The sequence below is a fragment of the Vulpes vulpes genome, chromosome 1, assembly GCF_048418805.1.
Source record: "Vulpes vulpes isolate BD-2025 chromosome 1, VulVul3, whole genome shotgun sequence".
NCBI lineage: Eukaryota > Metazoa > Chordata > Mammalia > Carnivora > Canidae > Vulpes > Vulpes vulpes.
This window is the reverse complement of record NC_132780.1, coordinates 146,108,443-146,169,390: the sequence shown is the minus strand read 5'-3', so window position 1 is coordinate 146,169,390 and position 60,948 is coordinate 146,108,443. Positions and strand designations below refer to the sequence as shown.

At 35.7% G+C, this 60,948-nt stretch overlaps 2 protein-coding genes across 8 annotated transcripts; one reads left to right on the top strand and one right to left on the bottom strand.

Annotated features, from left to right (window-relative positions):
• Positions 1-727: 727 nt before the first annotated feature.
• On the bottom strand, positions 728-16,987 carry CENPQ (centromere protein Q). Of its 4 annotated transcripts, none has more exons than XM_025991045.2 (9): positions 16,843-16,987; positions 13,647-13,789; positions 12,627-12,675; positions 11,002-11,128; positions 9,907-9,975; positions 5,843-5,972; positions 3,423-3,542; positions 3,210-3,287; positions 728-2,124 (listed from the first exon to the last, which is right to left on the bottom strand). In XM_025991045.2, the coding sequence occupies exons 2-9, from the start codon at positions 13,746-13,748 to the stop codon at positions 1,993-1,995; spliced, it is 807 nt and encodes a 268-aa protein (XP_025846830.2). In that variant the 5' UTR covers positions 13,749-13,789; positions 16,843-16,987; the 3' UTR covers positions 728-1,992. The 4 variants fall into 4 exon arrangements, with proteins under 4 accessions (XP_025846830.2, XP_025846829.2, XP_072589764.1 ...); XM_025991044.2 differs by having other exon boundaries at positions 13,647-13,754; positions 16,843-16,973; XM_072733663.1 differs by having other exon boundaries at positions 16,815-16,952.
• Positions 16,988-16,989: 2 nt separating this feature from the next.
• Positions 16,990-48,724, top strand: MMUT (methylmalonyl-CoA mutase). 4 transcript variants are annotated; one of them, XM_072733660.1, is made up of 13 exons: positions 16,990-17,085; positions 19,141-19,567; positions 20,832-21,199; positions 24,688-24,845; positions 26,165-26,336; positions 27,341-27,589; positions 30,328-30,439; positions 31,462-31,577; positions 34,092-34,207; positions 37,178-37,309; positions 38,698-38,845; positions 42,674-42,841; positions 48,454-48,724. In XM_072733660.1, the coding sequence occupies exons 2-13, from the start codon at positions 19,183-19,185 to the stop codon at positions 48,580-48,582; spliced, it is 2,253 nt and encodes a 750-aa protein (XP_072589761.1). In that variant the 5' UTR covers positions 16,990-17,085; positions 19,141-19,182; the 3' UTR covers positions 48,583-48,724. The 4 variants fall into 4 exon arrangements, with proteins under 4 accessions (XP_072589761.1, XP_025846828.1, XP_072589762.1 ...); XM_025991043.2 differs by having other exon boundaries at positions 16,996-17,163; XM_072733661.1 differs by having other exon boundaries at positions 17,007-17,167.
• The last annotated feature ends 12,224 nt before the right edge of the window (positions 48,725-60,948 follow it).

Below are 60,948 nucleotides of genomic sequence, written 5' to 3'. Positions count from 1 at the left end.
TATGTTTTGGATTGCCCACTATCTGCCAGAAGATATGGTAGATCTTTCAAAATCAGGTCACGTACTTTTCAAAACTGCAAGAAAGCAATGTGACCAGTCATGCATGGTAAAGCACTATCACTCTGCAAAACTTAAAAATTCCAGCTGTATCAATAACCCACTGAGTGGATATTCTAAGAGAAATAGCAGACTTTCTATTAATCCCCCCTACATCAAAAGCTATTATAAACATCATGATTAACAATAAAAATCAGTGAGCTGGGGCTCTATTCATCACTCTAAAAGCAAGAAGTTCTAAGTTTGCAAGTGAGGGGTTTTATAGAGATTTTGTTTTATTCTTTTACTTTTAGTTGCTTTGCCTGGCATATAGCAGGCAGTCCAAAGTACACAAAAATGTTTTAAGTGCTGTGCTATAGGTTTCCTTTCTTGAAGACTTTTCCTCTAGAATCCATTAATGTTCTCCATAACCATTATTTCCTAAGAGGATATTGCTTTTGACCCTTTTACTAAGCTCTCTCAGATTCCACATGACAATGTGTCCTCCCTCACTGCAATGAGCATTACACTGTATTTAACTAAAGCTGTGTTCTTGGTGGTTTCTGCCTGGAGGGTACCAACAGAATTATGGCACCTTCTACCTAACTGATCAGATATTCTAGGCTAGAGGAAAAATAATTAGAAATTGCAGTTATTTTATTTTAGAAATAAAAGCAAACCAGACAATATATTGTAGTGACTAGAGAAGATTTTTAATATATTTAAGTGGTAATTTATTCACATGTATATATTTGTTTCAGGATTTCTTTTCCTTTAGTGCTGCAGGTCTTGGTCATGCTGCTTGGAAGAAGGAATAAATAGACTGGATAAAGAATGAGCAATAGTACCAAGTTCCTGAAGAGGGAGGGGACCAAAGAGAATTGCCACTGGAGTTTCTAAGTCTAGAGGTTTTTATGAACTCTTTTGGAGTACTATCTTAAACAACCGGGGTGTACGAAGGCATGTAAATCAGGGCTTTGATCACACATTTGTCTACCTATTAGGTTAACAGCTATGTGCTGATGGTCTTTTGGGGCTGACATCTGGGGATTTAGGTCTTAACTGCCTCAGCTCATGATAATGACAAATGTTTTGTTTTATTTTACAACATTTTGCAGAAGTCATTTCTACAAAGGCTGCAGAACAAAATGCTAGTGCAGTCTTGCTTAAGCTGCAAAACAGGACATCAGTACTGTTTTGTCTTAGCTGTCCTGACTCTATGTTCTCTTGTTGAGGACTCCAGCCCTGACTACCTAACTGTCCAACAAACTCCTAACATTCAGACGACGCGAAAAAGTTTATAGAAAGGGTTTTTTTGTTTGTTTGATTTTTCTTTTAAAGGAACAGATGTGCTCATGTTCCTTTAAATAAAAGTATGCTTTAATGATAGTGGAAAATATTCAACACCTAGTCAATAAACCAACCAAAGAAATAAAATGTTCATGCTACTCCCAAAGGTAAAGACACTTGGCAAATCTTAATTATATCACAAAAGGTCTAGAGGGTTATGTAAAAGAATAAAAGCATTTGGGGATTTTTCAAGTTCCAGATGACCAGACAGAAAATCCAAGTCATGAACTAAAGAACAATAATAATTGCAAACGATTATGTTCTATTGTCCCGGGCATTCCACACACTTTACATACATTATATCATAGTATCATAGTTCCTCTGCAGTAACCAATAAATGAGCTCTATTCAGCCATTATAAATAATTAGATTGCAGCTTAGGCAAACAACAAGACATAGCAACAGAAATGTGAGCTCAATTTGGCAACTACTAAAAACAGTTTTCAGGGCTACATTAGATGCTAATAGATCTACAGAGGCTAATTTTAAGTGCATATTGAAAATAAATCCCAAAGAAGTCTCAGCCTCTGCAGCATCATCATAGGCCAACAGTTTTTACAAACTCATAAACATTAAATTAATACAGAACAATCTAAAAAAAACTCTTTAAGAGGCATCCAGTCTCTTATATGCTTCTTCAATGAAAGTTAACATATTCTTCATCTGGGATGAATTATGGAGAACATCCAAGTCCTTCAGAAGAGCGTTATGGTTTGGAATTAATGTCAAAATTTCTGTCTGTAGGTATGATGGTACAATTAGTTTAAAATTTTTAAAAACGGATATGATTGACATATAACATCATATTAGCTTCAGGTACATAACACAATGATGAGATATTTGTGTACATTGCAAAATGACCACCAGGACAAGTCTAGTTAATATGTAGCACCAACCCCCCCACCCCCCCAAAATATGTAGCATACAAATTTACATACATAGTTACAAATTCTTCTTGTGATGTGAACTTTTAAAATCTACTTCCTTGACAACTGGGAAATATATGACAGTGCTATTGACTACCGTCACTCTGTTCTACATTACATCTCCATGACTTTGATTTTATAAATGGAAGTTTGTATCTTTTGACCACATTGACCCACATAAGTAGCTTTTAACTTCTTATCATGAGAAATACCAAACATATGTTAGAGAGGATGGTTCAAACCTCATATACTCATCAACCAACTTCAGTAATCAACTCAGTCCTGTTTTTTCAAATTTGTATTACTGTTTTATTTTTTGCCCAGTCCCTTTCCTTTCGACCTAAATGGATTACAGATAGGACTACTTTAAATTATTTTTGAGAAACCTTGAAGACTTTCTACCACTATAAGTATTTACACTATATTAGAACCTGTGAAAACAGATACCAGTATATAGTCTGGTACAAGTAACACAACATTATTTCGTGAAGAGATATAAGTCATTGTTAGAAGCATAACCAAACTCAATTATTGGAATTTACCTCCACAAATCTATCCCACAGTTATGACCACACAAATATGTAAAGCTATATATAAAAGGGTGTATTGAGCATTATCTGTAATTGCAAAAATTATTTATTTCTATCAGTAATTCACAAGTTATAGTATGGTACATTCATACAATGGAATGTTATACAGCTATTGATAAGAATGAGAAATCTACATGCAAGATGCTCACAAGGAAAGATGTTCAAACTATTCTGTCAAGTGAGAAAAATGTTGCCTAAGAACTTTTATCATGGATTTCATTTGTTTTAACAAAGGAGAAGGATACTATGATTTTATATATGCAATTCATAACTGATGATATAGTTGATATGGTAAACTGACATTTACCTGAAGTATGGGAGCTTTGAGACTCTTCTGAGAAAGTTCTGGAAGAGAGAGTACCCCACTACTACCTATTTGAAACATCTAAAGTAGAAAAAGAAAGATATAGATTATTTCAAAAGTCCAATTTTTCTCTTCTTATATTCAAAAGTTGTCTTGGTGGGAGGTAAGCATTAAAAAATTGATCCAGGCTCTAGGAACACATTATTAAACAATTACCTGTTTTATTTTCTCCTCCTCTTCTTCCACCTCACTTTTCAGAACTTGAATTCTGTTCTTTAAGCTCTCAATATTCCCAGTCATTGACAATATGGTCTGGACTATTTTATCTATTTCTTCCTGAGTCAGAAAGAGAAAGTTAATGTTTTAAATTAAATATATTATTAAATGAAACCCAAATAGGTATTAATATACATTTTTAAAAATACCTCATATACTGAAACATTTTTGCAAGAAACTGGTAAATTTCTTCTTTCAAAAAACAGACTTCCAAGAAATTAATTTACCAGAATAATTCCTTATAAGGAAATTTAATTTCCATGGAACAAGAAGATATAACCCATGTACAAGAATATTTCCTCAAAAACTCATTGAAACTGCTACAATCAGAGATCCTGGAAGACCTATGTGAACCTAGCAGAGCCAAAGGATTGATGGCCTAAAAATCTCCTGTCCTTTGCCTATCCACCATCTCTATCCCTACTACATACCCCTGGCAACCACTGGTCTTTTCATTCTCATTTTGCCTTTTCTAGCATATCATATAGTTGCATATCCTATAGTAATGGAGCCTTTTTAGTTTGGCTTCTTTCACTTAGGATTCATAATGTGCACTTATGGTTCCTCCATATCTCTTTAGGGTCTAATAGCTCATTTCTTTTTAGTGGTGAATAATATTCCATTGTTTGATGTACCATATTTATTTATCCATTCACCTAAGAAGGACATCTTGGGTTTCCAACTTTTGGCAATTATGAAGAAAGCTGCCACAAATATCCACGTGCAATATTCAAATATCCATCTACAATAAACCAAGGAGCATGATTTGTGTATCATGTAGTAAGAGTATGTTTCATTTTGTAAGTTACTGCCAAACTGTATTCTAAAGTGTTTGTACCATTTAGCATTCCCATCAGCCATGAGAATTCTTGTTGCTCTACATCCTTATCTGCATTTGTTGGTGTCCATGTTCTAGATTTTGGCCATTCTAGTAGGTGCATATTAAGTCTCCTTTCATCTATAGTTTTCCACTCCACTTATCCCATCTCATCTCTTCCAGCTTCTGATGGTATCAGCATTCCTGTGGCTGCATCCCTCCAATTTCTGCATTTTTCACATAGCCCTTTCCTCCATGTCTCCAACTCTTATAAGGACATTTTTTTTTTTTTTTTTGGTTCTTTAATGACACTAGTCTTTTGGACTTAGGACCTATTAAGATAATCCAGGATGATCTCATCTTGAGATCTTTAATTATACCTGGAAAGACTCTCTTTCCAAATAAGGTCACATTCACAGCTCTTAGGGTTAGGACTTGCGCATATTATTTTTGGGGCCACTATTCAACCCACTAGAGAGGGAATGAGTAACAGCATGAAAAAAGGAAACAGTTATTATAATAAGGACTAAAAAATTCCATTGTAGTTAAAAAAAAATTATTTTGTTCCATTGCTTTGGTTATCTTCTTTGGGTATTCCTACCATTCCTACCATGCCGTATCTTCTTTGCTGAGCTTTTACATTTGTCATTTGTTCTCAATACCTTTAAAAACATGTTTCTTTTTAATTAACCTTTTCTCCTTATTTTACTACTCATTGTAAGCATTTATCCTTGCATTTCCTTTAATTCTCCTAATTTAATCTGCATCTGAAAAGGTTTTTTTTACTTCTAATTTTTTCCTGAATTCTGTAGCTTCAGTTTTTAGTATTTCTAATACTGATTTATAATTTTTTTCTATACCTCCTGTTTTTCTGAATCACTTGTTTGCTTAAGAATTAGATAGTGTTCATCTGTTTTGTGCACTTGTTTTCGGCGTGATTTCATTATCTGTGGATTGCTATTGTTTGTCCTTATTTTTATATTTTCTTATGCTAACTCTGATTGTGAAATTCTATGGCTCTGTTCTTATGCAGAGGTCCACAGAGATTAAAAAACTAAGCCCCAGCAGTTCCTATCCCATCTTCTCAGTCACAGAGACTTTGCTCACTACCACCTCTTCTATAGCACTATCACTGAGTGAGAGAGCTCAATGAATACACTGTTGAATGAATACAACTTCTGTTACTTATTAGCTGACACAGGTTTTGGAAAGTCACCACCAAGAATAACTCTACATTTAGTGATGAGTTCCTGTAGTTTGATAATCAAAAATAGTTCAGTTAAAGTCAGATGAAAAAAAAAATAGTAGTACTTAATCACTAATATATTAGAAATACTTTCAACTTCAGAGGCTCAAAGTTTAGGCAAAGTTTTTGCTGACTAAAAAAAAGAAAAAAAGAGAAGAATTTAATGAAAACTGTTCAACTGTTCTAAGATCTAGTATTTATTTTTCAGAGAATATCAGAGACTATCATGATAATTAAAAAATGTCTTATTCTCTTCTCCTTTCTCCTAATTATGGAGTCCCTGTACAAATTTCATACCTGTAATAATGCCAGACCTTCTTCGTTAGCTCTGTGCTGTGCCCTTTCCATTTTCAGTAGACTTGACACGTTAGTTAAAATTTTCAGCTTTTTGGGAGGGACTTTAAGGGTTTCACACAGTTGTAGCAATCTTAGGGATAAAATAAAAATGTAATTATGTTTACCTTTTTACTACCATTATTTTTATGTTTTTTTGTTTTGTTTTGTTTTGTTAGAAATACTGCTGTCATCTTTTTTCTGCCCTCATATTCCCAAGGGCTCTACTATTCTTTTATCAACAGTAGCTAACATTAGCAATGACTCACCCATAAAAAGCTGTGACACGTCATCTTTTAGCCTTTTGATTTATTAAGATTTACCTCAAATCATGGGGCACTTAAATTGTTTAATGAAAGGAAAAATTTCTACTTTACACTATTAATCAATTTTATTATATATATTTATTTACACAATTTCATTTATGCACATTTTAAAATAAAACTTTCCTTATATCTTCTGAATGTGTTTCCTAGACTATTATAGCACATAATTACATCATTTATTGTGAACAGCTGGGTAAGAGATGAAATACTTCTTTGGAAGACATAATTATGGCCCTAGATTCTATAGTTCAGTTGTCCTGGACAATGTGACCAGTGAAAAAGATTCTCTGTATCAGTTACTCTAACAGTGGTTTTAAAGATAGTAAAGTCTCATAGAGTTTAAGGCAAATAAAACATTAAGATTAAATTACTTTGTTTAACAGTACAATCATCATGAATACTGTGCAGTATTAAAGTTAAGAAATTCTCTCTAGGGGATCCCTGGGTGGCTCAGTGGTTTAGTGCCTGCCTTTGGCCTAGGGCGTGACCCTGGAGTCCCAGGATCGAGACCCACATCAGGCTTCCTGCATGGAGCCTGCTTCTCCCTCTGCCTGTGTCTCTGCCTTTCTCTCTCTATGTCTCTCATGGATAAATAAATAAAATCTCAAAAAAAAAAAATCCTCTCTAAAAATGTAAAAAAAGGAAAGAATAGAAGAAAAAAATTAAAAGCAGAAAAGTTAACAAAACCTAACAAGATTAAGAAAACCTCCTTCAAACCAAGTTTATTAGATCACCAATGGAAACTATCCTATTATTACCCTCACTGATAGCAGGGAGTAATACAGCTTTCCTAAAAGCTTGGATTCTTGGATTCTAAGAGGAAGAAATTAAGGAGGAAAATCTAAATTTGGTTGCTTCTATCTAATAGCAGCATTTTGAGGTATTCAAAAACCATACTACTTAAGATTTGCAGGCAATTTAAATAGAGGAAACTAAAATTCATCTTCCTAGGATCTTACTCAAAACATTACTTTTTTTTCCCTAAGATTTTATTTATTCATGAGAGAGAGAGAGAGAGAGAGAGAGAGAGGCAGAGACACAGGCAGAGGGAAATGCAGGCTCCCTTTGAGGAACTTGATGTGGGACTCCAGGATCACACCCTGAGCTAAAGGCAGACGCTCAACCGCTGAGCCACCCAGGTGTCCCAAAATATTAATTTTTGTAAAGAAAAACGTAGGCAATATAAAAATACACCAGTCATAATTTTCGTTAAACTGTTGGGATTAACTTGACTATCATTAAGTTAATAATCATTAAGACATCACATTTAAGAATAAAAATGTGTGGAGTACCTAGGTGGCTCAGTTGGATAGGTGTCTGACTCTGGATTTTGGTTCTGCTCATGATCCCTGGGTTGTAGAATCAAGCCACACATCTGGCTCTGCACTCAGCCTGGAGTCTGCATGGGTGTCTCTCCCTTTGCTCCTCCCCCCACTTGCTAGTGCTTGATCTCTTGCTCTCTAAAATAAATAAATCTTAAAAAAAAAAAAAAAAAAAAAAATATATATATATATATATATATATATATATATAAACCGGTGTGTTTAAGTATTCCTAAAGGAATAAGTTCTTGATTTCTTAACTAAAATAACCAAAAGCATAACATGAGTACACCCTACTATGTCAACAACACCTAATCATCATTTATACTATTTTTCTATAGGGTAAACTTTCCCTAAGTATGTTCCTCTAGAAACTGCAGTGGCTAACCCATTTTGTTTGACTAGCAACCCTGTTTTGTTTGTCTGATCACAGAGATAGGCACACGACCCAGTCTGTATGAATCCTAACAGCTCTTGCCACAAAATCAGTCTAAAGATACGTGTAGCACCTAATCTGGGCCAATCAGACCCCATTTCCCAGAACTTTCTAACTGAAGCTAAGAGGACATGAATTCTATTTCTCCTCTTCACAAGGCTGAAGAGATAAACAGGGAACTATTTATATCTACAATTCTAAGGTAGTGAGGACAACTTGTCTAAAAGAATGAAGCCCACAAACAAGCCAGAGGCAGAGTTGAGACTAATATATGAAATAAAGAATTCTTGTGGTAAATACCAATTTTGAAGATGTTAGGTTAAAAAAATGAAAAATATTTGTTCACTGTAGGACTTTTATGTTAATATACCCAAACATAATTCACTATATATCACTTTTATTCACAGAGTGTCTTTAAGAACAGGTACTCCAGGGCAGCCCCGGTGGCGCAGCGGTTTGGTGCTGCCTGCAGCCTGAGGTATGATCCTGGAGACCCGGGATCGAGTCCCACATCGGGCTCCCTGCATGGAGCCTGCTTCTCCCTCTGCCTGTGTCTCTGCCTCTCTCTCTGTGTTTATGAAAAAAAAAAAAAAAAAAAAAAAAAAAGAACAGGTACTCCAAATACTGCTACAGGAAAGTTTATTCAGAGATCCAAAGAATCAATTTGCTATGGCAGTACTCTGCTATATCAGCAGAAGGAAAACTATCTTGAATATTGTTACTTGGAAGCCAAAAGACTGAGTTGTGAAAGCAAAATTGAGACAATAGGCAGTCTTTGAAGTATCTCCAAGGCAGCTACAGGATAAAGAAAGCCTAAATGTTGAACAGAAACTAATGACCCACAGTGATCACTGTGAATAGCAGTTACTATGTACTAGAATATTCTTTATACAGCACATATGACTTATTTGTTCTACATTAAAAGGGAATAAATAGCTACACTTTTTATGCGTTGGCTTATATACTAGATTCTTGTATATTCCTCCTCCTTTAATTCATTCTTGTAAGCAGGTTGCAGGTCTGCTTCTAGTAAACCTTCTTCAATCTCTTCAACCTTTTTATAAACTAGCCCCATCCACCCTTTCTGTTTTGCTACTATTGTTGAAATTATACTTGAAGTAAACAGAATTTCTGCTCAGCCTTCCCAAGAATAAAGTACTAGCTCACAAACATTTCCAAGCAAACCCGAAACTAAGATGCAGAACATTTTTCTTGAAAAGAAAAAGTTGGGTGCCTGGGTGGCTAAGTCGGTTAAGTAGCTGCTGTTGGCTCAGGTCATGATCCCAGGGTCCTGCATCAGGCTGCCTGCTCATTGAGGAGTCTGCTTCTCCCTCTACCTCTGCTCCTCCCGCTGCTCATGCTCTCTCTCTCTCTAATAAATAAATAAATAAAATCTTTAAAGAAAAAGATAAAATTGTGCAAATAGTAGTTAGAAAATCATTGGCAGTGGTGTGACTTTTAAGAGCATTTGAAAAGAAATTTCCATTTGGGATTTGCCAAAAGATGAAGAGCAGTAATACCCAGGAAAATCACACTTGCTGCTTATGAAAATAATGTAATACAATATCTGAAGTGAAGAGAAAATAGCAATGGAATAAATCTAAGAATGGTAAACCATTAACTTCAAATTGCTCAAAATGAAGATGGAGTTAAGGTTGACAAAATATTTTTTCAAATCTTAATACAAAAAATAAATTGTAGAAGTTGGCATTTTATGATTTTCAGACTCTCTTTTTAAATAGATTCTCTTACTTCATAACTGTGCAGCAGTTTAGAATATACATTTCCAAGTTGTTCATCTTAAAACAATAAAAACAATAATAAAAAAAACAAAATGAAAGAAAAAATTTTATACCCCACAAATGTCTGTTCTGGTAACACAGGAAGAAGTTAGATTTTTACTAATTATATTTAAAAAAATGTTCTATTACATAACCATATTACCTTTTCTTCAGGTAGTTAAGATGATACTGAACTTGATCATTTTTTCTAATCCTGTTACTCAAAATTGCTCTAGAAAAGAAAAAGAGATTAAATAGGTAACAATTTGAAACACAACTAATATAATGCACTTACTTGTTCTCCCTGCTTTCTTTCAAGTGCCCCTCCTCACTAGCCAGGCAGAATCAACCACTTTTTATTTTATACCAAATACATTTTAAGCATAGATATAATCAAAATTCTTACTACATTCTATTATTGTCATTAATTTCGATGAGTTCAGCTTCTTGATTCAGAATACTGTCTTACTTTCTTTGTATCCCCTCCAACATGTTAGCTTACATATAAAGTGTCAATTTGAACTCAACATCTTCTTAAGTATCCCTAGTGATAGAACAAGTTTAAAGTTCACAAATAGCAGGTCATGCCACATAGACTTCTTTTCTTTCACCAGGGAATTTTAAGTTTCTGAAATTAACAAAGACTTCTTGCTTAAAGCTAACAGCATCAAAAGACATTACATATGTCTTGTTCTGAAAAACATCCTATCACTATAAAATTTTTAAAAAATGACATTTAAAAGGAAATGTTTCGGGATCCCTGGGTGGCGCAGCGGTTTGGCGCCTGCCTTTGGCCCGGGGCGCGATCCTGGAGACCCGGGATCGAATCCCACGTCGGGCTCCCGGTGCATGGAGCCTGTTTCTCCCTCTGCCTGTCTCTGCCTCTCTTTCTCTCTCTCTGTGACTATCATGAATAAATAAATAAAATCTTAAAAAAAAAAAAATTATAAAAGGAAATGTTTCTAAGGAAATATGTTTCTTTTCTTTTTTTTAAAGATTTTATTTATTTATTCATGAGAGACAGAGAGAGAGAGAGAGACAGAGACAGAGAGAGAGAGAGGCAGAGACACAGGCAGAGGGAGAAGCAGGCTCCATGCAGGGAGCCCGATGTGGGACTCGATCCTGGGAATCCAGGATCACATTCTGAGCCAAAGCCAGATGCTCAACCGCTGAGCCACCCAGGCGTCTCAGGAAATATGTTTCTACGGGGAACATGTAAGCAGAGATCAAGAATGAAATGGAAAGATTTCATACTTACATTATAACTGAGTCCATCATAATTTGCAAATGCTCTCTGATACTCTCTGAAAGAGGTTGCCAGGTTTTCCTCTTGTTGGATGCTATCTTAATCTGTTTTAGATTAGTATGTTCTGTTTGGCCTGTTACTGGTGAAAGACGAGACTGGTCAATCTCAAAGTTTTACATTTTTACCTAAAAACTGATTTAAGTATACATTTATTTTAAAAAGCTAACAGAATCATGAGAACCAAAATATGATAAAGCTGCATAAACTGTTTAATTTCCTTTTTATTGCACAGCCATAATATGCCAGGTGTTGAATATGATTATGCTATTATGTTAGTTAAAATACTATTAGCTGAAACTGCAGATAAAAACCCAAGACAATTCTCAATGAAAAAGCAGGCTACACTTTATTAGGATTCAGTATAAAAGTCTGGTTCTCAGAAATGACCTAAATTAAAGAGTTTCACTGAGAAGACTAGAAAGCTATTTCTCCCAAATATTAAATGGCAACTGGAACAAAATATTCAGGGTCTTGTTGTTGGTATTCTATTTATAAAGGATAAACAAAGAAGATAATACTATTGGCTCATATGATGATTAGTTTTAGAGAGAAGGGAGACTAATTATAATTATTTAGTATAAATACAAGTATGCAAAGCCTTACAAAAGTACTGTGTATTATGGAAGTACAAAACCACGGACTTTGCTTGGTCTTGGTGAGGAGTAAGTAGGAATTTTTATTTTTATTTTTCTTAAAGATTTTATTTATTTATTCATGAGACACACACACACACACACAGAGAAAGAGAGAAAGAGAGAGAGAGAGAGAGGCAGAGACACAGGCAGGGGAGAAGCAGACTCCATGCAGGGAGCCCAATGTGGACTTGATCCCAGGACTCCAAGATCACGCCCTGAGCTGAAGGTAGGCGCTAAACCTCTGAGCCACCCAGGGATTCCCCTGAAAGTAGGAATTTTTAGATGAAGTGATGCCTAAGTAAAGATGACTACTCCAAATTAGTTTACTCCAAACAAAGTTAGACAGTAGTCCCAAACTAATCTATGCAATGGTGGTAGGACAGAAATATATCTGTTTTAAAGAAAAATCAGTAGGTGCGTCTATAGATCACAGATCAGCAATAATTCAGATTGTGGGAAACTTTGATTTTCTCTAGTTCCTATCAATTTAGAACCTTCCACAATATGTGCTAGAGGCAGCAAGTAAAATTTCAGTTGACCAAAATAACAGACTAACCAGTACAATTTATTCTTGCAAAAATGAGAATGCAGCTGTTTATTACTGTCTTTTGTTTCTATAAAAAAAGATTTACTTATTTGAGAGAGAGAGAGAGAGAGAGAGAGAACATGTGTGGGTGAGGAAGGAGGGGAAGAGGGAGAGGGATAATTCTAAGCACATTCCTCACTGAGCGCAGAGCCTGACATGGGGCTTGATCTCATGAACCTGAGATCACATGACCTAAGCCGAAGAAACCTAGAGTCAGTTGCTCAAAGGACTATGCCAGCCAGGAGCCCCTACTATCTTTTGCTTTTGTACAACTCATAAACAAGATGCTGAGAAGTTTTTCATGAATACACACAGCTTGAGACAGACAAGTTAAACAAGATACAGAAAATAAATACCTTTGGAAGGCAGATGCTTTGGATTTTTATTTTTTGCAGTGTTTCTAACCTAGAGAGAAAAACACATACACACGTAATTAAACATCAGATAAAAGATACCACCTTTGCAATATATTTGTCATGTATGTTGAAGAGTATATATGTATCTTCTGGCTAGACAGAAAAAACATACTGCCGCTTGTGCAGAGAAAGGGTGTGTATTTATCCCAGGCACAGGATATACTACAGCAATTCCTGGACAATAGTGATAATGTATAATAGAATTCCATAGAGTGTCAAATAATTTTTTTAAGACTTATTTTTATTTTAGAGAGATAACTTGCCAGTGGGGGAGGGGCAGAGGGAAGAGAGAATTTTTCAAGCAGACTCCCCGTTGAGTGCAGAGCCCTGCTTGGGACTTGATCCCATGACTCACAAGATCATGACTTGAGCCAAAAATAAGAATAGAATGCTTAACCAACTGAGCCACCCAGGCGCCCCGTATCAAAGAATATGTTAAAGAAATCATTAGTCATTTTGACTGTGAAATAGTGGTACATACTTTACCTGCAAAAAACATAGGCAGTGCCTCTTATAGGATAAAACACGCAAATTCTTAAAAAATTTTATACATATTCTTTTTTAAGAAATGGGCAAAATTATGGTAGAAAGAAGATAATTCCTCCCAAAGTAATTTTTCTCTATGTTAATAAAAATCTCTTCCCACTAACTGACAGATTTTCCTATCTTTAACCATAGAATCTGTATATACTTTATTCCTAGTCTTTACATTCAAACACCTTAAAAACGCCTTATGACCCCCTCCTCAACAAAGAATTTTCTGGTCAGTATCTTTAGAAACTGAAACAATTTTTATCTGAGAACCTTTACCAATTATGTTGCAACAGCTCCCACATAACGATATGAATTACTTTAATTTGCAGTAAAATTGACCTTTAGTCTTTATATATTCCTTTATATGGAACAAATTACATTTTTACTCAAAAAGTTCAGAATGATAAACTCAATTATTTTTATTACCTTTTTCTTTGGCAACTCCACATCTTCATCATCATTTTTTCTTTTTGGGTTTCTTTTTAATTGTTGAGATCTTTTCTTGGAAGCACTTGCTTTGCTAGACATCTTGATCTAAACAGAACAATTATAATAGTACTTCAAAAAATCTGTAAAATAAAAAGGACACAAAAATAAGCTTAATCCTACATACATTTTGTTAAAAAGTACTACCTATAAATGTTCCAAGTTTGCCTTAAAAAATAATGAAAGGTTTGGGACAGTGTTTTCAGAACATTTGAACATACTTTAAAACAAGTAACACTGATTACTATTAAAGTAAGTGTATCTGATTCAATTTCATTCCTGGAAATTTCTTCCATTTTATGGCTTTAAAAAATCATGTGAAAATGCTCTTGCATCTTTCCTTTATACTCCCCCATACAATAACATTATTTCCATGTTTAGAGCCAAGAAAATGGAAATAATAATGTATTAAATTGTATTACCCTGTCACAGACAATATTAATTGGAATAGTAACATAGTGATATTCAGGTCTTTTTATTTTAAGCCTAATGTATTCTCAGAACTTATGCCAGAGATGAAAGGAAATAATTTTTAAGACCATACTATGAAACTATGCTGTGGAAATTCAAGCAGAAAAGTCACTCAAAGGATTTAAGCTACTACTCCGTGTGGGCTATTTGCATTTTTAAAAAGCACAGAAGAATACTGATTATTCTGTCCTTTCATAACAATACAAATCAGTCACCATTCCTCTTCTAAAAATTCAGAGTTAATAATATTAACAGTTTATATAGGTGGATTGAGATAGATAATAAAGGAGGTACTTTGGATAAATCTATTTCTTTGAAATTTAAAAGGTAAAGTTTCAGTAAGAAACTTTTTTCAGTAAGATTAACAGAAATAGTGAGAAATAATTAATTGAAAGATCACAAACTACACTTAGGGAGTACATGTAAGATCAGTTACAAAAAACAGTGGAAGCTAAATTATACTTTACCCTGCTCTTTACCCGACTTCATACCTAGTCTATGTTACATTCCTGAGATGCCTAATTCCCTCAATATGACATCCATGCCTTTATATTTCCCCTACTTCAAAACCAATCCACATGACAGTTTCACTTGAGGACCTCCCCTGGAAGGGCTACCGTACATAGAGTACAGGTTGTTCAAGGAAGAAGGTGAGGGAGCAAGTGAGGGCTGAGACTCAGTCCTTACCCCATTTGGTGGATTAAAAAATGGTGCAAATTCCTTCTTACTCCTATTATTTAAAGATGGAGTCTATGTCCCTTTCTCTTAAATCTTGGCATACTCTGTAGCTGTTTGAGCAGCATAATATGGTGGAAATGATTCTGTCCCAGTTTACTGGCCTGAACATGAAGAGACTCATAGCTGCAACGTCCTCATGTTTGGAATATTTGCTCTTGGAACCCAGCGACCATGCTCTGAGGAAGGCCAACATGGAGAGGAAGTGAAAGGCCCAAGCAAAAGCCCAGCTGAACTCCCAGAATACCCAGTGCCATCTTACCAGCCTGGCACATGTACCTAAGCTAATATGCTGCAGCTGACCCTGAATGGAAAAGACAGGAGTCAGCTCTACCAAGTTGTTCCTGATCACAAATTCTGGAACAAAATAAATGACTTTCTTAAATTAAAAATAAAATAAAATAAAAAAAATCCTTCCCCAATACCTACTACACAACATCCAACGCTTTACCATGTCACTTACAGTTCTTAACCGTCTAGCCTGGTCTAGTTTTCTGTACTTCTCTCCCACTATTCCTTATAAGACTCTCTCTCTAGCTAGATTTGATGATTTTGAGTACACACTGAGTGAGGCATGCACTATGCCCTTCACCTGAGCTGCTCTCCTGTCTCTGCCCACCTCCCCAGTGCAAGAGCCACCTGCTCTCCATTCCTCCTAACCACTCCCAAGGTGTGACAACCGAAACTGTCCCCTGACATTATCAAATGTCCCCTGGTATGAAGACACCTCAGCCTGAGAAACACTGCCAAGAGCAAGTCAGGGATAAGGATAAAGAGATAAATAGCTTGGTTCCAAATCCTGGTTCTGGCATTTAACTAGCGGTGCAAGCTTAGGCACGTAAATTTGTTCAATGTCCCCCCTGACAAAATGGGTTAAAGTTTAAAAGCACCAACATTAAAGGCTTTTGTGAAGCCAAAACTTCGTACAGAATATGTAAAGTGCCTAGAATGACGTATGGGACACGGTAACAGTTCGACACACAAAAGTCATACTTTTCTATTGGGCTGGTTGTCCAGGAACGAGAATAGACATTTTAATGTAAACATAAAAGGAACAGAAACTTTGCCCTGTTTTAGATCCACAGGAAACCACAGCTCAGTGACAGTGGGTAGACGCCGCTATAAAAACAACCACTATATAAAAGTACACACCATGCGACAAAAGTTATAAAAGACAAAGGAGTGAACGGCTATCTCAAATTGATGTGTGTGCGTGTGCTGGCGGCGGCCAGAAAAAAAAGTAATATGTGAATTACATTTCGAAATATTTGGCCAGAAAGACAGGGAGTAAAGTATTTGAGAGAAAGCAGCAAAAGTCTGAGGGCAGAACAGGTTAAAAGAAACTGGTCTGCTGGGGGACACGGAAAATTCGGCCAGACTTGCCGGTGTATGGATGGAATAGAAAGGAGGCTGGAGCGGGAGTCTGCGGCCGGACTACATGCTGCGGTAGAGTTCGCTGTAGGAAACAGGGAGGCATCCTAGATCCTCCTGCTGTCCTTGGTGAAATTCGTGGAAACCAAGTCTCTCAACCTAGGTCTAGCGCCAAGTCTGGCAAAACACAACCAGGCTATGTTTACCTCCTGACAAAAGCCTCGGGATGCGACGCTAGTGTCCTCGATGCCTAAAGACGCTAATCTCCAAGGCTGCACTTCGCCCCACTTGGGCCGCGGGAGACTTAAAAAAAACAAACAAAAAAAAACGAGGACGAGGATGAACTGGGGGATGGAGGGAAGAACCGAGGAACCAGGCGTCCCTTCACTCCATCTTTGAGAATAAAAATGCTTCAGTCCTTGGCCCCAAGCAAAGGCAGATATGGAAGAGCCACTGGAGTCTCACCCCCACGCTCCTGAGAAACAAACCGCGGAGTCGGTCACCATCGCGCTAGCCGCGAGCTGGACTCACCAGCAGGTTAAGAGCTTCCACCACTCACCAAAGAAGCCTCTTCAACCCTCCAGCGAGTCAACGTCGCAGCAATTCGCGCCCAAACCATTGAAAAACCGACGAAGCCCGGAAGTGGGCGGGCAGAAACCGGAAGCGCCTGTCGGGAGAGGCGGGCCTCGGGTCACAGCTCAACGTCATCAGAAGCGCGCCCACGGAAGCGCGAGGAGATTGGCGGCAGGGAGGGCGGTGTCGGCCTACGCCCCCTGACCCCTGCAGCGGGCTTTTGCGCAAGGTCAGTGAGGAGCTCGGCTGTGTGTTCCCGAAGTCCAGCCGCCCCTTCTCACAGCCGAGGTCCGAGACGGGCCAGCCAGTGAGTAAGACTGTGCGCCTCGAGATGCGTCAGCCTTTCAGCTCCCTCCTTTCCTCTGGCTCCTCTCTCCCCACGTCCCTCTGTCCCCCGAGCCTGTCCCTTTCCTCTTCCCACGGCGACGGCACCCCGCCCTCCTCTACTTCTCCTTGGCTCTAGATTCCCGACCGACCTCTCACTGCCAGCGTCGCACGTGGGAATGAGGAGGTAATGCTGCAGAGAAGGTGCTTGTTCGCCCCCGAGGCGCGGCGTCATCCTCCCTGGCCACCCCAGCACCCCGAGACTCCGCTAGGCAGGGGGCGCTTGCAGGATTATGGGGGGAGGGGGGGAGGGTGAGCTGCCTCCACAGCTGCCTCCCCTCTAGGCTGCGGCTCTTGTTCCTCTGAGGTTTTTTGGTTACGAGGTGATAGGACTGAAAGTGACTTTGTGTGTACAGGTGGAGGGAAGGGTAAGAGGTGAACTAGGAAAGACAGACCTACGTTGACAGAAAACTGTAAATTATTCACCTGTTCTCTTTTACCCTGAAAGAGAGCGTTTTTTCAGAGCTCGCGACCTTGGATAATCGTGTTTTTGTGTAAAGCTTGAAATCACTTGGTGATTTTTCTCCCAACAATTTCTTATATTTAATGATAGGTTGATACTAGTATTAAGTGTAATTTGCATGCTGTATGTTGTCATCTCCAACCCAAATTAGCTGAACGTTGGAGGTAGCTAGCCTTTCCTGCCGTATTAATGTGAAAGCACATTATTTGAAAACATGTTTCATTCAGAACTGCCCTTTGCTTCACAGCCCCCTGACAAATGTTGGGTATTCTTACTTTTCTGTAAGCCTCATTAAATTGACAGGAGACGGTATGGAAAATATGATTTTAAGCTCACTTTACTTGTTGCCTTATACATCATATGGCATGATGAATATATTAATAAACTTTGCATCTCAAAGCCTTTTAGAATATTAGGTTCTGTATGTTGACGCTATACGTATTTATTTATTTTATATATGTATTTGTATAAATATGAAATACATCTTAAATATATTTTATATAAACACACAAAAAAGTGTTCTAATATGCTATGGAAGATGATTGGTGTGTAACAGAAACAGTTACCTAAGAGCTCATTTAGTCCAGCTTTTGAGTTCAGGGAGAGGCTGTGAGTATTATTTAAATACAAGGACTTTTAAACCTAGTGCTGCCTACGGTTTAAATGTTGGCTCTTCTGTGCCTTAGTTTCCTCATCTGTAAAATGGGGATATTATTAGTACCTGTCTTGGTGTTGCTACTCTTTATAAAGGATTAAAATTGCTACTCCTTATAAAGTTCTTACAGCAGTGCCTGGCACATAGAAAGCCCTACGTATTGGGATGCCTTAGCCACATTAGCCAAAGAACATTCTAGGTAGATGAAAGAGCAAGAGAAAGTCACAGAACTTTGATATATGCAGTGAGCTGTAGGTTATCCAATATTTCTAGAACAAAAGGTGTAGAGGACAAAAGCAGTGATGAGTCTGAGAGGTGTGCAGAGAGCAGGTCATAGAGGCCTTGAATTTGTCTTATTTGTCTTATTGACCACTTTTTTTTTTTTTCCAGCACCTAACACAATGCCTGTCATAAAGTAGCTGTAAAAATATTTTCAGTGAAAAAATTAGGAGGTTGTATTTTATCCTCTACATGATGCCGAACCTTTGAGAAATCTTAAGTGAAGTGTGACATAATCATAGTTGCATTGGTGTCAGTTTGTAGAATGGATTAGAGTGGCTAAGACTGGCCAGTAAAACCAGCTAAGAAAGTATTGAGGAAGAAGACTAGAACAATGATAGTAGTTGTGGAGAAGAGGGGCCAAAGTTAACAAAATGTAAAGTATTGGAAACAGAAAAGGAGAAGAGCTGAAATAATACTAAAATGCTGCCTTCGTTCTCTTTTCACCTATAGTTCCCATTTTGCCTTTTGTGAATACATGTATACTCTGCTTCTTTTTCTAGGCCAGTTCTTGGGTTTTTTTTGAGTGTTTTTCATGCTCCATCATGTTGAGGGCTAAGACTCGGCTTCTTTTGCTTTCACCGCACCATCTGAAGCAGCTCAAAGAGTCACCAGGATCCAGGCTTATATGGCGTCGACTTCTGCATCAGCAACAACCCCTTCACCCAGAATGGGCTGCCCTGGCTAAAAAGCAGTTGAAAGGCAAAAACCCAGAAGACTTAATATGGCACACTCCAGAAGGGATCTCCATAAAGCCTTTATATTCCAGCAGGGATACCAAGGACTTAGCTGAAGAACTTCCAGGAGTGAAGCCATTCACACGTGGACCATATCCCACCATGTACACCTTTAGGCCCTGGACCATTCGCCAGTATGCTGGTTTTAGTACTGTGGAAGAAAGCAATAAGTTCTATAAAGACAATATTAAGGGTGAGATTTTAATGCAGCACATCATATTCATAATCAAACATAGGTTTCCTGTTCTTGGCTTCTTTAGAAGGGACACTGGTTAATCTTGGTAAAGATGATAGTCACTTTATAATTTTGTAGTTAAGACTATACTCTGAAAAAGATGGATGTTTTCAACTTCCATAGTCAAAGGATAGGTGAGCCAAATTAAACTGCTAAATTCTTGAATGCCAACAACAGTTAACATGCATATTATGGGGACACCTGGGTGGTGCTGTTAGTTGAGCATCTGACTCTTGGTTTCATCTCAGGTCATGATCTCACGGTCTTGAGATCGAGCTCTGGGTCAGGCTCTGCACTCAGCACAGAGTCTACTTAAAGAAGACTCTCCTTGTTCTTCTGTGGCTCCTGCCCCTCAGATAAATAAATAAATCTTAAAAAAAACAAAAACAAACCATGCACTTTATGTAAAACAAATTAGGTGAAATTGTATAATGAAAGGAGACATTGGCATTCTCTTTGAAAAGCTTTTAATTAACATTGTCAAGATGGGAACTGAAGGGGAAAACAATTTAAAAGATGCCCAGGTAAAGTAATAAGCCAATGATAATGTACAAATATATTTAGTGCAGTCTGGCATTCATGTCTCTGAAAATTATATTAACTATTTTTTTCTATCTGATCTGTATTAAAATCATATTTGAATGCTAAATTTGAGGATTTGTAAATTTATATTACACATAGAGGACTGTTCTTATATTTAGTGTACACTTTTTGTTTTTTGCATAGTGTTCATAATTCTGTTTCCCAGAATATTTGAATAACCAGGACATCTTGTTTACTAGCCTATTAAATACAAGAACTAAATTACATAAGCATACAGATACTAAATTATGTTAACTATTTATAAATAGGTCTTCTTGTGTACCTTAAAAAATATTTCTGTCTGAAATTGTTAAGATAAAGGCAAAATAGGTGAAGGACATTAAGAGGTACATACTTTCAGTTATTTTTTAAAAAGTGCTAAGATAAAAAAGATCCTCAGACATGAGGTGAGATGTTTTATTCTTTCCGTTCTGCAACTCAATTTGTGCATTGTACCACATGGGAAACAACTTAGGAAATGAACTATATTTAAATTTATTTTGACATGTATGAGCATAAAAATGTTAAAAAATATATATTATGATGAGATGAATCAACTCCTTTAGTAGTGTTAATGTAAATGAGTTTACTTTGGTGCCAGACTCCTTAAATCCTACATTGTTTTTCTTTATGTACTCAGCTGGTCAGCAGGGATTATCAGTTGCCTTTGATCTGGCAACACATCGTGGATATGATTCAGACAACCCTCGAGTTCGTGGTGATGTTGGAATGGCTGGAGTTGCTATTGACACTGTGGAAGATACCAAAATTCTTTTTGATGGAATTCCTTTAGAAAAAATGTCGGTTTCCATGACCATGAATGGAGCAGTTATTCCAGTTCTTGCAACTTTTATAGTAACTGGAGAAGAGCAAGGCGTACCTAAAGAGAAACTTACTGGTACAATTCAGAATGATATACTAAAGGAGTTTATGGTCAGAAATACTTACATTTTTCCTCCAGAACCATCCATGAGAATTATTGCTGACATCTTCCAATATACAGCACAGGTATTTCCTGCCACTTATGAGATTTGCTTTACTTCTTTGGATGTAAGACTTTTTATAAAATATCACCTAATTTGAATTTATAAGTGAGTCAAAATAATAGTTTTAGTGTAAAGTCAGAGTATGAGTTTTATGTATATGTGTGTTGTTAATTTGTATGTTTTGCTTTTAATGTACTCATCTTATAGTCTGTTATTATCTATAGGAATCTGAGCATTAGATGCATACCGTATTTTCTTTATTAAAATTTTTATTGTCTGATAATTTTTAGAATCAAGGAGGGCTCATAATTTACACTTCTTTATTTCTTTCCAGAGTTCATATTCAGTTTTGAAGTATACACTGGGGTCAGACATTTGGCTATCAAAATAACAGCTTTATAAGATATTGCTTATATCTGCATCTAGAATGAGTTTCCTGGTATTTCACCTCTGAATTAGTTTGTCTTCATCATCAGAGTGGTGGGAAAAGAAGGGTTTTACAGTGTTCTGTGTTTGTAGCAATCTCTCTAAGGGAAACATAAAGCTTTTTCATCTTCCTCTGAGTAATTAATAAGTAGTTTTGCCATCACTCACACTTTGCTTCTTGCTGGCAATGCTCTCTTAGTCTACCTTAAGGTTAGACTATATTATTTCATGGCAAAGGGCCCATCTTCCCTCCACCATTAAACTTTTTTAAAATCTTTTTTATTTCTTATAATTGCTGTTGTCTAAGAACTCCTGCAAGCATTGCCTTGTCTCATCAGTATTTAGCCTTTATGCTTGGCAATTTTATTTCTTTTCATAGATCTCTGCCCATGTGAACTGTGTTGTATAGAACTGTATATTTCTATCCCCCTTTTCAATTTCAAGAACATATGCACAGGAATACATTTAGCAGCTTATGACAGACATACACACCCAAATAGTAGTAGCTTAAACTAAATAGAAGTCGACCCTCTGTCTGAAAGAAATTGGAAAGTAGGCTGTCAAGAGCTTGGTTGTATGGGAGCTCCACAGTCACCAGGGTTCCAGTCTCCTTTAATCTTGCTTGTCCTCTTTTGTTACTATGCCACTCATGGTTGAGGAGGTGGGTGCACTGGATGTGTTTGTTGAAGGGAGGGATGGACTCAGCTCCTCTGATTTAAGGTAAATTTCCAGAAGGAAGAATCCCCAGTTCCACTTTTATACCAGTGGACTCACTTCCTGGCCAGTGCAACCACGTTTATCCCAGTGGATACCCACAGTAATGAGAGAAGATTGGAAGTACAGTTCTTGTAAATTGGCATTCTGCATTTATGGTTCAGGTATTATAGGAGGAGAGTGGAGAAATGAATAGTTAGTAGCAGTTTGTACAGTTTATGCTGTTATGTTGTTGGGCATTTTACCTTTGTAAAGCTCCTAGTATCCTCTTCAAGTTCAAAATTGCTTTATATAATCCTTTACATAAGTGATGAAAGTGCTGGTTGCATATACTGACATAATAATGCTATATTGAAGTCCGTTGAAAACTTCTTGATTTAAAAAAAAAAAAGTTTAATTGTAGCAAAATTCACATGACATAGAATTTACCATCTTCACTGTTTTGAAGTGTACAGTTAAGTGGCATTAAGTACATTCACACTGTTGTGCAACCATCACCACCATCCATCTCCAGAACTTTTTGCATCTTGGAGAACTAAAACTCTGTACCTATTAAATAGTAATTCCCCATCCTCTTTTCCCTCTAGCTCTTGGAAACTATCTTTCCATTTCCTATCTCTGTGAATTTGACTACTCTAGCTACCTCCTAGAAATGTAATCATATACTATTTGTCTTTTTGTGACTGGATTATTTCACTTAGCACAGTGTTCTCAAGGTTCATCTCTGTTGTAGCATGTATGAGAATTAACCACCTTTTTTAAGGCTGAATAATATTCTAATATCCCAGTATTTCTATTGTTTTTAAAGAAATTCTGCTACTAAACTCCTCTTTGTAGAGAAGAACTTATTTTATTGCTGCTTATTTATAAACTATGTATTTGGGCAATCTCAATTCCATGTAATTCAGTCCTCTTACTGTTTTTGCAATGGAACATTTTTCAATTGCTTTTGGTTAATTAAAAATAAAATATTAAGAAATGTAAGTTGCAGGGGATCCCTGGGTGGCTCAGTGGTTTAGTGCCTGCCTTCAGCCCAGGGTGTGATCCTGGAGTCCCAGGATCGAGTCCCACATCAGGCTTCCTGCATGGAGCCTGCTTCTCCCTCTGCCTGTGTCTCTGCCTCTTTCTCTGTGTCTCATGAATAAATAAACAAAATCTTTAAAAACAAAAAAAAGGTAAGTTGCAGATCAATAGCATACAGCAGCAACAAGTAACACTTTTTGCATGCTTATTGCATACTGGCATAATGCTAAATGGTTTAGATGAATCATTTCATTTAATCCTATAACAATTACATGAGGGAGGCATAATTATTACCTCTATTTAATGCTTTAGGAAACTAGGGAATAACAAGGGTGAGAAACTTGCCTAAGGTCTTACGGCTAGTTAAGTAACATAGCTAGACTTTGAGCATTCTGACTCTAGAGCCCATGTTCTTAATTATCATAGTGAGTTCCAGTGATTAAATTTTTATTATTTTATGTTTGGCCAATTCTTGGGAAGGATAATAATTTGGAGGCTTTACAGAATATGTATGATATGTACCCTCCCTAATATAAAGTTTTAGGGGAATGGTAGAAATGCCCTTTTCTTTTTTTAATCTTTTTATTTATTTATTTTTAAAAGTAATCCCAGCACCCAATGTGGGGCTCAAACTCATGACCCCACAAGAGTCACATGTTCCACCCACTGAGCCAGCTAGGTGCCCTCTGAAATGAATGCCAATCTCGTAGTGATTTTGCTAGAAAGAACCTGTGTTGGGTATGCTTAGCATTAAATGTCACAGTGAGTCAAATTGAAATCTTTGATTTTTAAACCATGTATTTATCCTGTTGTGTTTTAATATATAGTACTAAGGATTGAGTCATTTTCTCTTTCCTCCCCTACCATGTACTTGTTCATGTTTAATGACTTCATTCAAATAATAAAATTGATAATTAGTAAAACTTAAATTTATATATCTTCAGCAAATTAGCCCAAAGTTACAAGATCTCAGAACCTTGTAAGAGGTCATAGTCGTTGCTTTGGAATTAAAGATGTCTTATTTAATTCTCAGACTAAGGGTTGGTTGCATGTTTAACCTCAACTAATTTATTTTAAACTTTGACTCTAAAGAATGGTTAGTGAAAATTCTTTTTCACTAGGAAAATAAAACAGGTGCAGTTTTTATGATGGTTCATTGAATCACCACTTAAATTGAGTGAATTAAATGTAACAAAGTAAGCATTAAATATTTTCAGTTAATATTAAAGAGTATACTTAGTATATCTGAGTTGAACATCATTTAAAAATAATAGTCTTTTAGAAAATGGGTTTAATAGAAACTTTTAAAATTTTTATTCACTGCTATATTTTTTATTATTTTTATAGCACATGCCAAAATTTAATTCAATTTCAATCAGTGGATACCATATGCAGGAAGCAGGGGCTGATGCCATCCTGGAACTGGCCTATACTATAGCTGATGGGTTGGAATACTGTAGAACTGGACTCCAAGCTGGTCTGACAATTGATGAATTTGCACCAAGGTGAGTAAATTGACCACAGAGATTGTCTCAATATTAGGAAAGTTTTTAGGACCAATTTATGAGTGTACAGTAGACCTATTGATAAAATTAGCTTGTATATATAAATGTCACACTAGATTCTCTTATGTTTTATTGGAGTACTAATTAGAGAATAAGCCAATACTGTGTATAATTAAATTTCAGAATTAAATTTGACTTCTTTCTGGTAACAGATATTGATTCTAGCTGTCTTCCCTGAAGCCACACATTAGATTTGCAAAAATGTAAAACAATGACTGATTTATTACAATTTTTTAATGAAGTATAATTATTTTTCATAAAAATATTATTTATGTTACTTATGTCCTACGTTTCTTGTTTCTAAATGAATTAATATATAAAACATTGATAGAAATTATCCTAATAAAGATTTCTTGGGGATCTTCAGTAATTTTTAAGAATGAAAAGGTATCCTGAGACAAATATCTGAGAACAGCAAAAGGCGTATCAAGAATTTTTATCAGTTTTTAATTTCTTTATTTCAGACTCACCTTGTTTTATAGAAAGAAACACAGCCTTTGTGCCTTTAGGCACAGACAAGTAAACCAAATGTGTAACTAGGTGCAGAATATAAAATAAAAAGTAGTGGGCTTGGGGGCAATTGGAGAAATGTATGCCTAGACCAAATATATCATTATTCTTTAAAAACAAAACAAAACAAGGGCTCTTGGGTAACTCCATTGGTTAAGCGTCAGCCTTTGGCTGAGATCATGATCTAGGGGTCCTGGGAATCCTGGCCTCGGGCTCCCTGCTCAGGGGTAGTCTGCTTCTCCCTCTTCTCCCCACTAGTGCTCTCCTTCCTGCTCATGCTCTCTCTTAACGATCTCTCTCACTATCTCTCTCTCTCAAATAAATTGTCTTAAAAAAAAAACAAAACAGGAAAACTTCTTGCTATCCGAAGAAAACAAGTTTGTCTGATTCCCTGTGTAGGTGACCCATTAATTACATATTGGGTATTCTTGAAGTATTTTATTTTTGGATAACTATTCATTCTTTATTTAGGGGTGCAAGAGGAACTTCTTTTATAAAGAAAACCAATTGTAAAGTGAATAATTTCTTAGTGAGGCAAATAATCACAGCCCTTTCTTCTGTGTGCCTAAAACTGTACTTTGTTAGGTTTAAAGCTACTTTAATATATATTCTTTGATTCTAATTCAAATTAAATTGTTTGAAATTAAAATCTGGACACTATTTTCTTTAGTGTGTGATACAATTAGTTTTATTTTCCATTTTATGTTGTTAAGTATAATCAAATAATGGACTTAACATTACTATTTTAGGTTGTCTTTCTTCTGGGGAATTGGGATGAACTTTTATATGGAAATAGCAAAAATGAGAGCTGGGAGAAGACTCTGGGCTCACTTAATAGAGAAAATGTTTCAGCCTAAAAACTCTAAATCTCTTCTTCTAAGAGCACATTGTCAGACATCAGGATGGTCACTTACTGAGCAGGTATATATATATATATATATATATACACACATAAAGTGTAGAGTTTTAGTCATATATTGTCTTATAAGCAACATAGCACAATCAGGAAGTAGATTTAAGAAACCAGCTGTTAATATTTGAAAATTATCATTCTGAAATATAATGCACATTTAGATTTTTTACACATATTATAATAAATAAAGCTGGCTCCCTCTAGTGGTTAACAATATAAAATCATATAAATCCACTTACCTGTAGTGCTGTTTTACCTTTTTAAAAATCAAAAAAAAAAAAAAAAAAATGTGATGATACGGAAGAAGTAAAAATCATGACTTAGTTAATATTGTCTTAAGTAATTTTAAGAGTTAAAATTCATAACATAAAATTGCCTAATTAAAATTTTGTGCACATAAAATATTTTAGTTATGTTTAAGTAAGTATGCATGCACACAGACCCATTTAAAGGCTATTGTCATGTGAGTGTTTTAATTTCGTTCTATTAGAAAATCGTGTGGTGATTTTTTTTCATGCATTTTCTTTATATATTAAATTATTTTGATACATTAAAAATAATTCATAACTTTAAAGTTATATTGCTCTTATACATTTAAAAGTGAATAAAAACTAATATATCCATATTAAATATGACTTCAGGTACTTATAAATGGAGAAATACAGTTTCAGGGTTAGAAGAAACCTTAATAATCATTTGTCTTAACCTCCTCATTTTTATGGTTAAGGAAACTAAAGTTCAGAAAGGTCCAGTGATTTGCCGATCACAGTCAGGAACAGAATAAATCCAGATTTTTTATCTCATAGTACGTTGTTTATCTGCTTCATTTATCATTTATTAATAAATCATTTGCTGAGTGCCTGTTAAGTCTGGCGTCTACTAATTTATTGGATATTCTGAAGCCTAGTATAGACATTGGCAAGATAAGTATGCAGCAGCCACTGCTTAATCATAGCATCGTTTATCAGCTGTTGTTTTGTTTTGCCTTTTTGCTTTTCACTAAATGTTTTAGGATCCTTATAATAACATTATTCGTACTACAATAGAAGCAATGGCAGCAGTGTTTGGAGGCACTCAGTCTTTGCACACAAATTCTTTTGATGAAGCCTTGGGTTTGCCAACTGTGAAAAGTGCTCGAATTGCCAGGAATACACAAATCATTATTCAAGAAGAATCTGGGATTCCCAAAGTGGCTGATCCGTGGGGAGGTTCCTATATGATGGAATCTCTCACAAATGATGTTTATGATGCTGCCTTGAAGGTCAGTTTCTCTTATTTATATCAAGATTTATAAAATGAGAGAAAAAGAATTTCAGATTCAACTTTAATAGTATACAAGTGGAAACATAATTTAAAAATACATGTGTATTCATATTAAAGTATTTTGTTCAAAGAATAGAAAAGCCTACTAGTGTTAAAAGGCTGGAACATAAAAAAGTAGTCCTTTGTCTTCTACTTACTTTTTTCCTGCTTCCTTGAATCAAATACATCATTTTGTTTGTTTTTATCTCCATATTTTAAAATTACACGTATGTATTATGTCTAAGTCCATCATTATCTATTGCTTTGTAGTATGGTAGTGTAGTATTTTAGCTGATTCTTACCTCTGCTTTCTCTTGTCTTATAATACTACCAATACAATTATATCTCAATAGTATGTATATATCCTTCTGAAGTCCTCCAATGCTCTCCTTTGATTTTTTTCTCTAGTTTCTAGACCTGCTGACCATTATAGTCCTTTGACTTCCCTTTGACATTATCTTGGGAATTATTTTTACGTCCGCTATGTTGAATTTGTATCTAGAATCCTGTGTCTACCTCTGTTGATTTATCCCTTGTTATTTTGAAGCACACTTCATAGGAACCTCCTTTAAAAGTGGTAACTGGGAGATGACGTCTATGAAACTTTGAATGTTTGAAAATGTCTTCACTCTACTCAGGATTTTTTTTTTTTTTAAATTTTTATTTATTTATGATAGTCACACACAGAGAGAGAGAGAGAGAGAGAGAGAGGCAGAGACATAGGCAGAGGGAGAAGCAGGCTCCATGCACCGGGAGCTCGATGTGGGATTTGATCCCGGGTCTCCAGGATCGCGCCCTGGGCCAAAGGCAGGCGCCAAACCGCTGTGCCACCCAGGGATCCCTCTACTCAGGATTTGATAGATAGTCTGACTGCGTTTGAAATTATTTTCATTTGGGAGTGTATAAGCATTGATCTACTTTTTATCCTAGCTTTTTATTCTAACTTCCAACTATTTCTGTTTGAAATCTCATGCTATTTTCACTCTCAGGAAATTTCTAACAGTTTTAGGATCTCTTTATTTTTTGAGTTGCTGGACTTTGGTGTATGTATTTTTTTCCTACATTGCACTGGACCTTCAGTGGGCATTTTTTAATCTCGCCCACTTTCGTGTTCTCATAGCTCTGGGAAATTGTCTTGTATTACTTTTTTTGATAATTTCCTCCCTCCCATTTTTCTGTGGTTTCTCTTTCTGGAACTCCTAGTTATTGGATAAGGACCTTCTTAAAAGATACTCTGATGTTCTTATCTGTTATATAACTCATCTGTGAGATTCTGTTTTGTGTTCTTGAAGAGTCATCAACTTTAAATTTCTACTTATATATTAAAATTCATATATCATTTTTTTAATTTTCAAAAGCCCATTTTTGTTTTCTGAATTTCTCCCTTGTATATTAATACTACTTGTTTCTTTAATACAGAACCTAATCTTCTTTTCTGAGGATAGTAATTATATTTTTTAAAGTTTTCTTCTGTATCCCGTATTGTCTTTTTCTTCTATGTGCCTTTTGTCTTTAGTCTTATTATTTAGAATGCAGCTTTTTATTTCAACAAGACATCTTATCCTTGCCTCTTTCTGTACTTGGTGTTTAATAGCCCATTACTTTTCTGCAGAAGTAAATTTTGGTCCATTTTCTGCGGGTAGTAAACTTCGTCAAGGCATTTTCTCTTGACAGAATGGGAAAGGGGTAGTTGCAAATTCTAAAGTATTCCCCTCTTTTTAGCTTCCTATCTTAGCTTTGGCTTCTTTTGAATCCAACACAAATTCTTATTTCTTGAATTCTTCAGGAAAAAAACAAATTTAACTTTGTTCCTTTCTGCTAACTCATATACCCTTCCAGCATTTATTTTCCCACTGTCTTGTGTATATATGAGGCGGTGATTAAAGGTTTAGGTATTTTCTAGTATCGGTAAAGATGGAGTAATATCATTACTCTGCTGCTCAAATCAAAAATAAAACTGCATTTTGGAATATATTTTTAAAGAGTATTTATTTATGTGATCATGAATATTTTACTTGTATAACTAAAAATAAGATTACAGAATTAATGTTAGTTTTTTCTCAAGACTAACAAGACTGTTTTCTATATTCTACGTCCTAGTTTTTCTGTTATTCAGTAACTTTAAGTACATAATTTCTTCTTTTAGTTGAGATATAATTGACATATAATGTGTTAGGTTAAGATGTGCAACGTGAGGATTTGATATATATATGTATATATATATATATGAATTGTGAAGTGAGTACCAGAATAAGTTTCATTAATATCCATACTTCACAGTTATATAAAATTTTTTCCTGTGATAAGAACTTTTAAGATCTACTATCTTAGCAACTTTCAAATACACAGTAGTGTATTGTTAACTGTATAGAATTTCTTTTTCTTTCTTTTTGTTTTTTATGGTTTCTATTTATTCATTTAAGTAATCTCTACACCCAGCTTGGGCCTCAAACTCACCAACCCAAGATCAGGAGTTGGATGCTCCCTCCAAATAAGGCAGCCAGGCACCCTTAACTCTGTAGAACTTCTAATCAGTGCTCTTGATGTTAACTTAATTCTTCTCTTATGAAACATTAAACTTGCCACTAAAATAGTTTGACTTTATTAATATCAGTAATTATATAGTGTAACTATTGTATAGTTTATAGAAATATCTTTATATTCTTTTCCAGTTTTACTAATCTGTTTTCATATTAGCTCATTGATGAAATTGAAGAGATGGGTGGAATGGCCAAAGCTGTAGCAGAAGGAATACCTAAACTTCGAATTGAAGAATGTGCTGCCCGAAGGCAGGCAAGGATAGACTCTGGTAAGAGAAAATGAAAACATTTATATGTGAATCTAGTATTTAAAAAGAGATATTAATTTCTGTTTGAAGATAGTATATGTAGTTAATAAGACAAAAATAATGGAAAAATGAAACTTGGATAAAATGTTTCATCTCTGTTATCTCTCTATCTGTCTCTTTGTATTTTTGCATGGATGCACATGGGGAAGCATATGTAGAGTATGAGTGGAGGTATGCCATTGTGTGTGTGTGTGTGTGTGTGTGTAGTGTATAGGTGGATATCTTCAGCGTTTTAAAGATACTGTCATTATGCTTGCATTGGAGTATTTATTCAGTCAGACAACACTTTTTTAGTATTTAGTATTTGAGGCACTATGCCATGTCTGGGCATACACCTGTGAACAGGTTAGACATGCTCTCTGCACGCTTAGAGCTTGCATTTTAGTAAGAGAAAAAGACCAAGTAAACAAATAAAATAATTATAGATTGTGATGAATTCTATAAAGGAAATAAGGAGAAGTGGTGGGTGGCAGGATGTCTTTAGATACAGTAATAATCTGGTAGTTTGAGGCAAAATATATTCTTACTAGGTTCAGGAAACATCTAAACATCTTTATGATTCTGTTTTATTGCTTTTAAATTTTAAGAGTACTTTTTGTTAAAAGTGATTGGGTTATAAGAGAATTCAAGAATATGTTAGAAATGCTATTGGATGTTAATCTTCTCCCTTATAAATCTTGATGGTGCTGCTATTATTATTTTAATTTTGTAGTGTTAGAAGTGTTTATCAGAAACTCTGGGAAGCATATAGTTTGGGAGAATAATAAAATAGCAATAATAAAACAAAAATCCCTTACAGAGATTCTGATACATAACTTTTCTTTCCCCTCTCTTCTCATTTTATTGGGATATACTTTGCTGATCTATATTGAAGTTTTATTAGGATTTAAGAATCCTATGTAAAAATATTAAGCTTATAGGGAAAGTAAGTGATGATCAGAGCATTACTATCTACATATTATTTTCCTCTGGGAAATTAATAGGTTCTGAAATAATTGTTGGAGTAAATAAGTACCAATTGGAAAAAGAAGAATCTGTGGAAGTTCTGGCGATTGATAATACTTCAGTGCGTAACAAACAAATTGAAAAACTCAAGAAGGTAATAACAGCTATCGTTTTTTGAGTGCTTTCTATATTCTCGGCACTGTATAAGCCCCTACATTGTTGTGCTTATTAAGCCTTATAACAACTACATGAGGTGGGCATTATTTCTCAACATTTTAAAGTTAAAGAAATTTAAAGTTAAAGGCACCTGGGTGGCTCAATGGGTTAAGCATCTGCCTTTGGCTCATCCCAGTGTCCTGGAATTGAGCCCCCTGTTGGGCTCCCTGCTTGGTGGGATGTCTGCTTCTCTCTTTCCCTCTTCTTGGTGCTACCCCTTGCTTGTGCTTTCTCTCTCTCTGTCAAATAAATAAATGAAATCTTAAAAAAAAAAAAAATGTTAAGGAAACTAAAGATAAATTTGAGTTTGAGAAACTTGACCAGAATAAATAATTGAACAACCAAGACTCAAATGTAAGTCTGTTGACTCTAAACACTCATGTTTTATTTATTTATTTATTTATTTATTTATTTATTTATTTATTTATTTAAGAAAAATTGGAACTTCATGGTTTATTTGTTGGAACTTCATGGTGTATTTGTAACACTCATGTTTTAAATCTTGACAGCTGACTCTGTGAAACTTACATATTGCTATTAAAAACTGCTATAATAATAATAATATCTCCCATAATTTACAGATTAAAACAAAGGCTTAAATGATTATGTAACTCACTCAAAATCAAAAACAAATTAAGTTCAGAGTATCTGAACCCAGGACTTCTCACTATAATTTGTTTCTGATCAGACCCTGGTTTCTGATACTACTCTGAAAGAATCATTTGCTTTCTGTTTCTTTTTAATTCAAATATATTTGATGGTGCTGTAAGTAAGATACAGTTTATAAATGAAATATATTTATTTTGATTGAAACTAGAGTTCTGTCTTACTTTAGTTCCAATTTCTTGCCAAGATGAATCAAAGTATATGAAATACTAAGATAAAACATGGTCTTAGAGTTAACAACCTATATATTTCTATTGTATGAAGCTATGGTGGGCTCTTTATATTTTATACTTACTTTTATTTCTAAGGCAAGAGACTTGACATTCTTTAGTGATCTTTAATGGTTTTCCTCAGTTTAATTTCCCTATGAAAATTTAAGATCTGACTTCTTTTTCCATTCCTCAGTTTAGATATTCTTTAGGAATCTAATAGAGGTTGTTCAGTGAGACTGAATGCACAACTATCATCTTCTATTTTTTTCTATTATAGCTAATGGCAGTTATTTATTTTTTTATTTAATTTTTTAAAATTTAAATTCAATTTGCCAACATAAAATATAGCGCCCAGTAATGGCAGATGTTTAATGACATTATTTCCATTTTCACCCTCAATCAGGAGACAGTGACCCCCCTTTACATTTTTGTCATTTTTTAAAAGGTCCTATTTAGGATGTAGCATTTTATTTTCAGTCATCACAAAAGTCTGAATATTTATTATGTTAGGAAAACTCCTTTTCTCCTCTCTTATACTTTAGGCTTTTGTTAACTCTGCACCCTCATAATTTGAGGGGTTTCATTTGCCATAAATGATGTTAAACTTTATTTCAAGCAAGAGAAAAATTCAATAATGATAATGGAGTTGGGTTTTTCCTTGCCCTTAATATAAGATTTCTGGTCCACTTCTGCTTATAGATACAAGATTTTAGTAGCATCTTGAATAGTATCATATTTTAGTCTTTTATAGGTGATGCAAACTTGTAAGAAATTGGATTTTATGTAACTTTGTTTAGGCAGGTTATTGGTAAAGCAGAGTAGAGCTAGGACCTGACAGGAAAAGTTTTTGACCATGCTTTTTATTGTCTTTTTGACTCTGTTGCAGTATTTTTCATTGTCTCTTGTCTCTTCTGGATTTCTTTATTTATTATTTTTTAGACCCAATACAGGGCTTAAACTCAAAACTCAGAGATGAAGACCTGAGCTGAGATCACAAGGCTGATACATAACTGACTTAGCCACCCCCAGGTGCCCCTTTTTGGGTTATTTTTGAATAAAGAAAAACAATACATGCATGTATTATTACCAATATATTGTTAATTACTTAAGGAAAACAACATGTAACTGAAATATTTTCTAAATTTAACATGTTATTATTATTTTTTCTTCCTTGTCACTCTTATTCTTTAGTGTGCCTTTGAAATTATGCATATAAAAGATCTACTTGTTTTCAATATCCTGTTACCTTAGTAAAGCCTAAGTAGCATGTACTATTTGGGAGAGTCACCATAACTATTTTTTATTATTGCCCTGCTTGTTTCTGACTTATCAGAATTATCCAGAATTAAGTATTATTTTAGGAAGCCCTTTAATGTTTATTTAATGAATGAATGAATAAATTGAATGAGTTATCTGACCTAGGATACATTTATTCTCTCCTTGTCCTTCCTTTTGTTTTTGAGTTTTAGGATTATGGAACAATTTCTATGTGATATATATCAATGTCTAATTTCCTGATCTCTGTTTTATTAGGTATTCACATAAATTGTCCCTTTTCTTGACTTTTTCATAAGGTCAAAGCCAGCAGAGATCAAGATTTGGCTGAACGATGTCTTGCTGCACTGACTGAATGTGCTGCCAGTGGAGATGGGAATATTCTGGCTCTTGCAGTGGATGCAGCTCGTGCAAGGTGAGGATATTGAAATTTGGAGATTTCCGGGCAGCCTGGGTGGCTCAGCGGTTTAGTGTTGCCTTCAGCCCAGGGCATGATCCTGGAGACTTGGAATCAAGTCCCACGTCAGGCTCCCTGCATGGAGCCTACTTCTCCCTCTGCCTGTGTCTCTGCCTCTCTCTCTTTATGTCTCTCATGAATAAATAGATAAAATTTTAAAAGAAAAAAGAAATTTGGAGATTTCCAAATAATAGAAGTTGACCAGTTTAGCTTTTTAAAGTGTAGTTACTTAAAAAAAGTTGATTATAAAAACCATGTGAGTCTAAAAGAAAGTATTGGAAACTCAAATGAAGTTAGTTCTTATTTTCTTTAAATATCTGTGCACTTACAGAGTTCATATTTTTTTAAACATGTAAACATTAAGAGGATTTAGTCCTCTTAAATAAAATTTAAAAATGAAACATTAACATTTAAAATATGCAAGCATGCAGTCCTCAGGTTTTGAGAAAGCCCATCTTACAAAGGAAAATACCTTCAGATCATTATTAACTAGCTAATTTAGATCTAAACATTTCTACAAATGAATGAATAAAACAGGGCAAAAGTGATTGATTTTGTCATTTTCAGTTACTGGCAAAATAAGGTAGTGAGAACTGTTCAGGTGCATGTGCTCATTTCCCATCTCTAGGAAAAAGCTGGGGCTTGGTCATTTTAGCAGCTTGATGGTAACAAATTATAAGTGAATTCATGTAGGTTCCAGGGGTATCATGAAACCTTTCTGAGCAAGAAAGATGCTTAAGCTCTCCCATTTCTTTCATGGATGAAAGGTAGCATGCTGAGCACCCCAGGAATCCATGTGCCACAGTGTGCTGCAGGACAGTGCAGCCAGGTGGCCAGCTAGCCAAACAGTGGGGTTCCTGAAGACATTTTATGCATTTACAATACTTGGCCATTACCAGGGTTTGAGCAGATTGAGCAGTATTCATGATACTCTAGGGTCCACTCTTCTGTAAGCATGTGGAGCTATTCTGTATGCACGTGGAGCTATTGAAGGTGTATTTAAAATCAGTGAACAGATTCTGTGTTTGAGTTCATTAACAGATCTGTGCAACCAGCTAAATTTTGTTTAGCCACTAGTTACTAAAGCTTTCTAACAAGGTTTGGGAAAGGGTCAAAAGTATTCAAAGATGAGAAAAGATGAACCAGCCTTTTAAGAGTTGCAGCAAGTGAAAACAAAAAAACTCACTGAAGCCCTTCAGAGGCAGCTAAGCCTCCTTTACCATCTACTCACCAGAGTGGGTGAAGTATATTAATACTTGTGTAGTTCCCCATGGCCCAGGATATTTGAAACTATTGTAATGAATTCATGTCACTCATTTGTAGATTGAGAAGTTTGATGTACTTTCAAGTATAGGGAGACATTTTTATTTTTAACAGTAAACCTACTCTCTTTTCAGAGGTAGACAAGGTTTCTCTGTCTTCCAAAGCTTTTCACTGTGTAGTTTATCTTTGAACAGATAGTCGAAAATAAAGGGCGGTCAATGCTTTGCCTGATAGGACATGCAGAAAAGCAAGTAAACCACAGAAAAATTTCTTCCAGTATATGATGTCACTAAATGAATTATTTTTGCTTTTGTTACGTACTGCCTAATATAATGAACTTTTTTTTTAACATGTTGTTTTGAATGCTTAAGGGATAGAGTAAATACATAGTATATGGGTTGGGTTTGTGTGTGTGTATTTTTTTTTCCAGTTTTAATTTCTTAAAAGAAATAAGACTTCTCTGCTCAAGTCCTGCAATGGTCACCCATGGCCTTTGAATTAAAATCTTAAATAAATAAATAAATAAATAAATAAATAAATAAATAAATAAATTAAATAAAATAAATAAATTAAAATCTAATCTTCCCACGGCCTGCAAGATTGTGTGAGATATGATTCTGACCTGTATCTGTGACTTCATCTTATTCTATTTCCTTCATGATGCTGTGTGCCCAGTGTCCTTCTTTCTAGTTTTAGAGCAAAGAACATGTTTTTCTACCTCTCAGAACTTTTGCATTTAGTACTTTCTTTTTCAAATAGTTTTCCCCCTTATGTTCCCTTGAGTTTCTCCTTCTCAAATCATTTAGGTCTTAGTTGAAAAGTTTTATCTTAATATCTTCATTATCTTTAGAATAGCTTCCCCAGAGACCCTCTTTCACCTGTTTCAGTGTGTTCAAAGTGCTTATTATCATGTGAAATTCTTATTAATTCATTTGTGTGCCTGTGTATTATCTGTGTCCCCTGATTAAAAGAGAAGTTCTATAAGATCAACCCCAGTCTCATTTATCACCATATGTCTAGCACTTACCTTTGTTGGCCATATTCGGCATTCAATCAATGTTGAATGAATAAACAAATGGATGGAATATGCTGAAAGACCTACTTCCTATCAAAATGTATCAGCAGGAGGGGTGTCTGGGTGGCTCAGGTGGTTAAGTGTCCAGCTCTTGATTTCAGCTGACCTATCTGGAGCCTGTTTAGGATCCTCTCTCCCACTCTGCCCCTCCCCTTGCTCATGCTCTCTCTCTCTCTCTCTCTCAAAAAAAAAAAAAAAAAAAAGTATCAGTGGGAATCTTGCTTTCTTTGCCTATTTGTATTGCTAAGTGGTGAATTATTCAGTAACCTTTACATGCTTATCTACTTACAGTTTTTAAATCATTTAGTCATTTTTTAGTTAACAGTTGTTAAAAAGATATTGCTGTGTATAGAGGCTTCCAGAATTATTTTTCATAAGTATTCTGAGGAGAGAGACTTTTATCAATGCAGTAAAAAAGCATTCTTATTTAAGCGAAATAAGTCAGTAGGAGAAAGACAAATAGCATAAGATTTTTGATAGCCTATTTTTTACTTAGGTAATAAAATATGTCTAATTATATTAAGTATTAAAGTAAGTACTTTTGTCTCAATGATGATGTTAATAGCACCTTTATTATTTTAATATTTTAGATGTACAGTTGGAGAAATCACAGATGCTATGAAAAAGGTGTTTGGTGAACATAAAGCTAATGATCGTATGGTGAGTGGAGCCTATCGCCAGGAATTTGGAGAAAGTAAAGAAATAACATTTGCTATCAAGAGGTAATATGTGAGATTTCTTTAACCAGAATGTCTTTTTTATTAACATAATACCCATGAGTCAGCTACAGGCTTAATTTTCTCACACACCATTTGGAAAATATTTGAATTGACTGTCCTGCTAGTCTGTAGCTTTACTAATGTAATATTTTGAATTTTCACCATAGTTCCCTTTAGGAATTTCTCATTTAAAACAAATGTTTGTGGGAACCTGGGTGGCTCAGTTGGTTAAACATCTGCCTTCCGCTCAGATCATGATCACAAGGTCCTGAGATCTAGCCTCCAGTGGGGCCCTCTGGTCAGCTAAGAGTCTGTTTCTTCCTTTCCCTCTGTGAGCTCTCTCTCTTGCAAATAAATAAATAAAATGTAAAAAGTAAATAAATATATATATATATATATATATAAAAATAAAACAAATGTTTGTCTAATTAACATTGATACTGCTCTATATCCCCTGGGTACTTATATTTCAGTTTCCTTACTACAGTATACTTTCATATTTCCTAAGTTTATTCAAATTGTTTAATTGCTAAAATAATTATAAGATAATTTTCCTGTTTGAAAATAAGTATTTTGTTGCCATCTATACATAAATTAAAATCAGACTCTCTTGACTGATAGTAGGTAACACTGTCAAACATGATTAGGACATTAAAATTAATATAAATTTTTCATACTTCCCAGGTATGTAGCTTTCTGATGATTATTCTTCTTAACCTTTGTAATAAATTTCCCTCTTTTTATGTCACTAGTTATAAGATAAATATCAAAACATCCAAGGTGAAAGTCATCAAAATGGAAATTTTTTTCTCTTAAAAAAACAAATGTAGTACTTTTTCACATGGGGTGTAAATTTATTGATTTAAGCTAGCAGATATTCTGATTAACTGTTATTAGAAGGCACCACATTGCTTTCAGCTTGGAGGAGTTCACACTTGTGATGGGTAAGTGAGATACGGACAGTTCAAAACAACTAGTGAGTCACATTTTTATAAATAACTCTGAAAGGCACCTTTTAGTTTATATTTAAATATTTATGTATCTTATACTCTGGAGACTGGCTTACGAAGGTGAAAAGTTGTCATTTCCTCATCGTGTTTCACCGTGATTTTCTCAATTGTTATGGGCTTATTGTCTGTGCCATCTTTCAGACTTTTGTTTAAGGGAAAGGTGGTAAGCATATCCAGGCCTTAATGGAATTCTCAATTTGAAATAGAGATATTCACAAAATATGAGTAAACAGATGTAAAAAGGTGTTTTTAAATAAACTTGAAAGATTTGCTGTTAATAAATTATAGTTTTTATGTCTTACCTTTGGACAATTGCTATATAACCATTGTATTTTATTATTACTACTTTTTAGTAGCTGTTCTATTTTAAAATGTTCTTAGGGTTAATAAATTTATGGAACGCGAAGGCCGCAGACCTCGTCTTCTTGTGGCAAAAATGGGACAAGATGGACATGACAGAGGAGCAAAAGTTATTGCTACAGGATTTGCTGATCTTGGTTTTGATGTGGACATAGGTCCTCTTTTTCAGGTACTGAAAATTGTTGGAGTTTCAAAAAGAGTGTCATAAATCACTTAAATTCAGAAAAAATAATATTAAGATGATAAACCGTGACAATATTTTTCAAGTTATAAAAGAAGATGAGTTCAACAAAATTCCCCAATCTATTTTTAAATGCATATAATCCAGTTAATTATGGCAGAAATAGGAAAGTAATGTAATTTATGTTAATGTACTTGTTTCTCAAACTTTGTGAAATCAGTATCAGTAACTAAAATTGTTACTAGGCTTCTGAAACTGAAGGTTATTTTCAGAGGTCTTATTGTATCATTTATTGAGATTTGACTAATAATTTATGGGAAAGATAGCTAATGGATTGGTAGAAAGTGTTTTGAAAGGGAAATCAAGCATCAGAGTGAGAGCGGAATTCATAATTAGATTTCTATTCTTGTTATTCTCTAGTAGTAGTTTATTTAATCACAAAATATTTGATTCAGCAAGTTAATTTGTTGGAAGTAAATGAAGCTGAAATTCTCTATAGAGTGATACAACAGTCATTCTTTACAAAATATCTTTGGTTGAGTACACTGTAATAACTTTTATATTAAAAAGCTTTATCCACTATATACCTATTGATCATCTACCAAATGCTAGGTTCAGAGTTGAGTAAGATATGATTTTTGTCTTCAGGGAGGTTACAGACTCTGAACAGAAAGAGATTTACTTATCAGTAATCATAGCAGAATAATAATCACTGTAATTGAAGTTTGAACAAGGAACTTGTCCAAGTGTCCTGGAACTTATAGGTGAGCTGTGCCCTTCAGAAGCCTGGAGAGCAAGGCAGGGAAGGGCATGCTAAGAAGAAGAGTTGGCTTGAGCAGAGGTACAGAACCATGAAGGCATGATGTCTTCAGGAAACTGTAAGAAGTTTAGTACAGTTAGAATACAGAGCTTGGGATGGTATGTAGATTAAGATGAAGAGCCTTAAGCCCCAGTGGCACAGTGGTTCAGCGCCGCCTGCAGCCTAGGGCGTGATCCTGGAGACCCCAGGATCGAGTCCCACATCGGGCTCCCTGCATGGAGCCTGCTTCTCCCTCTGCCTGTGTCTCTGCCTCTCTCTCTAGCTGTGTCTCTATGAATAAATAAATAAAATCTTTAAAAAAAAAAAAGATGAAGAGCCTTATATGCCATTCTGAGAAGTTTGAACATTATCCCAAAGGTGTTTAGTCAGAGTGACAATCAAATGTATACTTTAGAAAGCTCACTTTCCAGGAAAATCACTTTCTGAAGTGGATTGAGAAGAGCCATGACTAGGTGCAAAGAATCCAGTTAAGTAGTTCAGTAATCTGAGTGAGAAGCAAGGCAGGCCTTAACTGAAGCAGTGTTAGGGTTAGCAGAAGTCAGCTAAGATTGTGAAGAAAATTTAAGGAGAGGGCTGTTTACAGGTAAGGAGGCAGGCTTAAGAGAACTGGCTTCCAGAACACTCAGGTGAAGATGACCATGTGAGTTTTATATGCATGTCTGGAGCATAAAAGAGAGGCCTCCATAATAAATAAGATTTTCAGACTTATCAATGTGTAAATGGTACTTAAAGCCATGGAAACTGATTTAACTTCCCATTAAGAATGTATATGAGATGAGAACTTGAACATTAAAAGGAAAAAGAAAAGGAGGCAGCAAAGAAGGGAAAGGGAATGGAGTGAGGAGTGAGATAAAAAACTGAGGAAGAAAGAGAGTTTCAACGAAAAGGAAAGTCTGTTATTCCACACTGCAGATGGGTCAACTAAGGTGAAGACTTCTCACCAGCAAAGAAGTAAACTTTCCTGAAGAGGGCGGGCCTTTGTAGAATTTGTGAGATTTCCCTTTTGAATTTTTAAATACTACTATTAGAGAGTCTAGAAGAAGTTTTTACTATGAAGAGTTAGCCTGAACTTCAGGAGATACATCCTTGAGCTGTGTTGGTAGGTAAATTCATAAATGCATTTAAGCTAGATTTTGTTAAGAATCTCAAATATATTTTAGACTAAATAAATAGATTGCTTTCACTCTTCCTTTGAGTTGAATACTTTCCCATTCTAGTTTTTTACTTCTATTCTACCACCCTTTTATGTTAGCTTTTTGTTTGCTTATTTGTTTGTTTTAGGGAGGGGGAGAGAGACAGGAGGGAAGGGCAGAGGGAGAGGGAGAGGGAGACAAGCAGGTGCCTCACTCAGTGGGAGCCCAACATGGGTCTTGATCCCAGGACCCTGAGATCATGAGCTGAGCTGAAATCAAGACTCCAACACTTGACTAAGCCACCTAGGTGCTCCTTTGTTTTAAATAATGACCAAATATAATAATTCCTGATATTTAGTCAGTAGCTTTTGGGAAATATTTTTTTTATATAAAATGAAAGTAATTAAAAACAATTGTTGTCATCCATTGGCATTTGCAAGAATTTTTCAAAGAGCTGTAGGTTCATTTCCCTATTAAATGCCATCTATAAAAATATAATTTGCCTTTTAGTACTACCAACTTTGTTAACATAATACTTTGTCCTTAAAAAAAAGAAAACTTAATCTGTGGGTGAAGGTACTTTCTTACAGTTCTGTGTCTGATTTAATTAAAATTAAATTTGAAGTTTTAAGATGTTCAACATTTGAACACAAAATTCAATTTAATGTGTATAAGCATAAAGCATGAAACTGAATTGCTTAAATGGAATTTTAATCTAATAAATTTTATAACATGGATGATGTGAATGACCAATCATGCATATAACAATTAAATTTCTTAATACCAAGAATATGCGCATTTTCTTAAAGGTTTTAATTTCATAGGTTATATTTTTCACAGACTGAAGGTTTTACCAATACGCTAGAGATCTTAAATGTGGCTCCATTACTGAGAACATAGAATCTTTTGTTTTCACACTGAAATTATGAGCCTTAAAATACTCCCAAATTAAGGAAATTTTCAGATTTTGATAATTTTTTGAGCTTATGATTGTTCAGTGATTTTTGAGATAACCTTTTCCTTTCCAAGTTTCTCAGTTTACAGTATATTTACAATGAGAAGCTTGTAGGTATCTTTTATATGAAGTGATTTGAATACATGCACATGATCAAAGCAAATGGTATAGACTCATTCCAGAGAATGAATATGATTCTGGGTAACTCAGTACATAATTGAATACTTGAAAATATCCTTTATGATTCTGTATTTCGTACTGGTTAAATCCAGTTAATAATGAAGAACAATCATACTGGCACCATTCCTTTCTTGTTTGTGTATTTGCCAAGATGTTGTAGCCCCTTCACTGGTTTCTAGAGTTCTCATGTTATTTTGATTCATACGTTGTTCAGTGTCTTCATGGGAGACCAAGGTCCTGGAGCTTCCTAGTGTGCCATCTTGCTAGCATAACTCTTTCCCATTCTATTTTAAAACTGAAGATTCACTTTTCATATTGAATTTTATGTTTAGTCTTTTACTTCATAGATACTATAATGTGTTGTCTTGTACTGCTCAACCATTCAATAAATGTTGATAAGACAACAGATGTAGTTTTCAAAAATTGTAACATGGAAAGATAATATATTTTTTCTATATTTCTTATCTAAGGTTTTTTGGGAACTATATTTTGGTGTAACTTAAATCTAATTGATAAATTCTAGGGCTAGAAGCAAATACAGCACTAGTGTTTATTTTATCAATTGGATGAATTGGTATTTATGATTTGAGAATGATGAAATTTGAGGTTATATTCACTTCAAGATTTTTAATGAGGAAAACCTTGGAATGCCAGTTAAGTAGGTTACAGTCTTAAAATACATTTTGGAATAAATGATGATTTGTTTCTTGACCTTCTGATTATTTTAGACTCCCCGTGAAGTGGCCCAGCAGGCTGTGGATGCAGATGTTCATGCTGTGGGTGTGAGCACACTCGCTGCTGGTCATAAAACCCTTGTTCCTGAACTCATCAAAGAACTTAACTCCCTTGGACGGCCAGATATTCTTGTCATGTGTGGAGGGGTGATACCACCACAGGTATTGTTCATCTCCTGTATTCTGTATTTTTCTAGTACTGTAATGGGAATTCTGAGTAATATTGGTTTATCTTTAGTTCTGATTTACTGTATATGTTTACTAAAGATAAATTTGATATAGATTTTGATCTAAATTATTTCCTGGTGATTTTACAAAGTAAATTTTACTAAAATGTGGGGGATGTTGTTTTCTTTCTTTTCTTTTTTCTTTTTCTTTATTCTAGGAAAACCTCCCAAGTGTTTCCCAATTACATAAGATGTCTCAAAGAACTGGGGCAAAGATGGATGTGAGAGGCATATGTTGGAGAGAAAGTTGCATTCCTCTAGCCAGGGATGCTCTTGGGCAAGATGCTTGTTTCCTACTCTGCCTTTGGGCCTGTTAGTGAGCACCTGTGATTGGAAAGCTAACTACAAAACAGAGCCTGCTTCATGGGCAAGCTATGTAGAGTGCTATGTAGAGTTCAGGGCTCTGTGCTTAGAGAATTCCCACATTTGATTTGATCGGGATGTTGTTTTCTATTCAAGCTATATTATAATTCATTATATATAATTTAATTTAACAAATTATAAAGCTTTTATGAGGGAATTACCTCTCTGCAAATTAGTAACCTAGATATATACTTTCTTCATATTCAATAAAGAATGATGGAAAAGGAACAGGATAAAAGTAATAAAATCTCACAGCTAGAAGAGAGAAGAATGATGAACACACCAGTGCATGTATCAACCCTCAACCACAGATATAGGAACACTCTTTGTCTTGGTAATGAAGTGAGTCCTTTGGTTAACCAGTCAGCAGCACATGCTTCTGTTGGTTTAGAGTAGCTTACCTTGTTCATTTCTTCCATGTTTCCATCCATGGATGTTGCCCTAACTCAGAGCTGTTTCAGTTACATGGTTTTGCAGAATATCTTCTTCATTAAAACTAATTTGACTGGGGTATAGTTTTCTTAGAGCTAAAAATATCGTAATCCAGAAATGGAATCAGCCAGTCCTGAAAAGTTTGAATTTTCCCTGATTGGAGAAGAGGTGGATTCTTGAATAAAAATATGGATCCTCTTAGAAAAGGAGAAATGAATGCTAGTTGACGATCAGTGATATCAGTTAATTTATTGATGGGATGGGGTGATACCTTCCACATATTACCTTACCTGTCATTTAAAATAATTAGTTAAGATACAAATTTGTTCTATTTCCAATCCAGTTTTCAATTATATCAAGTTTTCTTTTTCTACTGAGAATAGAAAAAGTAGAAGTATATATGAGATTGCTCTAAATGAGATTGATGGATGCTAAGACCTCTCCCCTATAGTAGGAACCTATCATTGAAATGTGATCTTATATCTAAGTCTACAATTTTTTCTTTTATACCATTCAGAATATAAAATAGTGACTTATATGCTACTTAGGAAATCAGAAAATATATGTATGAAATTGTGAGGTTGATAATAATGTGGGGCTAGCAACCAAATTATATTATTTATTCTTTCTAGCAACATAATACTACTTATGGTGATATAGTCAACAGAAAACTGCTTTTGTTAACATATTTGCTTATTATTTTCACAAATATACTTTACTATATGGGCTTTTGAAAGGGCTTTTATTCTTTATGGTCTGTCTATGGAAACTTTTATTTGTATTGCAGTTTTAGAATCTATACTGTCTAAGCTCTTAGACATGTTAAAATTTAAGAACTAAAGTAATTACGCTGCACAAAATATTGGAATTGAAATGAGTTGAGAAAAAACACAGGCTTGTTATCTAAATGAGCTGACATTTTCAAGAAACACATTTCACACAAGTTGTATTAACCCTCTGGATATTTTAATTACTCAAAGCATCTCTAAATGTTTTCCATACTTTTTTCCCTGTGAGTTTAAAGACTAAAGATTATTTTCAGTAATGACACACTTGTGTGTTAATATGAGTGTCCTTTATAATTGTAGCAGTCACCACCTATGCATTTTTCCCATTATTTGTTTGCAGTAAGTATATAAAATAGCACTATTACTTAGCTGAAAGTCATTTAGATTTCAAATTAGGAATCACTAATATATGGTGGTTAATCAAAACAGATTTTGCCACTGCCATCGTGGAGCTTAGAGATTCTGCTGCTCAATTAAATAAATATGATCTGTCCTCACCAGTGTGTGTTAACTACAGTCTGGAACTTCTGACCTTCAACGCAGTGGTTTCCAAATATTTTCGAAAAGGTTAGCAGCCCCATGATGCTTACTTATTTTATGTAGTAGACACTATGATTATATGCCTGGCCAGCTCAGTAGACGATGTTTTGAAATAACTTTTTATTTGAAAATAATTTCAAACTAATAGTAAGATACAAAATGAAAATAGTACAAAGAATACCTATATATCCTTTATTTAGAGTTACTTGTTTCCAACATTTTATCTGCTCACTAAAGTACATTTTATAAGGCTTATGTCAAGGCTTAGGTAGATCAAGAACCCTTTCTCCATTTGCAAAATTTCCATCCTCTCCCAGATGAGTCCTCTGTTTCAAATCCGTAAGTGAGGGATCAGAGCAAATGATATATAAAATTATTAGGAAAGATAGAAGAGATAACCTATCAATTTGACCATCCCCAATTTATTATTTCCTTGTTTTCTTATGAAATCTTAAATCTATAGCACCTGCCCAGGAATAATGACATGCTTGAGGTGTTTTTAATGTGTCAAATGTTGAGGTTATAAAAATGATTAGAAATGTTCTCTGACTTTAGAAGTTCAGACTTAGGGGATGCCTGGCTGGCTCAGGTAGTGGTAGAGCATGTGATTCTTGATCTCAGAGTTGTGAGTTTGAACTCCACGTTGGGTGTAGAGATAACTTACAAAAAGAATCAGGTGTTTTTCTTTTTTTTTAAGATTTTATTTATTAGAAAGTGAATAGGAGAGAGACAGAGCATGAGCAGGGGAAGGGGCAGAGGGAGAGGGAGAAGGGTGAATAGGGAGCCTGACATAGGGCTTAATCCCAGGCTTCCAGAATCATGACCTAGCCAAAGGCAGACACTTAACTAACTTAGCTACCCGGGCACCACAAAATAAAAAAAATCTTAAAAAAAAAATAAGTTCAGACTTAGGAGAAAAGTTCAGTAAGATGTGTTAAGTGTCATTGCCAGGATATAGTATTTACAAGAATATTACAAGGAAATATTAAAGACAGGAAAAAAAGTAGTTGGAGGATAATTGGCATGACCACATAATTCATCATCTAAATGTGACTTCAAGAATAAATATAGGGCTTTTAAAAAGGCTTTGAAAAAGTCTAAAAAATGGGCAGAGGACCTGAATAGACATTTTCCAAAGAACATATACAGATGCTGGCAGGTACATGAAAAGATGCATTAGGGAAATGCAAATCAAAACCACAATGAAAAAAAAAAACCACAATGAACTGTTATTTCACACCTATTAGAATAGCTGTTATCAAAAAGGCAAGAGATAACAAGTATTAGTGATGATGTGGAAAAAGGGAACCTTTGTGTACTATTGGTGGGAATCTAAACTGATGCAGCCACTATGGAAAACAGTACAGAGGTTTCTCAAATTAAAAATAGAACTCCATGTGATCCAGCAATTCTACTTCTGGGTATTTATCTGAAGAAAATGAAATCGCTGACTCAAAAAGATAATATGCACCCCTATGTTTGTTCATGTATTAGTTACAATAGCCAAGAAGTGGAAACAACCTAAGTGTCCAGTAATGGATGAATTGATAAAGAAGATAGGTATATATACACAATGGAATATTATTTGGTCATAAAAAAGTACGAAATTTTGCCATTTGTGACTATATGGATGGAACTTGAGGGCATTATGCTAAGTGAAATAAGTCAGACCGAGAAAAATAAATACCATGTGATCTCACTTATATGTAGAATCTTAAAAACAACTCTCACAGAAACCCAAACTCATATACAGGGAACAAATTGGTGTTTACCAGAGGCAGGAGGCAGGGGATGGGCAAAACAAATGAAGGTAGTCAAAAGGTACAAACTTTCAGTTATGAAAATAAATAAGTCATAGGAATATAATGTTACACTGTAGTTAATAGTGCTGCATCATATATTTGATACTTACTAAGTAAATCTTAAAAGTTCTCAACACAGATACATGAGTTTTGTAACTTTTTTTTTTTAAGTTTTGTAACTTTTTGATGGATGTTAACTGGACTTACTGTGGTGATCATTTTTCAATATATATACAAATATCAAATCATTATATTGTATACCTAGAGCTAATGTGTTAAATGTCAATTATACATCAATAGAAAAAAGAAAGACTCATAAAAATAAAGAGGGTGCTATAATAATAACCACAAAACCATATGATCACCCTAGTCGATAAGGATCAGGGATTTACAGCCTGTCTTAAAACTTAATATTATAGCTACAGGTACTGTCATTGTTAAACTGAATACATCCTGGAGCAGTATTTGTGTCCTGGGAATCTTCTCACTCAAACTTTGTGTTTAAAATAAACTGACAAACAGCAGCGGAAACAACAGAGAATTTTTTTTTTTTAATGAGCTAATCTTCATTTACAGAAAATCTAATTTCATCATGAAGCAAAATTCAAAGTACCACTATTCACCCAAAGAAAAAACCCCCACAAATTCAAAAAAATATGTGCACTTCTCTGTTTATTGCAACATCATTTATAATAGCCAAGATATGGAAGCAACCTAAGTGTCAGTCTGTAGACCAAATGATAAAGAAGATTGTGTGTGTGTGTGTAACATGGACTATTACACAGCCGTAAAAAAGATTAGATTGTGCCATTTGTGACAACATGGATGGACCTAGAGGATGTTATGCTAAGTGGAGTAAGTCAGACTGAGAAAGACAAATACCATATGATTTCAGATATAAGTGGAATTTTAAAAAATAAGGGAATAAATAAAAAACAGAATCAGACCTATAAATACAAAACAAACGGATGGTTGCCAGAGGGGAGGGTGTAAAAGGGAGTGGCAAAGACAGGCTTTTAGTTAAGGAATGAAAAAGTCATGCAAATAAAAGACAGCATAAGGAATATAGTCAATGATCTTGTGATAGCAATGTAACAGGACAGATGGTAGCTCTACTTGTGGTGAGCAAAACATAATGTATAAACTTGAATCACTGTGTTGTACACCTGAAATCATGTAACACTGTATGTCAACTATATGCAAAAAAAAAAAAAAATTAAAACAAAACACCCCCCAAAAGTATTAGCATTCACTAGCTGTAGACAAAATATCTTAGAGGAAATAAATAGCCTTGTAATGCAAACCTATAATGTGATACTAAATTTAACACAAATAATTACAAGTAGTGAAAATCAAGGCAAAAGAAAATTATATGATTTGGGGCATAGAACTTCTTGCTCAGTGGGCCATGTTTCCTACCACATATCAAACACTGGGGTATTTGGAAAATGGGTACAAGTGGTTATTACTAGCACTTCCAGGGAAGGAAAAATTTTTTAGCTTCAAATATGAATAGTATACCAGTTGAGAAAGCTGGGGGCATCAGTAATTACTGCCCTAGTTTCATTTCCTTGAAATTAAAAATATTGTCTCTTCTTTAATTAAATAAATTCTTTCAACAGGATTATGAGTTTCTATTTGAAGTTGGAGTTTCCAACGTATTTGGTCCTGGGACTCGAATTCCAAAGGCTGCCGTTCAAGTGCTTGATGATATTGAGAAGTGTTTGGAAAAGAAGCAGCAATCTATGTAACATCCTGTTTTTTTGTGTTAACTTTCTTTCTAAAATAGACTTTCAATGATGATCAGAGAATAAAACCATGTCTTCAATTTATTTCAACATTTGATATGTGCTTTCCTGAAAGCTTTACATTAAAATACCTGACTTGTAAGAATTTTGTGATGCTCTAAGTGTATACAGTTTCTTTAAAAATCAAAAAAACATATATATCCTTAAAAACTCCATATGTTTAATTCATCATCAGAAACTCTAGACAATGATATTATTTTAAAGTCATGATATTTATTTGAAGTATTTCTTATTAAACTCTATTTTAAAAATTAAACTTTACCTAAAAAATATCTGACTAGTCCCATTCTTTGATTTAGTATTGTATTGACTTGAGCACCAGAAAATAAAATCCATGTATGAACAAAATAATGATACTTATCTTGGAAAAAATAAGGAAAAGTATTTATATAGAGAAATATAATATGGTTACAATCTTCAGCCAACTTCTACTGGAATCACTTCAGTAAGAATGTTAAATCAGACCTGAAGGTTGGAACAGGGAGGAAATGGCAGAATGTTTCTTCAAATCTGACTTTACTTTTTTCCTGGGCATGAACATGTGACCCTGTTATTGCTGGGCATGGTCAAGCCCCAGGAGAGTGGATATTTATGAATATTCCCTAAAATGAAGGTGCTTAAGTTGTTAATATGGCTTTCTTCAGAATGATGATGTAAACTGGGAATGTAGAAGGAGTATGATAGCTGGAAGAGTTAGTTGGTATAACTCAGTCCAAGTCTAAGGGCCTGAGAATCAAGAGCCCATAGTGTAAATCACAGTTTAGGGACCGGAAAAGATAATATGATGTGTCCCAGATCAGTTAGGCAGGAAATAAAACAGGTGGATTCCTCTTTCCTCTCTGCCTTTTGTTCCATTCAGACCCTCAACCAGTGATGCTCACACACTGGAGAGGGCAATCTACTTTACTAAATCCACTGATTCAAATGCTAATCTTATCTAGAAGTACCCTAACAGACACACCCAGATATAATATGTAATCAGGGCATCCCATGGCCACTCAAGTTGATTACCTATTCTAGGTACCTATTACCTAAAGTTATCACAGAACCCTTGTACATTGCTGGTGGGAACGTATAATGCTGCTGCTGCTGCTGCTGCTGCTGGGGAAAATGTATGATTCCTCAAAAAAAAAAAAAAATTGAACAGTTATCAAATGGCCCAGTAATTTCAATTTCACTCCTAGATATATATCCAAAAGAACTGCAAGCGGGGTCTCCTATAGATATTTGTGCATCCATGTTCATAGCAGCTTTATTCACAATAGCCAAGAGGTAGAAGCAACCCAAGTGTCCTCTGATAGATGAATGGATAAATAAAATACTATTCAACCTTAAAAAAAGAAGGGAGTTCTGACACATGCATCAACATAGGTAAAGTATTGAAGACAATATGCTAAGTGAAGTCAGCCAGTCACAAAAGGACAGATATGATTTCACTTATATGAGATTTCTAGAATAGTCAAATTCATAGAGACAGAAAGAATGGTGGTTGCCAGGGCCTGAGGAAAGGGAATGTGAAATTAAGGTATTGAATGGTTACAGAGTTTCAATTGGGGAAGATAAAAACGTTCTAGAGATTGGGTGATGGTAATGGTTGTACAGCAATGTGAATGAACTTAAAGCTGCAGAACTGCACAGTTAAAAATAGTGAATAAGGTAAATGTCATGAAACATGCATTTTACCACAATAAAAGTATTTAGGATAGTTCTGACATGTTTATTTTATAAATGCTATTGGTATTTTTATTGTATTATTACTATTGTTGAAAAAAAGTGAATGGTAAGGCAGGAAACTGGGAAGGTAGACAGGAGCCAGATTATGTACAGAGGCAAGTTAAGGGATTTGGACTTTATCCTGAAGATAAAGACAGAATCATAAAAGGGTTTTCTCTGGAAATAATCTGATACGGTTTGTGTTTAGCACACCAGTGGTGTGGAAGATGCCTTTTGGTGGGGGCAAGACTGACAATGAGAGAAGACTGTTAGAATAATGTATTAGAGGCATTTCCAGTATCGAAACTTATCTGCTCGGGTGCTGCTCAGAGATGACAAACATGGAGAGGGTAAGATCTTATTTTGGGAGATTGAATTGATAGAATCTCTCTTTTATCTTAAAAAAAGGGGGGGCTCTTGATCCTTGAATATTCACTGTGTGGAATCTGCTATATCCTCTCGCCTATTTTGGTTGTTCCTTTGTGGGCTGTTTTTGATGTGCAGCGATTTTGAGACTGGATATACTGGCATAATGTCAAAATCAGGAAAAGGTACAAATAATGGGATTTGTTTTCCAGTAGTCTTTCTGTCAATACTAGAATTTTTCTGGCTTTGGAAGCACCCTAGAATGACATCTTAAGGGTACTATGAAGACATCAAAATCCTTTCCCTACAACTTAATGGAAACGTCAGTGTTATATAAATATTATCATAGTACAGGAGATGGAGGGGAGCTTTGAAGGGGCAACCTTTCTGAACAAAACCTGCCTAGAAATAGAAGAGTTAAAGAAACCGGATGATTTCTTCCTCTGATTTCCATTTCAGGGAGTGGGGATTAATACAATGGAGGGGAGAGCTGAGGGCATTGTTAAACAGCTCTAAACCTATTTACCCAGAGACAAGGTTATGCCAGGGATCTCCACCACCCTCCTCTAGCATCTTTAAATGCCTATTCATTTCATACTACTCAAAAACTTTTCCTTTACAAAAAAAGGAGGATCTAATAAAACCATTTATGGTAAGACACAAATGTCTGCTAATGCAGAATAGGTTTATTTTACCAGGTATATTTTTATTTTAAATGAGAGGAAAAAAGACTTAGCACAGTGATGAATATGTAAATATTTTTACTGCTATTTGGTAGACATAGTAAAAATGATGCTGATGATGTTAACAAATAATGTCATTTCTATCAATAGGCAAACCCTGACTCCATTTCCGAAGAATTATGAACCATCCTTTAGGTCATTAGATGAAAATTTGTGCCTAACATTATGAAAATCGTCTTGACATTCAAAAATATTTTTGAAGAAAAATCATTTTGGTTTTCCTGAATAAACATAATGCTACTGTTCTCTGTTTCTCAGATCTTCCTTTTATTTTTCCTGTTGTACCTGTAGGTGTCTCTCTAAGTTCAGGATTATTCTGTTTCCTTGAAAAAATATTTGAAATGATGTCCATCTTAGAGATCCAGAGACCCATAGGCTCTGTAATCACTTCAGGAAAAGCACATCTTTTTCATAATCTGCTTAGATGTACTTAATGTCATCCTTTGTGATTGTGATTTGTGGTCAGTACAACTACATGTTGATAATTGTTCATGAACTATGCTGCATTTGTGCTAAAATGATTTGTTCATTAGCAGTGAAGCTAGAATATGACCTTGGATATGAGATTATCATTGAATTCTCTTTAGTAAATATCTCTAATTGACATTAACTTATTTTAAGTTACTGATTCTTCATGGCCTATTTCCTCCCTCTGCATTCAAATCCCTTGTTATACTGACCTCCTCTTACCACTTAACATGCCATCAGGGCATACTAAGAGTATTTACACACAACACAAAATACAAATTTCCCTGAAATCCCTTAAAAAAAGAACAATGCAGAATTTAATAACTTCTTTCAGGATTATTTAATAACACCTTTTTGCTTCTGAGATCATGGGCAAAATATAATTAAGATAAATGTCATGAATTTATGTAATATGTACTTTCATTGGTTACCATTTGTTAAATTCTAATATGCTATTACTTTTGGAAAATAAAAACATACAAAATTTTATTGTGTTTTAGCAGAGCTGCACATGGCCAGTAAGCATTACATATGTCCATAGCAAAAAGACACTTTTGCTGTCTAATTCTTTCTATGAATGAAAAGCTTAATCTAGAACTTGTATGTATGTGTTGGGGGGGTGGGAGGATAGAAGAGTAGAATAACAGTAATGACATTCTCAGGTTTTCTGGACTGTTTTTACTGAACTTCAAACTGTCTATCCTATTGCCTCCTTTAGTTTTGTCATTTTATTAACCCATATGGTCATCAGAGCAATTTGGTGACAATCTTCTGTCAGAATAAGTGGTTATTTAGATAATAAGTTTAAAAGGACACAAGGTAGATGAGTCTAACATATTTAGTTTAAAGCGTCCAAGACCTCCAAAAATATTTTTTTAAATTACAAATTTATCTGGTAAAAACCTAATATTAAACATTTAAATTAGATTCTAAAAACATTGAAAGAGCTTGCTAGTTGTGCTCAGCTTGTGCACTGCCAGACTCCAGGGGGAGCCAATTACTTGGTAAGTCTTGTGCTGTCATAGTCCTGCATGTATTCTGCTGTGATTTTCAGTCTTACAAAAGGGATGATGATAGAACCCACATCAAATGTTTGTTTTAAGGATTAAATGATATAATGCATGAAACCTGCTTTGAACTATTAGGCAGACAGTAAACCACCAATAAGTGTCTCATATAGTAATTATTATTATCATACTTTTTGCTAGCATCACTTCTAGCCTTTGGAAATAAAAATAATATATTCATTTGACATAATTCTTATTCTCAAGGAGCTGGTAGCCAGTTTGCAGCAGATAAACTCAAGGAGATTGTGACTAGGGTTGTAAAGAAGGTCTCCACCTAGTGCTGTGAGAACACAAGAAGACTTGTTGATTTTCTCCTGTGGGAGAAATGAAAGCTTCAAAGAGGTAACAACATCTGGAGTTTGAAACAAGGAAAGAGGTTAAGTGGGCAGAAGTGTGAGTATGTAAAACAGGTATGTGGAAACAGAGCTTATTCAGGGAGTTGGGGACAGTCAATGTGGTTGAAGCATGCAATTCATGATAAGGTTACAGATAGGATATGGATTTTATCATTTATTAACATCTTACTGTGAAATCTTTTTTAAAAATTGACTTCCTCCAGGTAGCTCACTGATTTCAGTAGAAGATATTTGTATATTACTGAAGCAGCCACAAAATTTTATGTTTTTTCTCTTTATCTGAGCTATAAGCATTTTTCCTCTTTTTCAAATAATAGATAATAGCTTTTTCAAATGCCAATGGGATAGGAGGCAAGGAGACATTTTGCATTTCCCTTTTTGCCTAGGATTGACCAAGGCTGCTGTGATTAGGGACATAGTCTTGTTTTGGAATCCTTAATTTCTCGCTAAAAATGAGGTTTAGCTCATGATCTACTGACCCCTTAGTTTCAATCCAGTTTGTAAACCTCACACACTCAAACCCAGGGTCATTGTATTAAATATGTGTCACAAAGGAATCTGGCATCACTGGCAAATCATTCCATAGCTTGGGGGAGAAAGCAAAACTTTCAGATATGTGGTGGTATATATACGGATATTGGCAGCATCATTTAAATAAAATGATTCAGAGAGAGATGGTGTCTACAATAGGCCTAAAGAATTAAGACAAACTGTGTTTCCTGCCTTTTCAGGTGAGACGAGTTAATCACTTCTTATTTTGGCTTATCCAATCGGGAAGACAGTTCTTCCCCCCAAACCCAGGCTTTTTGACTAGAATATTTATTTTGGTTATGAGGCAACCAGGAATAGAAAGGATTTTTTTTTTTTTTTTTGGTCTTACGAGTCAAAATATCCTTTCTGTCCTACAAAATGCTAGCTCTTATTATAGAAGACATTTGAAATATTTCTAGGCTTACATTTGCTAAGAACTCAGCTAAGAGTTCCTTAAAGTGTTCTTTAGCAAATTTATGGGGTATGAATCACTCTTCACTGGAGTAAAAATTTCTCAGTGAGATATTTTTCCTGAGGATATGGCTAATTTGGATTTCCATGATTTACTCAATAAAAAAAATGACATTTTACTCATTCAGAATTTCTGTCTGTCATGAAAGCTGCTATCCAATTGAACAATACATTTGTGAACCAAGAGAAGAAATAACTACTATGACTCTGAAGATGTTGTCCTGAAATACACTTGCCTTTTCCTTTTTCACTTTCTGTCCCATCTACCAAGCTTCCTCTGCAGACTTTTATGGTCATGTTCACAAGATGTAGTAGCTCATCTCAGGCTCAGTGAATTATATGGAGATGTGCAAAAGCATGTACTTGGGCATTAGACCTACCTAGGTGCTAGGTCAGCATCTTCTACCTATTGGATTCTGGGCAAGCTGTCTACTTGTCCTAATGAGCCTCAGTTTTCTTAATACTTTCATACTCTTCTTGAGTGTTTTTATATGAACTTGTGTCTCAGACAAACACTGAAGAGTGTTGATTTTATTTCCCTTGGAGACAGAGAGAGAAAAAAAACAAATGTGTGGGTTATCCAATAAGATAATGGACAAATTTTTCACTCAGTTAAGACTAGAAGGGAAAAAATCAGATTTTCTTTTTTTTTTTTTTTTTTTGTATATTTTTTTTTGGGAGTTTGATTTGCCAACATATAGTTGGCAGTGCTCATCCCATCAAGTGCCGCCACTCAGTGGCACTTCAGCCCAGTCAGCCCATCCCCACACCCACCTCCCCTTCCACTACCCCTTGTTCGTTTCCCAGAGCTAGAAGTCTCTCATGTTTTGTCACCCTTTCTGATTTTTCCTACTCATTTTCTCTCCTTTCCCCTATGATCCTTTTCACTATTTTTTATGTTCCCCATATTAATGAAACCATATAATGTTTGTCCTTCTCTGATTGATGTACTTCACTCAGCATAATACCCTCTAGTTCCATCCATGTTGTAGCAAATGGTGGGTATTTGTCATTTCTAATGGCTGAGTAATATTCCATTGTATATATAGACCACATCTTCTTTATCCATTCATCTTTTGCTGGACACCGAGGCTCCTTCCACAGTTTGGCTATCGTGGACATTGCTGCTATAAACATTGGAGTACAGGTGTCTCAGTCTTTCACTACATCGGTATCTTTGGGGTAAATCCCCAGCAGTGCAATTGCTAGGTCATAGGGTAGCTCTATTTTTAACTCTTGGAGGAACCTCCACACAGTTTTCCAGAGTAGCTGTACCAGTTCACATTCCCACCAACAATGCAAGAGGGTCCCCCTTTCTCCACATCTTCTCCAACATTTGTTGTTTCCTGTCTTGTTAATTTTCCCCATTCTTACTGTTGTGAGGTGGTATCTCCTTATGGTTTTGATTTGTATTTCCCTGATGGCAAGTGATACGGGGCATGTGCTTGTTGGCCATGTCTATGTCTTTGTTGAGATTTCTGTCTGTGTCTTTTTGCCCATTTCATCATTGAATTGTTTGTTTCTTTGCTGTTGAGTTTGATAAGTTCTTTATAGATCTTGGATACTAGCTCTTTATCTGACATGTCATTTGCAAATATTTTTTCCCATTCTGTAGGTTGTCTTTTAGTTTTGTTGACTGTTTCTTTTCTGTGAAAGAGCTTTTTATCTTAAGTCCCAATAGTTCATTTTTTCTTTTGTTTTCCTTGTTTTCATAGATGTATCATGCAATAAGTTACTGTGGCCAAGTTAAAAAAGGTGTTACCTGTGTTCTCCTCTAGGATTTTGATGGATTCTTGTCTCACATTTAGATCTTTCATCCATTTTGAGTTTATCTTTGTGTATGGTGTGGGAGAATGGTCTAGTTTCATCCTTCTGCACATGCACATGCACATGCACTTCCTTCCCAACACCATTTATCGAAGAGACTGTCCTTTTCCTAGTGGATATTCTTTCCTGCTTTGTTGAATATTAGTTGACCATCATGTTGAAGGCCCATTTCTGGGTTCTCTATTCTGTTCCATTGATCTATGTGTCTTTTTTTTTTTTTTTTATGTGTCTGTTTTTATGCCAGTACCACACTGTCTTTTTTTTTTTTTAGAGTTATTTTCCTCTTTATTTATTCTTAGTTGTTAAATTCTACCTAAGTCAGTGCTTCCATTTACACACTAGAAGCAAAGCCAATCTAACACATCATTTGCTAAATTTTGTTTTTTGGCAAGTCTCTTTTTTGTTCATCCTTGGGGTAAAGAGATACCTTACTTTTCCTTTGTGATTTCTATAAATTGAAGAAGACATAGTTCTGAATCTATAGAATTGGGGACATCCAAATTGACCCAGAGCCATTAATTCTTTGGGGGTAACTATAAATTTCATACCGACACATATCTCTTAGCTTTTTGCTTCACAAAGAATCAAATTACCACCCATTCCATGTCAAGTGTAACCAGCATAGGATGTTCTAACTACAAATCTAGGAAACTGACTTGGATGTAGGTCAAAAGAATGTTTTAGAATTTCCCTTGCTAAATAAGTTGAATGATTGCATTAGTATTTCTCTTCAGATGTCCTTTTTAACTCATTTGAAACTATATGCAGATAGAAATAGAGCTGTCTTGAATGCTGATCTCAAAATGAAATATACAGAATTCACAGAATATGCAAAATTATTGATGGAACATTCAACAATCAGGGTGCTATGAAATTTACATTAAAATTTAATTATGTAGTAAAAAAATAGAGTTGTCATAGCTAGAAAAAAATATGTTCAGAGGCAGCAGATACCTTTGGTGGAAATGGACAGTCCTACATAGAAAGAAACTCCAAGAAGTATGCAAAGTAGACACCAGGATACTCAGCATATATAATTTAATCAGAGATCACACAATATGACAAAAACTGCAGGCGACAAGAATAATTATAATCTGCAACACGTGAAAACAGTTTAGAAAATGGATTAAGGTCATGCTCTGACAGTAGTTTTCTTGGAAGTACAGATGTGGAATCAGATTTGTTTCATCTGGTGCTTCCCTTCCTTTTCATCAGATTAACTAGAACCAATAGCGTGGTATGGATTCAAGCAGTAGATGGATTCAACCAGGAAATTAAGGAAGAATTAAAAAGATTCATGGAAACTAATGAGAATGAAGATACAACCGTTCAAAATCTTTGGGATGCAGCAAAAGCAGTCCTGAGGGGGAAATACATCGCAATACAAGCATCCATTCAAAAACTGGAAAGAACTCAAATTCAAAAGCTCACCTTACACATAAAGGAACTAGAGAAAAAGCAACAAATAGACCCCACCCCCAGCAAAAGAAGACAGTTAATTAAAATTCGAGCAGAACTAAATGAAATCGAGACCAAAAGAACTGTGGAACAGATCAACAGAACCAGGAGTTGGTTCTTTGAACGAATTAATAAGATAGATAAACCATTAGCCAACCTTATTAAAAAGAAGAGAGAGAAGACTCAAATTAATAAAATCATGAATGAGAAAGGAGAGATCACTGATTCTCAGGTGTTAGCACTTGGGGGAGCTGCTCTGCCCCTGCCTGGTGCAGGGCTCAGTGGGATGTTGTTTACCCTGTGAGGCCCCGGGAGGAAGCCACAGTGGCGGGGGCAGCTCTGGGACCCTGGAGTCAGCCCCCGCAGTAGCTCCGGGGCTCTCCGTCTGCAGGGCCTGGGGGCTCCCGGGCGGGGCCGCTGATCTGCTCAGCTCCGGGCAGGAGCGTCCTCACTGTCCTGGGCCCTCCCGGCCTCTGCCTGTCCCGGGGGGAGGCCGGATCCTGGGCTGTGTCCCGGCACCCTGTGCTCCAGGGCCTGCGCTGTTGGATTCGCACTCCCGCCCCGCAGCCCCCTCCGCGGAGCCGCCGCCCGAGCCCCTCCGAGCTGCTCCGGGTCCCGCCGTGCCGCTGCAGCCCTTAGGGAGCTTGGCGCATCTCCCTGGGGCGCAGGTGCCTGTTACTATTCCAGGGATCCCGAGGGCATCCCCGCCTTTCTGGGGATCCTGCTCCAATTCCCCGGGAGGCCTTTCCGCGGGGAAGGTTGGTGCAGCTCCTGCTTCTCCGGGACGGGGCTCTCCTGTCCTGGGGACACTCGCCCCGGCCTCAGCCCGGCTCCTCGCGGGGCCCCTCCCCCTTGGAGGCCTTTTGTTTCTTTCTTTATTTTTTCCCGTCTTCCTACCTTGATAGAGGCGCGAACTCTTCTCACTGTAGCGTTCCAGCTGGTCTCTCTTTAAATCTCAGGCCGAATTCGTAGATTTTCAGGATGGTTGGAAGGTTTTCTAGGTAATTTGTTGAGGACAGGTGATTTGGAGACCCTACTCTTCTGCCGTCTTGCCCCCCCCCCCCCATTCTATAGTTCTTCTAGTCCTTCTAGTTCTTCTAGTCCTTTTTCATTGAGTTCTTCTCAAATCTTTATTAACTCTCTTCATGGTGTAGGTTATATTTGCTGTTCTTTCTCCAGTTCTTTTAGGTGCAAGGTTAGCTTGTGTATTTGAGTTTTTTCCAATTTTTTGAGGGATGCTTGTATTGCAATGTATTTCCCTCCTAGGACTGCTTTTGCTGTATCCCAAAGATTTTGAACAGTTGTATCTTCATTTTCATTAGTTTCCATGAATCTTTTTAATTCTTCTCTAATTTCCTGGTTGACCCATTCATCTTTTAGTGGGATGCTCTTTAACCTCCAGGTGTTTGTGTTTCTTCCAAATTTCTTCTTATGATTGAGTTCCAGTTTCAAAGCATTGTGGTCTGAAAATATGCAGGGGACAATCCCAATTTTTTGGTATCAGTTTAGATCTGATTTGTGACCCAGTATGTGGTCTTTTCTGGAGAAAGTTCCATGTGCACTTGAGAAGAATGTGTATTCATTTGTGTTCGGATGCAAAGTTCTGTATATATCTGTGAAACCCATCTGGTCCAGTGTATCATTTAAAGCACTTGTTTCTTTGGTGATGTTATGCTGAGAAGATATGTCATTTGCAGAAAGTGCCATGTGGAAGTCTCCTACTAATATGTATTATTATCTAAGTATCTCTTTACTTTGTTTTTTTTTTTTTTAAGATTTATTTGTTTATTTATGATAGACACACACACACACAGAGAGAGAGAGAGAGAGAGAGGCAGAAACACAGGCAGAAGGAGAAGCAGGCTCCATGCCGGGAGCCCAATGTGGGACTCGATCCAGGGACTCCAGGATCGCGCCCTGCGCCAAAGGCAGGTGTCAAACCCCTGAGCTACCCAGGGATCCCAGTATCTCTTTACTTTGGATATTAATTGATATACTTGGCAGCTCCCACATTAGAGACACAAATATTCATGATTGTTAGGTCTTCTTGTTGGATAGACCCTTTAAGTATGATATAGTGTCCCTTTTTATCTCTTACTACAGTCTTTGGGATAAGTTTTAATTTATATGATATGAGGATTGCTACCCTTGCTTTCTTTTGAGGACCATTTGAATGGTATATGTTTCTCCAACCTTTCATTTTCAGGTTGGAGGTGTCTTTAAGTTTAAAATGAATTTCTTGTAGACAGCAAATAGATGGGTATTGCTTTTTTATCCAGTCTGAAACCCTGCATCTTTTAATGGGATAATTTAGCCCATTCACATTCAGAGTTATTATTGAAATATATGAATTTAGTGTTATCATAATACCTAGTGTTATCATAAAACCTACTAACCTAAATAGTAGGTTATGATAATACCTAGTGTTATCAATAAAACAGTCCCTGTTTTTGTGGATTGTTTCTTTGGACTTCCTTTTTATTTTACAGGGTCCCCCTTAATGTTTCTTGCAGAGGGGACCCCTGGGTGGCGCAGCGGTTTGGTGCCTGCCTTTGGCCCAGGGCGCGATCCTGGAGACCCGGGATCAAATCCCACATCGGGCTCCCGGTGCATGGAGCCTGCTTCTCCCTCTGCCTGTGTCTCTGCCTCTCTCTCTCTCTCTCTGTGATTATAATAAGTAAAGAAAAATTAAAAAAAAAATTTCTTGCAGAGCTTGTTTGGTGGTTACGTATTCTTTCAGTTTCTGCCTATCCTGGAAGCTCTTTATCTCTCCTTCTATTCTGAATGAGAGCCTTGCTGGATAAAGTATTCTTGGCTGTATGTTCTTCTCATTTAGGACCCTCAATATATCCTGCCAGCCCTTTCTGGCCTGCCAGGTGTCTGTGGAAGAGGACTGCTGTTAATCTGATATTTCTCCCCATATAAGTTAGGGATCTCTTGTCTCTTGCTGCTTTAAGGATTTTCTTTTTATCTTTGGATTTGCAGGTTTCACTATTAAATGTTGAGGTGTTGAACGGTTTTTACTGATTTAGGTGGGGACCTCTCTATCTCCTGGATCTGAATGCCTGTTTCCCTCCCCAAATTAGGTAAATTCTCACCTATGATTTGTTCAAATATGGTTTCTGGCCATCTGTCCCTCTTGGCACTCTTTGGAACCCCAATTATATGTAGATTTTCTGTCTGAGGCTATCATTTATTTCTCTTAACCTTTCTTCATGGTCTTTTAATTGTTTTTCTCTTTTTTCCTCAGCTTCCTTCCTAGCCATCAACTTGTCTTCTTTGTTGCTCACTCTTTCTTCCACCTCATTA

What these genes read in the sequence shown, in the direction of transcription:
- CENPQ (XM_025991044.2), bottom strand. Translation starts at nt 16,902, where the DNA reads ATGGTTTGGGCGCGAATTGCTGCGACGTTGACTCGCTGGAGGGTTGAA. An exon ending in TGGAGTTGCCAAAGAAAAAG is followed by an intron (nt 12,676 to 13,646) that starts GTAATAAAAATA and finishes TTTTCTCTCTAG; the next exon opens with GTTAGAAACACTGCAAAAAA. An exon ending in ATGATGGACTCAGTTATAAT is followed by an intron (nt 9,976 to 11,001) that starts GTAAGTATGAAA and finishes TTTCTTTTCTAG; the next exon opens with AGCAATTTTGAGTAACAGGA.
- MMUT (XM_072733660.1), top strand. Translation starts at nt 19,183, where the DNA reads ATGTTGAGGGCTAAGACTCGGCTTCTTTTGCTTTCACCGCACCATCTG. An exon ending in TCTTCCAATATACAGCACAG is followed by an intron (nt 21,200 to 24,687) that starts GTATTTCCTGCC and finishes TTATTTTTATAG; the next exon opens with CACATGCCAAAATTTAATTC. An exon ending in AAATTGAAAAACTCAAGAAG is followed by an intron (nt 31,578 to 34,091) that starts GTAATAACAGCT and finishes CTTTTTCATAAG; the next exon opens with GTCAAAGCCAGCAGAGATCA.